This window comes from Pecten maximus, chromosome 16 (assembly GCF_902652985.1).
Source record: "Pecten maximus chromosome 16, xPecMax1.1, whole genome shotgun sequence".
NCBI classification, from domain to species: Eukaryota; Metazoa; Mollusca; class Bivalvia; order Pectinida; family Pectinidae; genus Pecten; species Pecten maximus.
In genome coordinates, this window is record NC_047030.1 from 10,649,457 (window position 1) to 10,710,404 (window position 60,948).

Consider the following 60,948-nt stretch of genomic DNA (forward strand, 5'->3'; position numbering starts at 1 on the left):
TCTTCCTATCTAACACCCTCCCTGTCAGTATTATAGTGTTCACTCTCCCTAACTAACACCCTCCATGTCAGTATTATAGTGTTCACTCTCCCTACCTAACACCCTCCATGTAAGTATTATAGTGTTACTCTCACTACCTAACACCCTCTATGTCTGTAATATAGCGTTCACCCTCCCTACCTAACACCCTCCATGTCAGTATTATAGTGTTCACTCTCCCTAACTAACACCCTCCATGTCAGTATTATAGTGTTCATTATCCCTACCTAACACCCTCCATGTCAGTATCGTAGTGTTCACTCTCCCTACCTAACACCCTCCATGTCAGTATTATAGTGTTCACTCTCCCTACCTAACACCCTCCATGTCAGTATTATAGTGTTCCCCTCCCTACCTAACACGCTCCATGTCAGTATTATAGTGTTCACCCTCCCTACCTAACATCCTCCATGTCAGTATTATAGTGTTCACTCTCCCGACCTAACACCCTCCATGTCAGTATTATAGTGTTCACTCTCCCTACCTAACACAATCTATGTCAGTTTTATAGTGTTCACTCTCCCTATCTAACACCCTCCATGTCAGTATTATAGTGTTCACTCTCCCTAACTGACACCCCCATGTAAGTATTATAGTGTTCACTCTCCCTATCTAACACCCTCCATGTCAGTATTATAGTGTTCACTCTCCCTACCTAACACCCTCCATGTCAGTATTATAGTGTTCACTCTCCCTACCTAACACCCTCCATGTCAGTATTGTAGTGTATCACTCTCCCTACCTAACACCCTCCATGTCAGTATTATAGTGATCACTCTCCCTACCTAACACCCTCCATGTTAGTATTATAGTGTAAACTCTCCCTACCTAACACCCTCCATGTTAGTTTTATAGTGTAAACTCTCCCTACCTAACACCCTCCATGTTAGTATTATAGTGTAAACTCTCCCTACCTAACACCCTCCATGTCAGTATTATAGTGTTCACCCTCCCTACCTAACACCCTCCATGTCTGTATTATAGTGTTCACATCTCCCTACCTAACACCCTCCATGTCAGTATTATAGTGTTCACTCTCCCTACCTAACACCCTCCATGTCAGTATTATAGTGTTCACTCTCCCTACCTAACACCCTCCATGTCAGTATTATAGTGTTCACTCTCCCTACCTAACACCCTCCATGTCAGTATTATAGTGTTCACTCTCCCTACCTAACACCCTCCATGTAAGTATTATAGTGTTCACTCTCCCTACCTAACACCCTCCATGTCAGTATTATAGTGTTCACTCTCCCTACCTAACACCCTCCATGTCAGTATTATAGTGTTCACTCTCCCTACCTAACACCCTCCATGTCAGTATTATAGTGTTCACTCTCCCTACCTAACACCCTCCATGTCAGTATTATAGTGTTCACTCTCCCTACCTAACACCCTCCATGTCAGTATTATAGTGTTCACTCTCCCTACCTAACACCCTCCATGTCAGTATTATAGTGTTCACTCTCCCTACCTAACACCCTCCATGTCAGTATTATAGTGTTCACTCTCCCTACCTAACACCCTCCATGTCAGTATTATAGTGTTCACTCTCCCTACCTAACACCCTCCATGTCAGTATTATAGTGTTCACTCTCCCTACCTAACACCCTCCATGTCAGTATTATAGTGTTCACTCTCCCTACCTAACACCCTCCATGTCAGTATTATAGTGTTCACTCTCCCTACCTAACACCCTCCATGTCAGTATTATAGTGTTCACTCTCCCTACCTAACACCCTCCATGTCAGTATTATAGTGTTCACTCTCCCTACCTAACACCCTCCATGTCAGTATTATAGTGTTCACTCTCCCTACCTAACACCCTCCATGTCAGTATTATAGTGTTCACTCTCCCTACCTAACACCCTCCATGTCAGTATTATAGTGTTCACTCTCCCTACCTAACACCCTCCATGTCAGTATTATAGTGTTCACTCTCCCTACCTAACACCCTCCATGTCAGTATTATAGTGTTCACTCTCCCTACCTAACACCCTCCATGTCAGTATTATAGTGTTCACTCTCCCTACCTAACACCCTCCATGTCAGTATTATAGTGTTCACTCTCCCTACCTAACACCCTCCATGTCAGTATTATAGTGTTCACTCTCCCTACCTAACACCCTCCATGTCAGTATTATAGTGTTCACTCTCCCTACCTAACACCCTCCATGTCAGTATTATAGTGTTCACTCTCCCTACCTAACACCCTCCATGTCAGTATTATAGTGTTCACTCTCCCTACCTAACACCCTCCATGTCAGTATTATAGTGTTCACTCTCCCTACCTAACACCCTCCATGTCAGTATTATAGTGTTCACTCTCCCTACCTAACACCCTCCATGTCAGTATTATAGTGTTCACTCTCCCTACCTAACACCCTCCATGTCAGTATTATAGTGTTCACTCTCCCTACCTAACACCCTCCATGTCAGTATTATAGTGTTCACTCTCCCTACCTAACACCCTCCATGTCAGTATTATAGTGTTCACTCTCCCTACCTAACACCCTCCATGTCAGTATTATAGTGTTCACTCTCCCTACCTAACACCCTCCATGTCAGTATTATAGTGTTCACTCTCCCTACCTAACACCCTCCATGTCAGTATTATAGTGTTCACTCTCCCTACCTAACACCCTCCATGTCAGTATTATAGTGTTCACTCTCCCTACCTAACACCCTCCATGTCAGTATTATAGTGTTCACTCTCCCTACCTAACACCCTCCATGTCAGTATTATAGTGTTCACTCTCCCTACCTAACACCCTCCATGTCAGTATTATAGTGTTCACTCTCCCTACCTAACACCCTCCATGTCAGTATTATAGTGTTCACTCTCCCTACCTAACACCCTCCATGTCAGTATTATAGTGTTCACTCTCCCTACCTAACACCCTCCATGTCAGTATTATAGTGTTCACTCTCCCTACCTAACACCCTCCATGTCAGTATTATAGTGTTCACTCTCCCTACCTAACACCCTCCATGTCAGTATTATAGTGTTCACCCTCCCTACCTAACACCCTCCATGTCAGTATTATAGTGTCACCCTCCCTACCTAACACCCTCCATGTCAGTATTATAGTGTTCACTCTCCCTACCTAACACCCTCCATGTCGGTATTATAGTGCTCACTCTCCCTACATAACACCCTCCATGTCAGTATTATAGTGTTCACTCTCCCTACCCAACACCCTCCATGTCAGTATTATAGTGTTCACCCTCCCTACCTGACACACTCCATGTCAGTATTATAGTGATCACTCTCCCTACCTAACACCCTCCATGTCAGTATTATAGTGCTCACTCTCCCTACCTAACACCCTCCATGTCAGTATTATAGTGTTCACTCTCCCTACCTAACACCCTCCATGTCAGTATTATAGTGTTCACTCTCCCTACCTAACACCCTCCATGTCAGTATCATAGTGTTCACTCTCCCTACCTAACACCCTCCATGTCAGTATTATAGTGTTCACCCTCCCTACCTAACAACCTCCATGTCAGTATTATAGTGTTCACTCTCCCTACCTAACACCCTCCATGTACGTATTATAGTGTTCACTCTCCCTACCTAACACCCCCAATGTCAGTATTATAGTGTTCACTCTCCCTACCTAGCACCCTCCATGTCAGTATTATAGTGTTCACTCTCCCTACCTAACACCCTCCATGTCAGTATTATAGTGTTCACTCTCCCTACCTAACACCCTCCATGTCAGTATTATAGTGTTCACTCTCCCTACCTAACACCCTCCATGTCAGTATTATAGTGTTCACTCTCCCTACCTAACACCCTCCATGTACGTATTATAGTGTTCACTCTCCCTACCTAACACCCTCCATGTAAGATTTAATATATTCACTGTAGATGATTATGTTAACTGGTTGGTTGTGTGTCAAATAAATTCTATATAATAAGTCTGCATTATACAGTGTCGGGCAACAATAGTGGAAATGGTTATCGTAATTCTGACACTAAATGACTCCAAGTGTCGATTGGCCAATAACCAATACAAAACAAATAACGACGGTATAATGTTTGGAATGACAACGATAACATAATGGCCATTATCTTAATGGCATCGCATTCTCGTAAAACATTTATTACAGAAGAATAATGATAGATAAAATGGAAAGTGACGAATATACAACAATAGAAATTCTACTTATTGTATTTTTTGTCCAGAGGTATAAGGTCTAGATAATGACAGCACTAATATACGTGGTATTGGATTGAATATGAAACTAATCAGTCCGTCATTATATATTAAAGATAATTGTCTCCATGGCATAGTATTATTGTGAAATATATTACTGAGTAGCATGTGCTAAGCCATTGTATTACGATTTCCTGACAGATGTCTACTGACGTGGTTTTACAAAAAGGTTTCGAGATATGCTGGTTGATGTTTTATGTTCGCCATTATGAGATCATTTAAGCATTAAACTGTCTTTTTATGGATTATATGGTCTATATAGATGCCAGAGCTTTGCAGACAATCTTTATAATGCGCGCTAGCGCATTATGAAATGATTGTCTGCAAAGCTCTGGCATCTATATAGACCATATAATCCATAAAAAGACAGTTTAATGCTTATATTTACGTTTTCTATATTAGTTTCTTTTCGATTTCAACTTTAATTTTCATTATAATTTAAAATTTTACTTTTACCGACGTTTCCATTGTCAGAGGTCAACAAATTGAACAGCCTATTGTGATTCACGTGCTGATTGGCAAAAAAAAAAAAAAAAAAGAGTGCGTGGAAATAATTAAAAAAAATACTGAAAACATCATCAGATATTTTAATAACAATATCAATAATATTGGTAGTCAGTATTTCAGAATTTACGGATGAATTATTCAGTTTGTTAACGATTTCGGATTTTGTTTTAAAAATTTACCATCCGGAACAATTATGCGGATGGAAATTTCACCCGTCACCACGCGCACGCAACGGCTGACAGCATTGACAGAGTTTAGCTATGAAAGTTGAATGTGCAGTGGGAGGAAGTGGAATTCGCCAAAAAAACAGGTGTAAACATGTTCTTTGATTGCATGGAAACAGCATTACAGTTTATAGTAGCTACAACAGCACCGGTGTCAGGGATACGACCAATGAGAGAAGTGACAGTGGCCGAGGGAGTTAGACGAGCTTCAGCGACAACGTTGCTTGTGACGGGTACCATGGCTGTTTCAAGTTTAGGATGCGTTAGACACGATAATGCACCACTTGATGCTTTCTTTTGTGAAGAAGAAACTGTTCTATTGTACGACCGGAGAGAAGCCTCGTTCTTATGATTTGACATAAACATGATGTGTCGGGTTTCAATTTTTTTGTCATTCAAACACTGGATGGCGGTGGCGCGCAAACAATGTGGTGTGTAATGATTTTCCACTCTGGCCCCGGAACAAATATCTGTCAACATATGTGTTTATTAAATCTTGTTTTATTTCCATTTTCGTAATTGTTAACCATTCTTACCTTTATTTTCGTTTTACATTTTAAGAATTTGTTTTCTGGTCTCGTACTCTATCCGATAGCATGATGAGCAATGATAAGATGCCATTTGTTTACATTGGTTGCAAGTAGTTCCGGGGTATCCCGTCCGTACATCAGGTCGCGTATGAATAACACCTGAATGCACGATTTGGGTGTCAGTTATGCATAGAATGGTGTCACGCTTTGGGTGTCAGTTATACTCTCATAGACTGCAAATTTGTTTAGTTTGTTTATATCATGGCTTTGCCATCCAAATGTAAATATTTGGAAATTTTATCCCCTTGTGCGATATGGAGTCGAACATGTTTGATATTTTCTGATGTGTCGCGTGGTTCCGTTGTCAACACCGTATGTTTCTCATTTTGAGAATGTGACGTAACCCGGATATAATCTATATTTATATTACGGGTGTCGTCTAGAAATTCTATAATGGGGTAGTTCTAGAGCAACCAACGGGGGCATAAAAAATAGTTCATGAAAAACCAACGGATGCTACATTGCATATATGGAGGTTACACAAAGAGTGGTTGTTGGATATAGAATTTATTTCACACGAGTAAGTTATTTTTTTTACGAGTGTGAAATAAATTCAATATTCAAAAATCACGAGTCGTGTGACCTCAAAGGAAAACGTGGCCAAGTCTTATTTCACGTATGCAAGTAACATGTACAGGTGACGACCGGGACCCGGTGATGTGACGTCATTCGATCATTGGTGACGTCATTAACAATTATTGCATCTCGGGTGAAAGTTCGAATTCTTGACCAATCAAAAGACCGGAAGGTCATATTCCACTAGTGGAATATAACATATATAGGGCGCTCTTTCTACCACAATACCCTGTGTTATTCCACTCTCAAGCCATTGTATAAATGACCCGACTGTTGGATAAATATGTTATATACCACTAGTGGTATATGACCTTCCGGTCTTTTGATTGGTCAAGAATTCGAACATTGACCCGAGCTGCAATTGTTATTGACGTCATTAATGATCAAATGACGTCATATCACCGAGTCCAGGCCGTCACCTGTACACCTTTTTTGTATACTCGAAAGTTATTTTTTAAAAGTTACAAAAGACACGAGCATTAGCGAGTGTCTTTTGTAACTTTTAAAAAATAACTTGTGAAATAAATTCCATATCCAACAACCACAATATATATCCAACAGTCGGCATATTTATACAATGGCTTGAGAGTGGAATAACACAACGTATTGTGGTAGAAACAATAGATCAAGATAAGAGGACTATGCAGCCTGTATTGCTCACTTAGCTATTTCAGTAATTATGGCAAAGTTATATTACAAAATCATGAATGCGTTTTTTTTTTTTACTGATCTGTTTAAAATATACTGAACAGGGTTTTATATTCTGTACGTGCATACAAGGTGAAGAAAGAAGACAACAAAGATCATTTCTAAACGGCACTCGTATTTCATTAAATTTTCTTTAAAATGTATTTCCTGTCTTTGTTCATTTGTCACGCCCACATTTGAAATTGGCCCCGCCTCAAGACTGAGGCATGGACCAATCAGAAATGCTATGTGATATTATATGTGATATTTGAAATATTACATAGTATGCAATATATCGCCAACAAAAGATCAAAGAAAAACCGAGGCGTCATTGGATAAAGTAATATACATGTACATACTCTACCGGCACGCCAAAACTCAATGACGTCATCCAATTCAACCCGTCAAGCATTATACATAGTATTGGAATGCTAAAACTCAATGACGTCATGAAAATAAACCGGAAAGCAATTTATCCTGCAACTGCCACACTCACTGACCGATAACTACTGTCGGATAAACTTGTGCTTTATCCGTCAATACGAAGTGCTTTATCCGTCAATAGGATTCACGTGAACTTTTTCCAACTCTGACGGAACTACTTTCAAGTTGACCTCATGATCACGCGCACAAACTTTGACCTGATAATGATGACGTCATATTGTTTGTCAACAATCGTCAGCTGTCAGCGTCTGCTACATTGTACGAGAATCCAGAAAAATGTCACAACAATCTTCTACTTTCAAGTAGCAATAGTGATGACCCCTTCTACATAAGTACAAGGACAATTCCACTAAGCAACACAAAGAGTGACAAATGGTTTATCAAACAACGAATCGGAGAAAAAAAACTTGGATCCCTGATGAAAACAATGGCACAAAAAGGAAACTTGGACAAGGACAAAAAACTTACTAATCATAGCGCGAGGAAACACCTGGTTCAGAAACTACGTGATGCCAATGTACCCCCAACCGATATTATGCAAATTAGTGGACATAAAAACGTACAGTCAATTATCAATTATAGTTCCATTTCCGAAACACAACAAAGAAGTTACTCAAACATGTTAGCCACTCACCGTGAAACAGGAAATCCCGTTAATTTAAATCCGTCCAGCGAAATGAATTTTACACATGTTCCATCCGTGCACAATGCCAGCAGCACTAGCTCTATTACACAGGCGAATTCTCAATTAAACTCCATATTTTATGGTGCAACACTTCATATCAACAACCTGAATATCTATACCAGTAATCCAATGTAAGGCTATAGCCTTGATGTCGATGCATGTTTCCGTAAAATCCAATGTTATGTAACGATTACAACAGTGACACACGTGTGTACATGGTACGTACCCTGTTAGCTTACTGACTAAGCTTAACATTTTCTAGTGCGAATTGTAAAACTTTAACTTGAATGAATTATGTCATTATAAAGGTATTAAACAATTCGTTATCAGAAATAAAATGTATTTGCGTGATATTTGCATACACATATGTGTGAAATTACACTTTGAGGTAGCAAAAATGATCGGAACTATATTGTAACAGCGCAGTGACATTACAGGCGGAAGTAAATATAGTTCTTATGAATGGAAATATTCCTGCGCCACAATGCGGACGCATCGCTTCAGTTCAAAAAGGTAAACAAATGACGTTTTTTTCCATTTAACTTGAATGTCAGCTACTGTGAAATAGTTGCAGGATAAACAGAATACATGGTAAGTATCTTACAATACAAGGTTTATTTTGGCGAGGGTTAGGAAAGACGAGATGGCGAGCCTTTGGCTCGCCATCTCGTCTTTCCTAACCCTCGCCAAAATAAACCTTGTATTGTAAGATACTAACCATGTATTCTCTATATACATACTCAACCGGCACGCCAAAACTCAATGACGACATGAAAACTAACTCTACATGTTTATTCCATTCCGCATGACCCATTATCCAAGATGGCTGCCACTCAAGAGCAGCTATCTTGAATGATGCATCATGTAACAAAATATAAGCTATATCGTCGTCGCATCTCTTCCTGGAATAAGTCATGACAAACTCGAAGGAACATGACTAGCTATTTGACCTGACCAATCGTTAAGATGACGAGTTTCTTTTAAGACTAAACAATTGCGACAACCAACGTTTGAACCTAGTGGATTTAATGGTATGGCGACCCCGGGGTTCGTGTGATGAACATCAAATGATCAAACGTTGGTGTTTTGTTTTATACACAGGATGACGTAGACCGAGACCTTTTGTTTTGCCATCATCTTGATCAAGTTAAGGGCGAAAGTGAACGTATCACTTTGAGTATCGAGAATGCTGTGCAAGCACACATCTTTACATACTTTTTATGAATGTATTAAACAAATATGTGACAATGTCTCAAAGGAACTAATGCGAGAATAAAATAGATCTGTATTTAAATGTGTGTTTCAATGACCTTTTTATGTTGAGTCACCGATAGCGTCGTCGTCGTTGTGTCAGTAAAAATCAAAATCCTGGATGGAGTGGGTTTTTAACAATGTCTTGAAATGGCGCTCACGAGTTAAATGAGTTCCTCAATGATTATTTCCTTGTTAGATATAAAGTGATTGGTTCATTGTCACAACTTTAATTCTTAATTTGAGAATGAACTAGAAACAGAAGACACTTACTCACTTACTCTTCCGGAACACCTGTATTCTCATTGTACTTCTTCAAGGGTCTCCGTGCAAATCTATAAGTTTTTTGCTCGATTTATCGATTTTGAGTTAGAATTATGATTTTTTTTATAAAGTGGGGTTTTCTAATGGTTTAACGTTAATGGATTGAGAGCATGGACTTTGTGAAACAGTCTATCAAAATAAAAAGACAAATTCGTTCATTTTTTTATAACTTTATTACACAGGAACTTGAATCATTGGGCACACAAAAATAAACACATCGAAATTATGAAAGCATGGGAATTCGGATTTCCGCAAACAAAACAAGAGGCCCAGAGGGCCTGTATCGCTCACCTGATTTATGTGAGCAAACATTAAAATAATTATATTCCATTTGTTAATACTGTATGTACATGTAGCTTTATTTGTTGATGTCTAACAATGCTAGAATATACACGATTATTGGGTGGGGATCTCAACTTCTTCAGAGATATAACCCAGAAACGAGGTCAAAATCCAACATGGTTGTGTTTCAAGAAACTATCAGTCCCTTTGGGTGATGGGGAAAGACCCCTAGGCCTATTTTCACATCAGAAAATTGTGCTCATGTCTTGACGGCCAGCAATGCTATATATGGCTATGGGGTGGGGATCTGAATGGTTTCAAAAATGTTACCACTGGAATATCAATGTCAAACATTGCTTAGTTCTAGTGAAGGAGTCATTAATATCAATATTGCCAAATGGACTCCGTTTGGTCCTGTCCCTTGAGGATCAGCCCTACCATTTGTACGATTTCGAATCTGTACACCTTATGAATGCTACCAGTCAAATATAAGTGATATCCATTACTTAGTTCCAGAGAAGAAATCATTTATATCAAATAAACCAAATTGACCCCTTTTGGCTCCGCCCTTCAAGACCTCAGGGAGTCAGCCCCTACCTGATAAAAATGCTACCTGACAAATATTAGCGACATATATCGTTCAGTTTCAGAGAAGTCTTTTATATCAATCTTGCCAAATTGACCCATTCTGGACCATTTCAAGATCATTGTAGCCATGTTGGATTTGAATGTTACTGGCGGAACTTGAGAAAAGTTTTAAATAGATGTTGTTTTGGAAAACCAAGATTGCACAATCATGTTGCACAATGGTTAACGTCGCTGTTTTTACGAGGCCGAAAAATAACAACACTTATCTGGCTTCAATTCCTTAACATCTTCACCAATTTCCAGTTTAATGGCACCAGTAGAATGGCGGCCATCCTGGATTTCGGACAGACCCGAAAAATAACAACACCATGTCAAAGTTTTTCCGAGAGTAAAATTAACAACACTCTGTTGGCTCCTTTTTCGTGACATCCTCACCAATTATCAGCTCAGTGGCACCAGTGGAACTTGAGAAGAAGTTCAAAATGTATTTTTCAAGATGACTGCAATAGCGGCCATCTTTGATTTCGGACCAACATCAAAAAATAATAACAGTTAGTCAAAACCATGTCAGAATCATATCTGGTAATTAAGAGCTGAATCCCACTGGTGGTACTTGAAAAGAAGTTTGAAATAAGTGTTGTTAAGGAAAAGCATGATTGAACAATCATATTACAAAAAAGCTGCCTTCTTTAACATCATCACCAATTTCCAGTTCAATGGCACCAGTGGAACTACTGGAGATGTTTAAAATGTGTTTTTGAAAATGGCTGCATGTGTGGACATCTCGGATTTCAAACCGGCCCGAAAAAATAACAACACTTGGTCAACACCATCTCAGGATAATTTCTGGTAAGTTAGTGCTTAATCCCACTGGTGGAAGTTTAAGAAGTTTGAAATAAGTGTTGTTTTTTATAAGTTAGAACGAATCCAACTGATGGGACTTGAGAAGTTTGAAATGTGAAAAGTTTACACATGTCGATGGCACATGACTGTAGAGGAGGCAGGATGACTATAGGTCATCACGACCCTTCAGGTCATCTCAAGTCAGATGACCTAAAAATGCCAACGATACCGACGACTACATTTTTAATGCCACAAGTCAAGATTCAGTCACAACGTTTTTTCAAGTACTTTTTTAATGCCACAAGTCAAGATTCAGTGTTTTCCAATGACTTTTCAAGATATCCTACACGTAAATATATTATATAGATCAGGGTTAGCCCTAGATTAAACAGTCAGTATTTTGTATTCTATATGATGAACTGGGCCAAAGGCATTTATTGAACAGACCAGGTATGTTTCATATCTCTTAACTACAATGAAGACAACAATTAACTTACATAATGATTATATTTCTTTGTTATTGAGAGCTTATTCAAAGAACAAAGTTCACAACAGACATCATAAAACATCATCACATCCTTAGGAAGTCATTAATGCTAAGCCAAGTAATGAAAACATTACATTAAAAAAAGATTATTTTAAATCAAACAATGTATCCAAAGCATACAATGGCCCTTTAAACTAAAGCAATTTTCACCTCAAATAATACCATGTTCATCTCTAAATATAAACTGTTCACCTCAAATCATAAATAGCAATGTTCACCTAAAATTATAAACTGTTCACCGTAAATTATAAATAACAAAAAATCATACATTAATTATTACAATGTTGACCTCAACTCATATCTAATTTTACAATGATGACCTGAAATCATATATTTAATTGTACAAAGTTTAACTCAAATCAAACATTTAATTGTACAATGTTTAACTCAAATCAAACATTTAATTTTACAATGTTTAACTCAAATCAAACATTTAATTGTACAATGTTTAACTCAAATCAAACATTTAATTGTACAATGTTTAACTCAAATCAAACATTTATTTGTACAATGTTTAACTCAAATCAAACATTTAATTGTACAATGTTCACTTAAAATCAAACATTTAATTGTATAATGTTCACTTAAAATCAAACATTTAATTGTACAATGTTCACCTCACATCAAACATTTAATTGTACAATGTTCACCTCACATCAAACATTTAATTGTACAATGTTCACTTAAAATCAAACATTTAATTGTATAATGTTCACTTAAAATCAAACATTTAATTGTACAATGTTCACCTCACATCAAACATTTAATTGTACAATGTTCACCTTACATCAAACATTTAATTGTACAATGTTCACCTCAAATCAAACATTTAATTATATAATGTTCACTTAAAATCAAATATTTAATTGTACAATGTTGACTTCAAATCAAACATTTAATTGTATAATGTTCACCTCACATCAAACATTTCATTGTACAATGTTCACCTCAATTCATACAATTGATATTACAATATTGACTTCAACTTATACATTTAATTTTACAATTTTCACCTCAAATCATACTATCATTTAAGAGTATGATGTTCAAATGTAGAATTAATATTACAAAGTTAACCTTAAATCATGCATTCAATTGTACCATCACCTCAAATCTTACTTTTGATATTACAATGTTGACTTCAAATCTTACATTTAATATTACAATGTTAACCTCAAATCTTACATATAATTGTACAATGTTAACCTCAAATCTAACATTTAATATTACAATGTTAACCTCAAATCTAACATATAATTGTACAATGTTAACCTCAAATCTAACATTTAATATTATAATGTTAACCTCAAATCTAACATTTAATATTACAATGTTAACCTCAAATCTTACATTTATAATTGTACAATATGTTAACCTCAAATCTTATATTTAATTGTACAATGTTGATATTAAATCATGCAGTTAATTGTAGTGTTGACCTCAACTCGTTCATCTAATTGTACAATGTTGACCTGAACACACATTCAATTGTACAATTATGACCTGAAAGCATCCATTTAATTGTACAATATTGACTTCAAAGTATGCAGTTAATTGTTCAATGTGGATCTAAACTCATACATATAATGTACAATGTTGACCTCAACAAATACATTTAATTGTACAATATTGATCTCAAATCATACATTTAATTGTACAATATTGACATCAATTCATACATTTTATTGTACAATGTTGACATCAAGTCATACATTTAATTGTACAATGTTGACCTCAATTCATACATTTTAATTGTACAATGTTGATCTCAACCCATACATTTTAATTGTACAATGTTGATCTCAACCCATACATTTTAACTGTACAATGTTGATCTCAACCCATACATTTTAATTGTACAATGTTGGTCTCAACCCATACATTTTAATTGTACAATGTTGACCTCAATTTATACATTTAATTGTACAATGTTGACCTCAAATCACATTACAATTGAGGTATAGGCGGAATCATACCATTCCGTCCCATAACCTGAAAATTTCACCTCATATCATGTAATGTCTCAAATAATTACTGTACATTATAAGGATACAACATTACATACAATGAAAGCAGTTTGATTAACAAAAATCGTTCAGCTGGGTACCTTGATACATTTGTTTAACAGAAAATATAACTGAAGATACAATAGACATATTTTTTCTTATATAGACATGTTACTATATAAACAGATTGAAATACATCATGTAATTCTTGTGAAAACATAAATGTGTTGTATAAATACAAATCAAAATAAATACTGCTGAAGTACGTACATGTATTTATATTTGGATGTATTGTATAAATACAAACCAGTTTACTGGGAGAAATGTTCTATTATCATAAAAAGAAACTAAAATGAATTTTATAATTGATATAAATTCATGTACGTCCTAACTATATTTTTATTCACTTATCAATTAATAACTGAATTAATACATATTGATGTACATTGTATATCAAAAACTAGTTAAGATCTTTTTATCATTTCAATTGATTTAAATTCATGTAACCAATTTAACCAATTATAGTTAGTTTCAAATGAATGTCAAGCTGTGCAGTACAAATACATTTGCATATTTCACACTTTACGGCACCAACTTTGTCTCAATAAATTTGTACTTCTAGATGTGATAGTGTTTAAAAGACACTAATGTTTGGCAATTGGGTAGGACCATTCCAAGTTTACAATCATTGTACTGTTTTATGATGCAAGTTATGATTGAATTGATTTAAAAATAATTATTGGAAATTGGGGAGACAGTCTTGTAAATATAAATACATTGTAGCTTTATAAAAAAAATCTCCTTGGAGACAATGTTGCTTAGCAGCATATGAATGATGCCACTTAGCAACTGTGATACTCGTAGTAGGTCAACATCATAAAGCTGCTGAAACCAATACTGACAAGGAGACGTCAACATTCTTGATGACAAGGCGTACTACCAATGTATTTAAAGTGTCTCAATACCCATATTCTTCTATATAATTAAATTATTATCAATTCTGTATGCAATGCATTCCAGATTTAATTTTATGCGGTTAATAAAATGTTATAAGCCATCAATAACAATCAGTTTTCATCTTTATTGGCAAATTTGTGTCTTAGTTACAACACAACAAAATCTAATATTTAGAGTTAAAAAAACCTCTCATCCAATGGCACCTTCTAATAATCATCACTGGGGGTCACTTCTGTGGAGGGAAGCCCGCCATAAGCCCTTATCATGTCTTGTTATGGTTTTCCTTAACAACACCTCTATACAAACCCTATTATGATGTACAGGTGTCCTTAACAACACCTCTACACAACTCCTGTTAGGGATGGTTTGGTTTGGTTTGGTTTGTTTTGTTTAACGTCCTATTAACAGCCAGAGTCATTCAAGGACGTGCCAGGTTTTGGAGGTGGAGGAAAGCCGGAGTACCCGGAGAAAAACCACCAGCTTACAGTCAGTACCTGGCAACTGCCCCAAGTAGGTTTCGAACTCGCAACCCAGAGGTGGAGGGCTAGTGATAAAGTGTCGGGACACCTTAACCACTCGGCCACCGCGGCCCCTGTTAGGGATGGGGTATTGGTATCCTTAACAATACCTCTATACGAACCCTTTTATGAGGTACAGGTGTCCTTAACAATACCTCTATACGAACCCTGTTATGAGGTACGGGTGTCCTTAACAATACCTCTATACGAACCCTGTTATGAGGTACGGGTGTCCTTAACAATACCTCTATACGAACCCTGTTATGAGGTACGGGTGTCCTTAACAATACCTCTATACGAACCCTGTTATGAGGTACGGGTGTCCTTAACAATACCTCTATACAAATCCTGTTATGTGGTATAGATATCCTTAAGAACACATCCATACAAATCCTGTTATGTGGTATGGGTATCCTTAACAACACATCCATACAAATCCTGTTATGTGGTATGGGTATCCTTAACAACACATCCATACAAATCCTGTTATGTGGTATGGGTATCCTTAACAACACATCCATACAAATCCTGTTATGTGGTATAGATATCCTTAAGAACACATCCATACAAATCCTGTTATGTGGTATGGGTATCCTTAACAACACATCCATACAAATCCTGTTATGTGGTATGGGTATCCTTAACAACACATCCATACAAATCCTGTTATGTGGTATGGGTATCCTTAACAACACATCCATACAAATCCTGTTATGTGGTATTGGTGTCCTTAACAACACATCCATACAAATCCTGTTATGTGGTATGGGGTATTGGTGTCCTTAACAACACATCCATACAAATCCTGTTATGTTTTTTTTTTAAGTAGTCAAAGACCCTATTTTGACTAAAAAAAACACCATACATATTTAATATTATCCCAAGATATTGCTCATATTAACAGGACACCCCTCTCTGCACCTCTCCTCTTCAAAAGCTAGGAGCATGGTAGCCAGCACAGGACCTGGCCAAGTTGAGATGTGTGGTATTCAATTTAGAGGCACTGGACCATGAACATTTTAGAGTTTTGGTTTGTTTTTGTTTAACGTCCTATTAACAGCCAGGGTCATTTAAGGACGTGCCAGGTTTGGAGGTGGAGGAAAGCCGGAGAACCCGGAGAAAAACCACCGGCATACGGTCAGTACCTGGCAACTGCCCCACGTAGGTTTCAAACTCGCAACCCAGAGGTGGAAGGCTAGGGTTAAAGTGTCGGGACACCTTAACCACTCGGCCACCGCGGAGAGTTACAATATATATTGTTTTTAAGGGGACTTTAACTCTGTGGTTATGAGTTTGGGTCTTGATCAGTGTGAAAGTGAATATTGTATATCACAAAATGAACAGATGGGATATGTTACAGTGAGTATATAGGGAGTTGTTTATTTCAAAGTGTACAAATAATATTTGCGATTCATATCACAAAGTCAAATATATGTACATGAATTATACCCATAGAGGTATATTTAGACAATGGTTATTTTTCGTTTCTTTCTCTGTGTAACAACCCATCAACTCAGCCAGGATAATTCTAAAGAGGGAACAGGTGTTTGTGTAGTAGTTGGAAGCTACCTCACTGTACAACATACACATATAGATACATTGCATGATATCAACAACAATTGAAATAATATATGACTTGCCCATAGGACACATCCACAATAAAAAAGGACAGTCCGTGATCTCAACTGCCCGATATTCGCAAACCAACCCTGGGAGGATTCAAATCACATACAATGATATCGATGTAACTTGGATCTTCATTATTAGCTTGCATAAAGCTCAAAAATCTTTCAATGGATCTATCACTGCACCCACTTTTAGAAAAATAAGGACTATCAGTGTCCACACATAACAGCAAAACATATAATACCAGCAGACTTCACAATGCTACATTTATAACATCATTAAATATTTAATCATCTTTTTTTCTTTTCCTTTTTAGCAAAATAATGTCCATTATGTCAAATATGTAGTTTTTAAACAATCCACTATTTTCTTGTTTAAAAAAGTGATAAATGTGGTTATTTCTTTCTAAATAATAAAAAAAAGGTTTTCATGCACCAAACAATCCAAACGTCATTATGGACGCTCAATCTTTTTTTTTTAATTCAGATATACAAAACATATTTAAAATTTTTATTGTCTCAGAATAACATCATTGCTGTAACAATAACTGTTCATTCAAAATCATTAAGAAATCAGATTAAATCAAAATTGTGCTATCTGACAGGAAAAACATTGAAATTTTCCATCTGAATTTTAACAAACCTTGTTCAAAACAAAAGGGAAATCCTTCATACTTACAATCTTTGGTTTAGATAAGTACAGAGATGGTAATCACTGAAGAACACAACCGTCATCCTTTTTCTTCTGCTGCGGAGTAATTTCATTCTGCTTCGTTAGACTGGTGGCATATTCACTGGCCCGACGTCTCCTTTCAAGCTGATCCTCTATGTAAAACTGGTTAAACTGCACTCTTTGGCCATATGTCTCAAAATCCCCGTCCTCAACAGGACTCACTGGGACATTGCCATGGTAACCTGAAGCAGAAGCTGTAGGATATGACAAAGGATCAATCCTTGGTGAAACTGGATATGATGAAGCTTCCATGGAAGGAGCAGAAGGGTATACAATTGGTTGATGTTGTACTCTTGGTGGGTCCCTGGAGTAGACAAGTGATGGCTTAGGTGGCAATGAAGGTTTAGGAGCTGGTGACACTGAAGGTTTAGGAGCTGGTGACACTGAAGGTTTAGGAGCTGGTGACACTGAAGGTTTAGGAGCTGGTGGTGCTACCAGTTTTGGTGCTGGTGACGACACAGTCGCAGTTGGAGTCGAAGCTGTAACTGCTCGGATGGCGCCTACCCTTACTGTACCCATGTCAGATGTACTCTTTTCTCTGTAGGCTATCAAATACTCAGGATACGACTGGCTTCTTTCAAATATGATGTACATGCTGGGATTGGCTTCATTATCTACGCAAGAGTCATACAACTTGTGAGTCTGGCCTGGCCTGTCTGGGGGTCGCCTGTATGAACTTTTACCCAACGTGTACTGTCCAACCAAGACCTTGGCTCGAAACATGTACCTCTCTTGATTTTTACCAGGTCGTGTGTAGCTGTGACTGTATTTGCTAGTTTCTGCGAAATAGGATCCCTCCCCATACACTGTAGCATTCTTACCGCTTGTGCGGAAGTCAAAGTTGTTTGTGCAGATTCCCTGACAGGTCTTCATAGAGTCTGTCCCATGAAAGAGAAGCTTCTCATTCACATCATCACTTTGGCCATCTAACTGGATTTCTTTTTTCATGTTCTTCTTTCTCCTGTTGAAAAACAAATAATGGATGGCTTATATGGCATAATGATAGGATTTATATTTAAATATGACTTCATGTTTTTTTTTATAAGTATACTAGTACATACCGTATTTGACCTAATAAGGGCGCCCCTACCTTTTTTCAATGAAATAAATCTTTGACTGAGTGTCAAAATGGTGTTCAAAAGTAATAATACATGTGAAAAGTTTTGCTACTTTATGTGTTCTATTTTCTTCAGCAAATTAATTAACTGGAACACAAGTTTTCGCCACATTTTGTCTATTCCTACACACACAGATAACATGTCAGTGCAAAGAGCGCCCGAAAATAAACACACATACAAATAATAGAGTTCCATTTGAACATAAATGGTGGAACACACGTTCTCTGCTCTAAAGATCAGCTGGCATGGTTTACAAGTTTACAGGAATATTCAAGTGAAGTTTAAGCTTAATATATGATAATGAATAGATATCTTCATCTGGAATATTTTTATGACTGAATATTTTACCGTTTCCACAGCCTTGGGTTATGATTCTACTATAAGGTATAGTCTGTTTCATAAAATTTCAGAATAACTTATCTTAATAAGGGTGCCCCCACTGTCAATTACCCGCGACCTGAGCTCTTATTAGGTCAAATACGGTATGTATATTTTGGTGCTTTAACACATGATGTCTTAATCCTCAACACTGCTTTAATGATACATGTATGTGCATGACCTTGATGTGATTATGAAAGTTCAAGTCAGACACTCGATCATTTCACTCTTTTGTCATGATGTACACAGGTAAAAAAAACAAATAACCAGCTGCCTCTCGCCCCGGAAATGAAATATCACAGGAAATATGAAATCTATGTACATGTTTAGCACAGATATATGTACAAGATGAGCAAAAATTGTTGAATGAAGATGTCTCCAACCCCTTCAGATCTCGATCAGTCTCTAACTAATTCTACAGATCTTCATTTATTGTAAACATTTCTCAATGATGGTTATGAGATGAGGGTATTTGATTAATAATGGTAAATCTAGCATCAACTTACAGTTCATAGTCCTGATGTAAGTGCCAGTTTTGTACCCGGTAGATATACAGAATATCAAAACTGCCACTGTCCAATGTCTCCAAGAACCTGTCACGAAGACCCTTAAACTCGGGCATTACTCGATCCAATTCCACAAGTTCAAAATCACTGGACAGATCCCATGGTACAAAGTTTGGAGGTTTACTGATCGGGTCCACCACTTCCAAACAGTCAGGGCTGCAGTATATAGAGAAACACTAAATTCAACATTTTAATATAATGACAAATGAATAATTTTGATTTCAACATTTTAATATAATAACAAATGAATATATAATATATAACAATATTCCCTAAGAGTTTCAGGTCTTGCGTTTTGCATTTTACCATTCACTACTGTCAAATTGCCCATTACAAACCCATTAAAAAGCCATTACATATGTTGGGATTACTTTTGTACACCTTTAATGGCCCCTAAAGTAATGGCCAAACCCATTACAAACCCATTAAAGTTTTGTAGGCCTTTTCTAAACATTAGCTTAGTGGCATTTTGAGGCTTTTCCTCCAAACCTTTATGTGAATTAAGTCTGCTGTTTGGGTAAATGATCATCTGATCATGAACTAGCTCATTATAAGATACATGTCTTTCAATAACACAAATGTACAGTGGCAGGGAATGAACATAGTAAAAAATATTTTACTGTAACAAAAATAATATTGCTTTCAAACCAAATTTTACTTATTTCAATTATTCATTTAATATTATTGTGTGTCAATGCAATATGGCATTCAAACGAAATATCATCAACCTTGTGTAGCCTGCAGTACGTTCTTATATCTAAAGTAGGTAATCTGTTTGATTGACATTTTATCCAAAGGCATTGAATACTATTTCCATCAAATGTAATACTTTGTATGTTTTAATAATTGTCTATAATGATCAAATAATTTATATCATGGTACCAACTAGTAATTTTTCACCATTTAATTTGTGATAGAGTATATAGAGAATATAAAACCCAATTTTGGGCTTAATGACATATTGATAAACTGACATAATGTTCAAATTTTAATCGCTATACATGTAGTAACATATCTTGTTTGTATAATGTACTCACAATTTTTTATTTTTGACATCCTCCAAGGACACAAACAAAGGACGACGACAAAGTCTCCTTGTTTTCATTGTGTCAAGGTTCACCTGTCGAAAAGTTCTGAAGTCTATCCTGTATTTAAACCGGTAGTTTTCCCTAGTGAATAGGAATGTTGCCTGTCCATACTTGTATTTCCTTTCAAGGGTCTTCTGAAAGTTTTCCTGAAAATAGATTTTGAAAAATGGTCCCTGCTTCAATATTTCTTTAAGGATTAACTTACAAATGCAATGTATATATTTCTTAACTGATAAATATACATTGTACAAGGCGCCCAATGACTTTATCGGTCAATTGATCGAGTTTAAATATCTTATGGCAGATTTGATTCCTGTGACCTTAAATTTGAGGTCAATGTCATTCACCCCAGTATGCTGCAGGTCAAATATCATGTTTTTATGTGTGTTAATTGGTTATCGAGAAGGAAACATTCTTTTTAAAAAATGAGCATATTAGAGCCTGATGGCCTTGAATGAAAGTCAAGGGCATTCATTTAAACAAAATTTGTAGCCCTTCACCACAGCATGCTAAAGACCAAAAATATCAGACATCTGGACCTTTCGCTTAGTGAGAAGATGTCATTTAAAGATTATATGAATATTTGACTCCTGTGATCTTGAATGAAGGTCAAGGGCATTCATTTAAACAAAATTTGTAGCCTGCACCCAAGCATGCTGAAGACCCAAAATATCAGACATCTGGGCCTTTTGCTTAGTGAGAAGATGTCATTTAAAGATTTTATGAATATTTGACTCCTGTGATCTTGAATGAAGGTCAAGGTTATTCATTTGAACATTCTTAAGACTTTGTCCCTGTAAGCTAATAACACATTAACTATATACAAATGCAAAGTAAGTCTGACTCTCATAGATTGTATCTCCCATCCCGACTCCTACCCACTTCATGTGGGTCAATGAAACAGCATTTTCATTTTATTGATTCAATTTAATCAACAAAGACGGACTTTAAATTAACCAGACATATATATAGGCTTAATGCTAGATGAAAATAACATTTAAAATGTACATTAAATCTTATAAGCAGTAATGGAACTCACGGTGTCAAACGGTTGCCATTCCCCGCTGTCAACCATCCAGAACCATCTCCATTGTGTAGAAAATACTGGACTGGCATTTGGTTTTTTGTCCTTTACTTCAACATAAGACTGAGTGGATAGACGTCGTACAGGAAAGCTCTGAGGATCGTCAAGCATAACACCATCCTGTTCATACACTACGCCCCTCATCTTCCTGGCATCAGAAACACACACATGGACCATGTAGACAGCATGGTCCTCCACCAATATCTTCAAAAAACCATCAAATATACAATGACATACATACTCATATTTGAATACCAATACAACATGTTTTTTATGAAGAAATTAGGCACATTATCATCTTTTAATTTCTAAACTGTCACATTTATAATAGTTTTCTCTTCTTTTGGTTTTTTTTGGTCACTCATGAAGTAAGATATTTTTATTCAGATCAATTAATCAACACTTTCCTCCTGCATGCAGACTAAATTAAATCTATGTCTACCTGAGAACCGAACTTTTTGATTTTAAGGTGACTGCATAATAATTCTGCATTTTTCTTTTGGCAAACATTCTAGCACCATATTTTAGACTACCAGTTCACACAATTCAATAAAAACAAGGAATATCAATAACTGTCTACCACTATTTTTTAAAAAAACGTTTGAAACATTTTCTGAAAAAAGAGTAATAAGAATTACAATTACATTGAAATACAGGAAAATATTTTTTTTAAATGAGAGAAATATTACCTCAGCGTCAATGACCTCTAGATGATTGCAGAAACCTTCGTCTATTTCCTCACTGTACTCTGGTCTGAAGCTTGACCAGGTCTCACCAAGCTTAATCTGCCAAACATAAGGGGCCTGGTCCGAGTAATGGTGATGACCTCTGGGACACAAACCTGGACAGTTTCCTTCCACATGTTTTACACAGAGAGGAGTATTTTCAGCTGCATCATCCAACCAAGTTACTGGTGTATCAGGTTTGACATCCTGCTTCTTTTGTTTAGGTTTTTTCTTTTTCTTCTTTGCTGATTTTTCTTCCTCCTTCACTGTTTCCTCGGCAAGAGGTTCCTCTCTCACTTGTACATCTACACCAGGACTCCCATCCCGGATACGTACCTGATCCATGTTGATCATAACATCCTCATCAGCATCATCAGATTTGAATCTGTTTGCCCTGGATACACGTTTCTTTTCTGGCTTCTTTTTTAAAGCTTCAATTTCGTCTGCAATATTTTTCAATTCTTCACCAGTGGCTTCTTGTTCTTCTGCCTCAGTTGTCTCTTCCATAGATGATGCCTCTAGCGAACGATCAACTAATATTATTTTATTCAGAAGCAACTGAGCCTTTTTGTTAAGCCATGCATAGTACTCCAATGCCTGCAAAACCCATCTGTTGTGGTCAGTTTCAAAAGAATGACCAAGTGGACAATCAGAGTTCCTTTGACACTTCCCTCTCAAACTGAGACTGCACATGTGCAGTTTTGGACAGACTTCTCCAACTGGACATGAGGCAGTCTTCAAAAAATCTGAACAAATTCTTGGGTATCTGTTTCCAAGGATAACCACCATTTCTTTGTCTGAAAACTCTAGAAGGCCAAGCTTTTTCTTGTGTTCCAAATTGCTGGCATCTCTAAAACTGTGAGAGAAGTGACATTTCTCGCCAAATGAGCAGTTTCCACTGATGTAGTTTTTACAGATATGAAAATGATCACAGTCAGTCTTTGAACAACTCTTACTGCGTCCAAAGAGCCAGTTGTAACCAAGACAAAGGGTCACATCACGATAGAAAGCAGATATATACAAAATCTTTCCCTCCTTCTCAAACAATTTGAACCTTCGCTTGTGGCATCGAAACCATTTTTGTACGTCAAAGTCGCTAGGGATTAGGTCACATTCCTTAACAAAGTCATCAAAGGCAATGAACCCACCAAAGCTCTTAACAAGATAGCTGAAAATCTTGTTTTCATCGACACGTTCATCGTCAAATGTCTCAACTTCCTCATTTAATGATTGACTACGGGGTTTATGTCTTGGTCTTCTTTTCTTCTTTTTGTCATCAAAGTCCCTGAGCCTTTCTCTGGAAAGGTCTTGACTACCAGAGATAATACTTCTTGATGCTTCACTCCCAGACATACTGCTTGTTTCATCACTTTCTTCATCCAAGTGACTATCGTCATCATCCTCTTGATTATCCATTCTGCTGTTAATGATCTGTGCCCCATGTCTGCCTCGATTGTTTCCTCTACCTCTTTGGTTTCCACTACCTTGACCTCTTCCATGACCCCATCCCCTGTTGCCACTTTGTGATCTCCCTGCCTGGTTGCTATCATTGATGCTGATATCTACTGGACTGTTTTCATGGTGACCTCTACTTCCACCCCTACCTTGTCTAGGACCACGGTAACCATCACGACCTTGGTAACCACCACGACCTTGGTTACCACCACAACCTTGGTTACCATCACGACCTTGGTTACCATCACGACCTTGGTTACCACCACGACCTTGGTTACCACCAATATTTGTCCTACTTTGTGGTCTGGAATTAAGAACATCAGTGCTACCAAATCTCCTGCTCAACCCTCTATTCCCTGCTACTTTAGAATGGTCAGGTGTGCTTTTGATACTGCAATCACTATCCTCATCAGAGCTGTCTTGATTATGTGCTTTTGCTCCTCCTCGTTTTGATCGATGACCTCTAGACTTTCTTCCTGTATTTGATGATTTAGTTTCTCCGCTTTCTTCTGGGAAATGAGGTGAGGTCCCGGGACTGGAAAAACCTTGGATTCCTTTAGCATTTTCTGACAGACCCTTCAGGTAATCCAGATTTGATTTAAGGTAGTTTTGATTAGTCTGAACCGCTGGTATCTGTTGCTTTCTTTCTGTCAACAAAATAGTAAGAAAAAATTCATCAAAATATTTGTATTGTCATCCCAGAATACTGCAAACTTTAATAAAGTACAACCTTAGAAATATTTCCACAAGAATTCAGACAAAAATGAGATACAGTGTATCTCTAATCTTTGCAGGCATTTATGTACATACGCGTTCTTGCTTCAAAAATATACAATTCCTGATGAATACTCTGATAGTCTCCTAACAGGAGATATGGAATACACATACATGTATCTAGTATGCTGACTAGTAGATACTCTTTAAACATCATTTGACCCCCCTTTTACCTTGTGAGTTCTGAAAGTTCCCGAAGTTCTGCTGAGTGTGTCCACCAGGGGATAGGAGTGGAGGTACATAAGGGGGTGGAAAGTTGTGTACACCAGGTTGCGGCGGTGGTCCAAGCAGGCTTCCACGGGGAGGGTAATTAGGTAACAGGGGAGGAATAGGAGGCCCCCCTCCTCTATTCCCTCCGTTGTTCCCACCTCTTGCTGGCCCATAATCTCTAGGAGGCCCCCCTCCTCTATTCCCTCCGTTGTTCCCACCTCTTGCTGGCCCATAATCTCTAGGAGGCCCCCCTCCTCTATTCCCTCCGTTGTTCCCACCTCTTGCTGGCCCATGATCTCTATGTGGATTAGGCTGACACTTGAAAAAAACAAAGCGAACTCATCCAGTACATCTATGAAATATTATCAGACATTAGACATGACCTCTGATTATATCTATTAATAGTACAATCATTATGTAGTTCATTCAACATAAAAAAGCCAAAATGAGATTACTGCTAAATTATAACCAATTACTGACAGTAACTGACTGCTGGTCAGAGCTAATCACAGAGTGTATGATGCTAACAAATAACAGGTTTATAATGCTAACTAGTACTTGGTTATAATCCTAGCTAGTAATAGGTGTATGATGCTAACTGGTACTAGGTTTATGGTGCTAAGTAGTATTAGATTTATTATGATAGCTAGTAATAGGTTTATGGTGCTAGCTAGTACTAGGTTTATGGTGCTAACTAGTACTAGGTTTATGGTGCTAAGTAGTATTAGATTTATTATGATAGCTAGTAATAGGTTTATGGTGCTAACTAGTACAAGGTTTATGGTGCTAGCTAGTACTAGGTTTATGGTGCTAACTAGTACTGGGTTTATGGTGCTAACTAGTACTATATATATATATATAGGTTTATGGTGCTAACTAGTACAAGGTTTATGGTGCTAACTAGTACTAGGTTTATGGTGCTAACTAGTACTAGGTTTATGGTGCTAACTAGTACTAGGTTTATTGTGCTAACTAGTACTAGGTTTATGGTGCTAACTAGTACTAGGTTTATGGTGCGAAATAGTATTAGATTTATGGTGCCAACTAGCTATTGTGCAAGGTAAATGATGCTAGCTAGTGCTAGGTATATAATGTTAGTTAGGACTAGGTTTATGATGCTAACTAGTGAAAGGTAAATGATGTTAGCAAAAGTAATAGGTTAACAATGCTTACTAGTATTAGATTTATGATGCTAACTTGTACAAGGTTCATGATGCTAGCAAGTACTAGTGCTAGCTAGTACCAGGTCAATAATGCTAGCTAGTTCTAGGTCAATAATGCTAGATAGTACCAGGTCAATAATGCTAGATAGTACCAGGTCAATAATGCTAGCTAGTACCAGGTCAATAATGCTAGAAAGTACCAGGTCAATAATGCTAGAAAGTACCAGGTCTATAATGCTAGAAAGTACCAATTTTATAATTTTAGCTAGTACAAGGTTATAATACTAGATAGTACCAGGTTTATAATTTTAGCTAGTACAAGGTTATAATACTAGATAGAACTACATACTCAATTATAATGCTAGCTAACTAATAGATTCATTAAGCTAGAGAGTACTTAAGTTTATAATGCTAATTAAAAGAACTATGTTTGCTGTATCCCTTAGTAAAAATAGATTAAAAATAGAACTGTCACCAGGATGGCTGACTAATACCCCTTGCAATCTGCATAAGTCAAAGGACAACTGTAACTGTTATTTAGAGGCTAACTAAGATAACCTGTGCATGCCCATATTTCTGAAATTTAGAATGGCTAGAATATGTGTTGTTCATAACTGAGAGAATTAAGTCATAAGTTTTGTTGAAGTCAGTCTACAGGTTTATGAAGAGTTGTCAGGACAAGAAAAACCTATAAATAGTGACCAGTTACCATGGCAACCAAAATCTGGAATTCAAACAACTGCATGTGCATCTGCACATGTTCCCAAACATTCCCTTAACTGCATATATTCTAAAACATATCTAAAGTTTTGTGAAAATAAAACCTATGAATATAGTGACCAGTAGCCATGGCAACCAAAATTTTGGAATTTAAACAGCTGCATGCACATCTACACATGGTCCTTTATATTTGTGTGAAATTGGCCCTGCAGTTAAGAAGTTGTCCGGACAAAATTCTTTACAGAAAACCTGTTTATAGTGACCGGTCACCATAGCAACCATAATTTTGAGGGAAAAAAGTTGCATGCACATCTACATATGGTCCTTTATATTTGTGTTAAGTTTCATTGAAATTGGCCCAGCAGTTTAGGAGGAATTGTCCGGACAAAATGTTTCTACAGAAAACCTGTTTATAGTGACCGGTGACCATAGCAACCATAATTTTGAGGAAAAAATACTGCATGCACATCTACACATGCCCCTCGATCTCTATTTGTGTAAAGTGTCATTGGAATCGGCCCACCAGTTTAGGAGGAGCGGTCCATACAAGATGTGTCTACAGACAGAAGGACTGACGACCCAATTCCAGTATACCCCCCCCCCCCCCCCCTAACTTTGTTGCAGGGGTATAAAAACTAAGCTTTCTGTGTCTCTACTAATCATAAGTTGGTAACACTAGCTGTATCTGAAAACAGAATGGAACAACTCTGCTGTGTCTCTTTTAACAATAGGATGTCTCTTCTAGTAATAGGTAAAAACACATACCAATTCTAAAGTCTGCTGTATCTTTTCATTAACATTACCTTGCCCTGGTTACCACCTCGAGTAGAAGCCTCCTCTTTGCCTTGTGAAGATTTCTTGAAATTATTTATTTGTGAGCAAAGAAATGAACTTTTATTGTTTCCAATATTTTTGGGGAAGTGTAGGTTTTTGATGATATTGATGGCATCATTGGGTTTGAGTGAAGCAAGGCTAGTAATGGCCCAGTCCTCCAATTCTTCACTGGTGAATTTCTCTACAACACAAACATCATCAAAGACTGGTATAATTTTTCTGAAATCATTATATATTATTATATTATTTATTAAGAGTATTATACTGCATGGTGTAGGTTTGATAATTGCATTTTTTATATTTGTTAAGCATTGAACTGTTACCAAATGGTAGTATACAGTCGATATGAATACAATTTGGGTGACAGATAAATAGAATGTCGCCCGTTAAGGGCGACATTAAATATTTATCTGTCACCCAAATTGTATTCATATCGACTGTATACTACCATTTGGTAACAGTTCAATGCTTATATTTACATTCATAATTTTATTTTATTTACTGTAGCTTAAGACGCGTTTAAATGCCGCTTCTCCTATCACTGACGTCATCAAGTTCAAATACCGGAACAGCCGAAATTTCCGGAAGGAATAATATAGTCCCTCATGTCGTTATCAACAGCAATCACATGAAATGTTTTTTGCACAATTTGGCTTTATATTATATTTTATAAACGTTTGTAAATATCTTCAAATTGTTCACAATTGCATAATTTCTGATTGTTTAAAAATAAAACCGGTCACATCAGTGTCGCTAACTTAGCAGACGATGTTCAACTTCACAGGGGCTCAATTTTGGAGTAAGGTACTGTAGGCCTTTGACATCAGTGAATAACCACATAACTATAATTCAGTATGCATACACAACCAGAAACCATGTCGATACTGCCAATTTTTCGCAAGATTTAGAAAAAAAAATGCTGGACTTTAAATGTTGTCGTGTCTAGCATTTCTGACAATTCGACAACGAGCCCCTGTGTGACGACAGTGACAATTTGATTACTTCCATTCTAGATCAGGAATAGAGCTTATAATAATTTTGTGTCGAGTCGGTCGACTTCATTTTTTCTATTATTAACTTTTACTCTCATAACTTGCGTTGCTTTTTTTGTGGTGGTTTATGTAGTTAAATGCTAGCATTCGAAATATCTCCTGGCTGAATTTAACTGGGGACCATTGTTTTGGCCAGCAACACCTGGGGCTGTATCCCTACTCTGACCGAATCACTGTAAATTGTAGTATACAGTCTCATGAATAGAATTTGGTTTACTAATGACATATAGGCAAATGCAACACAGAATGTAAATATAATAATATGAACATACATATGAATAGATTGGGTACAGTTGTGATTTCAATAAGACATTTCAGTGAATTGCAGTCCACCACAGGATGTGAAATTATCAATTGCTATGTAAGAATGCACAGATGATGTATTCACTTAGGAACTTATTCTTCAATATTTGACAGGCCCACTGTATTAGATAATTATAGACACATGCCAACGCTTCACTGGTCCTCAGCTTTCCGGGAAACATAAATCGACACAGGTAGGAAGTGACAAATAGGGCTGGGTATTGCGGACCAAAACCGTATTGCAATATATTGCAATATTCAACAGAAACTTGCAATACGTATTGCAATATTATTGACCTTAGTACCATCAACTTGCTCGTCGTCCGCCATTTTTCGTTTCTAGTAAACAATCATAATCTCGAAAGTGCTTGATTTTAACGTAGATGTCCCATACGGCCAAGCGCTTTAGAGACAACGAAACAAGCGCCCCACCAATACGACATAATGACGTTCTCGTGTGTTTCTTTCACGTTTACATAAGTAATTTACGCTATTGGTGCCAACACATAATGTTAAATCAGTGATTAATATGCCTTTTTGTTAACCATCGCGATATACCGGTTTCCAGGGTTTGTGTACCGGTATATCGTATCGACCTGCCAAATTCGCGGTATACCGGTATTTCGATATTATCGCGCACCTCTAGTGACAAACCACATACATTGGATCTTCACCTGAGGTTGCATGGTCATGCAGCGCTCTTACCAACTGAGCTACCAATGACTAGTAGCATACTAGAATTAGTTCCGTTGAGTTTAGTATTATGAGGGCCTCCCTGTGTGCGAGATGTATGCGCATTGAAAGGCTGTTGTATGTTCATGTTTGTCTACTTGTGATATAGCACAGAAATGATGCTGACTTTATAGTGCTGTCTCACTGAAGCATACTTAACACAAGTTAAGATCATGCAATGGAGGCAGCAAGTACAAATCTTATGCCCTATCTACAAAGCAGGTACTGGAGAGAGTGCCTGGACAAACTTTTTCTTTGATAAAGGTTAAAGGTAAAAATGTATGCCAAGTTGACCTACACACTGTCTCACCAGGGTGAGCCCATTCCACAACTATGAAGCTCCATTGGAAGAATACCACACATTTTCTTCAATGTAGGTCAAAGGTCAAAATATTTAGGTTAATTGACCTACTTTTGGTACACCAAGGTGAATCCTTGCTCAAAGTATGAAGTTCCAGTGACCTGTATAATGAACAAGAGGCCCATGGTCTTTAATGGTCACCAGAGTTTTGAAATATTTCTGTCAATTTCACCCGTTTTGACCCCGCCCATGAGCCCCTGGTGGTCAGTCGGGCTAACATCTGAATACCTTCAAACTGTCTTCCAAAACAGCTAATTCTAACAAAGTTAGAATTAATTCCAAGAGAAATCCAACAAATGGTAGTCAAAAATTGGATTTCAGCACCTTGAGACCCTTCTATCTATGAAAAGTACTTGATTCTACCTTATTTGGGTCTTGAGAAGATGTTTACTGAAACATCAGATAATCTTATCCTTTTTGGCCCCACAAATTGGCCAGGAGTCAGTCAGGGCCAACATGTGCTAACATCAAACTGTCATCCCATCCTTCTAATTTGAACCAAGATGATTGTCAAAAATGTGATTTCCATACATAAACTATAGTAAAGTGTACCCCCTCCCCAGGGGCAAACTTGAGACCCCAGGGCCATGAAATTCACTCTTTTGATACAACACCTTAAGACCTTTCCATCTATGAAGAGTATTTGATTCCGTCTTATTTGGGTCTTAAGAAGATGGGTTTTTTTTTTTTTTTTTAATTTCTGTTAATTTGACCCTGTTTTGCCCTGCCAATCAGCCAGGGGTCAGTCAGGACAAACATGTGCATACCATCAAACTGCCATCCAATGCTGATGCTTAAACAAGTAAAAATGAATTCCAATAGAAATTCAAACAAGGGCCCAATGGGCCCAAATCGCTCACCTGCAATGCAGTGATCTTTTCATATATGGATCCTGCAGTTATTTGAAAGCATGCTACAGGACCAATATAATGTCTCTCTGCACTTTGGCTTTTCACTAAAAGTCATTTAAAGATTTAAGCATACTTGATCGACGTGACCTTGAATGTGAGTCAGGGTCATTCATTTGAACAAACTTGGGAGCCCTTTTCCCCAGCATTTTACACACCCAATATCAACTCCCTGGGACTCTTGGTTATTGAGAAGAAGTCGTTTAAAGATTTTAGCATTTTTGACTCCTGTGACCTTGAATGAAGGTCAAGGTAATTCATTTGAACAAACTTGAGAGCCCTTCACCCCAGCATGCTACAGACCCAATATCAACTCCCTGGGACTCTTGGTTATTGAGAAGAAGTCGTTTAAAAATGTTAGCGTTTTTGACTCCAGTGACCTTGAATGAAGGTCAAGGTCATTCATTTGAACAAACTTGGTAGCCCTTTACCCCAGCATGCTACAGGCCAAATATTAGGTCTCTGGGTCTTTTGGCTATTTAGAAGAAGTCGTTTAAAGATTTAAGCCTTTTTGACTCCTATGACCTTGAATGAAGGTCAAGGTCATTCATTTGAACAAATTTGGTAGCCCGTTACCGCAGCATGCTACAGACCCAATATCAACACCCTGGGACTCTTGATTATTGAGAAGTAGTCGTTTAAAGATTTCAGCCTTTTTGGCCCCTGTGACATTGAATGAAGGTCAAAGTCATTCATTTGAACAAACTAGGTTGCCCTTCACCCCAGCATGCTACAGACCCAATATCAACACCCTGGGACTGTTGGTTATTGAGAAGAAGTTGTTTACAGATTTCAGCCTTTTTGACCGCTGTGACCTTGAATGAAGATCAAGGTAATTCATTTGAACAAACTTGGTAGCCCTTTACCCCAGCATGCTACAGACCCAATATCAACTCCCTGTGACTCTTGGTTATTGAGAAGAAGTCGTTTAAAGATTTTAGCCTTTTTGACTCCTGTGACCTTGAATGAAGATCAAGGTCATTCATTTGAACAAACTTGGTAGCCCTTCACCCCAGCATGCTACAGGCCAAATATTAGGTCTCTGGGACTCTTGGTTATTGAGAAGAAGTCGTTTAAAGATTTAAGCCTTTTTGACTCCTGTGACCTTGAATGAAGGTCAAGGTCATTCATTTGAACAAATTTGGTAGCGCGTTACCGCAGCATGCTACAGACCCAATATCAACACCCTGGGACTCTTGGTTATTGAGAAGAAGTTGTTTAAAGATTTTAGCCTTTTTGGCCCCTGTGACATTGAATGAAGGTCAAGGTCATTAATTTGAACAAACTAGGTATAGCCCTTCACCCCAGCATGCTACAGACCCAATATCAACTCCCTGGGACTGTTGGTTATTGAGAAGAAGTTGTTTACAGATTTTAGCCTTTTTGACCGCTGTGACCTTGAATGAAGGTCAAGGTCATTCATTTGAACAAACTAGGTAGCCCTTTACCCCAGCATGCTACAGACCCAATATCAACTCCCTGTGACTCTTGGTTATTGAGAAGAAGTTGTTTAAAGATTTGAGTCTTTTTGACTCCTGTGACCTTGAATGAAGATCAAGGTCACTCATTTGAACAAACTTGGGAGCCCTTCACCCCAGCATGCTACAGGCCAAATATTAGGTCTCTGGGACTCTTGGTTATTGAGAAGAAGTTGTTTAAAGATTTTAGCCTTTTTGACTCCTGTGACCTTGAATGAAGGTCAAGGTCATTCATTTGAACAAACTTGGTAGCCCTTCACCCCAGCATGCTACAGACCCAATATCAAGTCCCTGGGTCTTTTGGCTATTTAGAAGAAGTCGTTTAATTTTTTTTTAGCATATTTGACCCCTGCGACCTTGAATGAAAATCAAGGTCATTCATTTGAACAAACTTGGTAGCCCTTCACCCCAGCATGCTACAGGCCCAATATTAGGTCTTTGGGCAGGTGAGCTAAAAATGATAGTCAAAAAATTTTATTTCCCTATCTAAACTATAGTATAGTTTTTCGCTCCCCTACGATAATCTACGATACACTGCCATACAAAATCTAATGATTCCCCTTAGGAGGTCATCTCAGCATGACCTTTGAGCTCAGCCGATCAGTGCGCCGCCTATGAAATTGTCGGTGTGATTTAATTCTTCGTTCCCGAGGTATTCTGATGGTCAATAACAATGGTAAACAATATGGCTTAAATTGTCAACCCCAGCTTACTGAGAAAACTTCAACGAATTTATAGTTTAACAAATGTGTACTGTGCATGTGGTTTTTCCTTCATCGTACAAGAGATAGACATTGAAGGCAACAGTGTCATGAAAAAAATAGTTTGAAAGGGAATAAAGTGTACAGTAACGATTTTCGAAATCCAGTTGGCAACACAATCCGTCCTGTTGACGAGCTATTGTTTAATCGTTTTCTGTTCTTCTTTCAATGAAACATCCAGAGGATTAGCCAACTTTTTTCATTACCGTGGCCATTAAGATAGTCTACCAGTATAATGTTTGTGATATTTTGTGGCAGCTCTCTCAAATCAAAGGCTGAATTGGGTCGTAAATACTAAGGATATGCAACCGAAGGCTCATGTAAAACTCTTTGTCATTGGTGACTTTTAATGAGGTCATTGACGAGTTTTCATTGACTTATATTTGAAGGTCAAAGGTCATGCTGAGAGGAACTCCTATGGGGTATTGTTAGATATTGTATTGCAGTGTATCGTAGGGGAGAGGAAATTACACTTAGTCTAATTTCAATTAGATTGTCTATGAAGAGTATTTGATTCTCCCTTAAAATCAAAGTATTGAGAAGAACATTTTTGAAATTTCATTTAATTTGACTAATTTTGGCCCCTCAGTACCTGTCGTTAATAAAATGTTTCTGAAAAGTCGAAAATGCAAATCGTTTACGGATACACAACGGACGACTCACAACGATGGACAAAAGAATTTGTCTTAGGTGACCTAAAAAGTTCAGACAAGATGAATTGTGAAAGGACGGATGGACAGACAAACACATCATCATGGTTCCCCCCCCCCCCCCCCCCTCTCCCCCTCCCCACCAATAATAAACCAATACATACAAGTACATCAAAGATTATTGATTAATGTATACAAATGCACTCAAAAATATATACCGTATTTGACCTAATAAGGGCGCAGGGCGCGGGTAATTGACAGTGGGGGCGCCCTTATTAAGATTAGTTATTCTGAAGTTATATGAAACAGACTATACCTTATAGCAGAATACCCAAGGTTGTGGAAAACGGTAAAATATTCAGTCATAAAAATATTCCAGATGAAGATATCTATTCATTATCATATATTAAGGCTTAACCATCCACTAAACTTAAGTTCCATTGGAAGAATACCACACATTTTCTTCAATGTAGGTCAAAGGTCAAAATATTTAAGGTTAAATGACCTACTTTTGGTACACCAAGGTGAATCCTTGCTCAAAGTATGAAGTTCCAGTGACCTGTATAATGAACAAGAGGCCCATGGTCTTTAATGGTCACCTGAGTTTTGAAATATTTCTGTCAATTTCACCCGTTTGGACCCCGCCCATGAGGCCCTGGTGGTCGGATTGTTAGTCGGGCTAACATCTGAATACCTTCAAACTGTCTTCCAAAACAGCTAATTCCCAACAAATGGTAGTCAAAAATTGGATTTCAGCAACTTGAGACCCTTCTATCTATGAAAAGTACTTGATTCTACCTTATTTGGGTCTTGAGAAGATGTTTACTGAAACATCAGATAATCTTATCCTTTTTGGCCCCACAAATTGGCCAGGAGTCAGTCAGGCCCAACATGTGCTAACATCAAACTGTCATCCCATCCTTCTAATTTGAACCAAGATGATTGTCAAAAATGTGATTTCCATACATAAACTATAGTAAAGTGTACCCCCTCCCCAGGGGCAAACTTGAGACCCCAGGGTCATGAAATTCACTCTTTTGATACAACACCTTAAGACCTTTCCATCTATGAAGAGTATTTGATTCCGTCTTATTTGGGTCTTAAGAAGGTGTTGTTGTTTTTTTAATTTCTGTTAATTTGAGCCTGTTTTGCCCTGCCAATCAGCCAGGGGTCAGTCAGGACAAACATGTGCATACCATCAAATTGCCATCCAATGCTGATGCTTAAACAAGAAAGAATGAATTCCAATAGAAATTCAAACAAGGGCCCAATGGGCCCAAATCGCTCACCTGCAATGCAGTGATCTTTTCATATATGGATCCTGCAGTTATTTGAAAGCATGCTACAGGATCAATATAATGTCCCTCTGCACTTTGGCTTTTCACTAAAAGTCATTTAAAGATTTAAGCATACTTGATCGACGTGACCTTGAATGTGAGTCAGGGTCATTCATTTGAACAAACTTGGGAGTCCTTCACCCTAGCATGCTACAGACCCAATATTAACTCCATGGGACTCTTGGTTATTGAGAAGAAGTCGTTTCAAGATTTTAGCCTTTTTGACTCCTGTGACCTTGAATGAAGGTCAAGGTCATTCATTTGAACAAACTTGGTAGCCCTTATCGCTAGCATTTTACAGACCAATATCAACTCCCTGGGACTCTTGGTTATTGAGAAGAAGTCGTTTAAAGATTTTAGCCTTTTTGACTCCTGTGACCTTGAATGAAGGTCAAGGTCATTCATTTGAACAAACTTGAGAGCCCTTCACCCCAGCATGCTACAGACTTAATATCAACTCCCTGGGACTCTTGGTTATTGAGAAGAAGCTGTTTAAAAATGTTAGCGTTTTTGACTCCAGTGACCTTGAATGAAGGTCAATGTCATTCATTTGAACAAACTTGGTAACCCTTTACCCCAGCATGCAACAGGCCAAATATTAGGTCTCTGGGCCTGTTGGTTATTGAGAAGAAGTCGTTTAAAGATTTTAGCCTTTTTGACTCCTGTGACCTTGAATGAAAGTCAAGGTCATTCATTTGAACAAATTTCATAGCCCGTTACTGCAGCATGCTACAGACCCAATATCAACACCCTGGGACTCTTGGTTATTGAGAAGAAGTCGTTTAAAGATGTTAGCCTTTTTGGCCCCTGTGACATTGAATGAAGGTCAAGGTCATTCATTTGAACCAACTAGGTAGCCCTTCACCCCAGCATGCTACAGACCCAATATCAACTCCCTGGGACTGTTGGTTATTGAGAAGAAGTTGTTTAAATATTTTAGCCTTTTGGACTCCTGTGACCTTAAATGAAGGTCAAGGTCATTCATTTGAACAAACTTGGTAGCCCTTTACCCCAGCATGCTACAGACCCAATATCAACTCCCTGGGACTCTTGGTTATTGAGAAGTCGTTTAAAAGATTTTAGCCTTTTTGACTCCTGTGACCTTGAATGAAGGTCAAGGTCATTCATTTGAACAAACTTGGGAGCCCTTCACCCTAGCATGCTACAGGCCCAATATTAGGTCTCTGGGCCTTTTGGTTATTGAGAAGAAGTTGCTTGAATGGAAAAGTTGACGCCGGACGGACGGCCGGCCCTTCGGGCAGGTGAGCTAAAAATGATAGTCAAAAATTTTATTTCCCTATCTAAACTATAGTATAGTTTTTCGCTCCCCTGCGATAATCTACAATACACTGCCATACAAAATCTAATGATTCCCCTTAGGAGATCATCTCAGCATGACCTTTGAGACAGCCGATCAGTGCGCTGCCTATGAAATTGTCGGTGTGATTTAATTCTTCGTTCCCGAGGTATTCCGATGGTCAATAACAATGGTTAACAATATGGCTTAAATTGTCAACCCCGGCTTACTGAGAAAACTCCAACGAATTTATAGTTTAACAAATGTGTACTGTGCATGTGGTTTTTCCTTCATCGTACAAGAGATAGACATTGAAGGCAACAGTGTCATGAAAACAAGAATTCCACGGAAGTGGAGGTGTCGCCTGTGTATGCGAATAATTAAAGGGTCATAACTCTTTAAAATTAGGACTTGAATAAAAAAAAACAATAACAAACTTGTCCACAGTATTATGGTAACGAACATTCTATTTTCGCAAAAAAAATTAAAGGGCTATAACTCTTTTAAAAAGGTCTGAATAAATTTGGTTAACGAACTTGTCCACAGTATTATGGTAACGAACCTTCCCATGAAGTTTCAAATTAATCCTGTGATAATTATTCAAGTTATTGAGTGGAAACCATTTTCGCAAAAAATTAAAGGGCTATAACTCTTTTAAAAAGGTGCGAATAATTTTGGTTATAGAACTTGTCCGAGCTATCATGGTAATGAACCTTCCCATGAAGTTTCGAATTAATCCGTTCTAAACTACTAAAGTTATCGCACGAAAACCATTTTCCGGACGACGCCGCCGAAAAGTAATACCTATATGTCTCCTTTTTCAAAGGCGACACAAAAATAGTTAGAAAGGGAATAAAGTGTACAGTAACGGTTTTCGAAATCCAGTTGGCAACACAATCCGTCCTGTCGACAAGCTATTGTTTAATCGTTTTCTGTTCTTCTTTCAATGAAACATCCAGAGGATTAGCCAACTTTTTTCATTACCGTGGCCATTAAGATAGTCTACCAGTATAATGTTTGTGATATTTTGTGGCATGTCTCTCAAATCAAAGGCTGAATTGGGTCGTAAATACTAAGGATATGCAACCGAAGGCTCATGTAAAACTCTTTGTCATTGGTGACTTTTAATGAGGTCATTGACGAGTTTTTATTAACTTATATTTGAAGGTCAAAGGTCATGCTGAGAGGAACTCCTATGGGGTATTGTTAGATATTGTATTGCAGTGTATCGTAGGGGAGAGGAAATTACACTTAGTCTAATTTCAATTAGATTGTCTATGAAGAGTATTTGATTCTCCCTTAAAATCAAAGTATTGAGAAGAACATTTTTGAAATTTCATTTAATTTGACTAATTTTGGCCCCTCAGTACCTCTCGTTAATAAAGTGTTTCTGAAAAGTCGAAAATGCAAATCGTTTACGGATACACAACGGACGACTCACAACGATGGACAAAAGAATTTGTCTTACGTGACCTAAAAAGTTCAGACAAGATGAATTGTGAAAGGACGGATGGACAGACAAACACATCATCATGGTTCTGTCCCCCCCTCTCCCCCTCCCCACCAATAATAAACCAATACATACAAGTACATTAAAGATTATTGATTAATGTATACAAATGCACTCAAACATATATACACACTATATACATATATTTAATTTAAAGTATATAGTATAAGAGTATATGATAAATTGAGTTAATTCCAAGTTTGTGACTTTATAAGTATATATACAACTGTAGAAATGCTTACTGCTTGATATAATGACTGACGAAACCTTCACATCAATTCCATGTTTTTTCAGACGATGGAAAAATTGTTGGTCTGGGTGATCTGCCATGGCCCTCTTGAATTTGAACTTTGACCTTTAAGCTGTTCAAACTGACATCAGTCTAGGTTAGCTGTAAATTGCCTTTATCAGCTATTATTAGTCTCTGAAATATAGCAATGTCAATACAAGATTACTGATGACAACACACCACACTCAGGTGTACTCCTATACGTATATGAGGTCTTATTCTACCTGATTACATTGGTGGATATCGTTACATGACAGCCTGTCAAAAGTTTCCTGTCGTGTAAACCTCTAATATTATTGGAGTAACTCAGGTGATGCATTAAAGGTTTTCCGTGTCAGCTATTAGCTGGGAGCAGTACACAGCAGGGATTTTCCTATAATTTTTCAACCGGGTCCAGAGTCCATTGAATTGGGAATTTCTACGCGACAAAATGTGACATTGGGAAAAATCAGAAATAGTGAAATTCATACAAACTTTGGTTTTTCTTTGATGAATATTGCCCTTACATTATTTTTGATTTCATTTTGTTATCTATAGCTGTTTTTTATTTTTCAGAAGTACCTTCGTATATGTCTTTGTAGATAAAACATAGATAAAACATAGTTAATTTCAAAAGTGAAACATTGGGAATTTTTCAGTGGCAAATTGAATGAAGGTCAAGGTCATCCATTAGAACAAACTTGGTAGCCCTTCATCCCAGCATGCTACAGACCCAATATCAGGTCTCTGGGCCTGTTGGTAACTGAGGAGAATTATTTGAAAATGTAAATTGTTTACGACGCACGACACACGACGCACGATGCCCGACAAAAGGCGATCACAATAGGTCAACTGAGACTTTGTCTCATGTCACCTAAAAATACAGGTCAGCTCATAACTATTGATATAGTCATGAATACATATACATGCCATACCTGCCAGCGTGAGACAAAATCTCCCTTATTTTCAAGTCATTTATTTCCACCCGGGAGGAGAGCCCAAATTCTGTATTTTGTTATTAAATATTCCCTCTGGTATTTTGGTCGACCCCACTTTTGTTTACAATTTGGTATTTTTTCCCCACAAGATTTAGTGAGATTTGGCTTAATTTAGCGATCACGTGATCCATCTGTTCACTTGATCACTCAATCAAAATGGCGCCTGTTGGACACGGCTTTCACATGAAGCTCTGGCTAGTGTAATGTTTGCGCTAGAATATCTATCACCATGAAATAAAGGCAAGTCGCTTACAGACAACTTTAACCCTCTTTGCTAATAACAGACTTGAATTATTGTTTGTTTTCTTTTAGGACCATACTTTGTTGATGGTAATTGATACAGAGCCTGGTCAGATGCAAAATCACATGTGTTTTTCATATAAAAGGTGTATCATATATTGGATCAGTGATAGCATGATGAAATCCGATATTTTCTTTTATAAAACTATCGAAATTAGCACATCTGTTGGTCGTAGTGATCAATCATAATGTTTACAATGACTGTACCATCCATGACAGAGACAATATACAAAATCTGGAATGATCATGATAAGATTTACTGCAGTCTCCTAACATGATGAACATCTTCAGTTCTCATCACTTCATGTGCAGCTTGCACACTTTGGAATATTTTTATATCTTAATAGTCCAACATTTAAGGGATCCCACAGGACATTTCATGGTGATTTTTACAACTGATGTGTTCCCTCAGAGTGGATCAAGCTTTCAATAATTTCTCATTTTAAGAAAATCCAAACTGATAAATGATTAATTTGCTTGTCTTAATCTTAATAGCTACATGTGATTAAAGTTTATAATCTACCCTTTTCAAATGCTGTTATGTAATATGCATAAAGCTGTGAAACTTTTTGTGTTACATGAAAAATTAAAAAAATAAGTTCATAACATCAGAATCTGAATGTATACTTATTGCATTTTTTACCTTATACAACTTTTTATTGTTTGCATTATATACAGTATGATTAATATCCCAAATAGATATAAATATTCTTTATCACTTTCAAAATTAGTTTATTGCTTCAAAATCGAGTAAAAATGTTGATATTCATGTCGCGCACAAATCTCTTTTATTTTAGGCAAAACTCCCTTAAAAATAATCATCAATCTCTCTTATTGGTCTCCTGAAAGTCTGGCATGTATGAATACATGTAGCAGTGAAAAATGAAAGGCACCATAATAATAATCCAATCTTCATTTTGGTACATGACATCTAAAATTTGGTGGAAAAATAAGAAAGAAATTGACTATTAAAGCAGCCTATTGTACAGTGAAAACATAGCCAAACAACCAAAGTCAGACCATCAGGGAGGGCTAAACTGCATGGACATACACAGATGTAGTGTCATCACTTAACACTGTATATTTACATTTCCACTGTGTGTTCTCTATATGAAGGTACTAACAAAATTAGCGTTCATTCGTAGGTGAACAATTAACCTGCCGCGTATGAATACATACAGTACATTGTTGACGGTGCCAACGTCAACATTGAGAATGTAGAAGTGTGAATATAAAATCGCGTTTGATTACACATGAAATAATGTTTTATCAACTTTAAAACTTGTTAATAATTGTAAAATTGAAGACAACATTTCAATATTTTTCTTTCAAGATGATTAAAATAATGAATTTGTGTAGAACTATATTTTGTGTACTTGTGTACACGATTATACCTTTCCCGCCAAATTGGAACTATCTGTTACTCTGTCGCTGACGTGCGTCATTTAAAATATCTGTCAAAAAAGGCCGTTGGGCATTCACCAGTGAACAACAAAAAATAACAATTATTTCTTAAATGAATCACAGATATTTGGGGTCAGGAACTATTAGGTTATAATGGAATTGTCTTATCTTAATTTGTAACATCATTTCTTGTCTATTTATGCACCGATACAACATTGGAATCAATTATAAAGTGCTTTTTCAAAAAAACACATCTGTTTCTGGTTGTTATAATACAATTTAGCTCTATATTATAACCAGAAACGGGTGTTTTATGAAAAAACGTTTTATAATCATTTAATCATAACTTTAGTTCCTGACCCCAAGTACCTGTGGTATGTGCTAATATTAGACATTTCTAACATAGCCTCAGACGCGAACACCGAGACCGACTTCGACTGTTTGGGGGGTCATCTCAAAATGTTCAAACAGCGAATAATATAGAATTTTGTCATATTTGTTCGATCACGAAAAAATGAATAATAAATAAATAAGTCGATAGATAAATTCCAACACATTCAGATAGTTTTGATATTTTATTCATTTTCAACATTTTAAGAACATTTTGAACAGTTACGTGTTATTGTCAATAGGATTTTGAAGACGGTCCGAGGGGTCTGTCCTTGAATCACCTGAGATTATATAGTGAGCAAGAGGTGCAATACATTCTCAATCAACTTAAGATGTATTAATGAAAATCAGAATAAGATTGATATGATACATCATATGATAATGATGGACATAGACTGTTGGCCTTTATATTCCTATCTTAATCACTACTAATTTAATATGAAAAAATACTGACTGCCTTATTTTATCGAAATAGTCTTTGGCGTCGTACGGCAAACGCAGAACAAATGTCGACGATGGAAGCTATATACCATCACGTAGGGCGCCACAGCATTCCGATTACGCGGTCAATTTTCATTTCTCTGATGGCATACTCCATTTTTACTCTGTAACTGTTCAAAATGTCGACGCTGCCTGATGTTTCTTTGCAAAATCTGTTGTCTGTAGGGTGATGTAAATGGATAAAAATTTGGAAAGATTTTTTCTCCAAGTATCACACAATTATCCGGAAAATCCAAATCCATGTTTGGTAAAAAAAAAAAAAGTCAAAATTTGCGCATCATTTTGGTGACCAGGAACCCAATCCTAGCAAGTCATTTTCAAAATTTTGGAAAAGAAGGAGTCACTGGTTTCATTGATGATGAAATATCAAAAAGCCTTCAGTAAATTTATAACGAAAAATGTCCCAAAATTAAGTCTTTGGTATCGTGGAATCCTCTGAAAGCAATTAAAAATATACCTAAACATATGTTGTGTGTTGGGATTTATTAATTTAGTTTTCATGACCCAACATTGATCATATGTGTAAGTGTTGTACGGACACAAATATTAAAATTTCAATTGAAGATAAAACATATTCCTCGTTTGAGCATTTTGAGATGACCCCTCAAACAGTCGAAGTCGGTCTCGGAGTTCGCGTCTGAGGCTATGTTAGAAATGTCTATTAGTCTATAATTTAATGACTTCGCAGAGACATACAATGATACATGTACAAAACGTATATACAAATGTACACTTGTAAGTCCCCAATAAATATACAGTACGAAATATACCTGTGTACGTCTGTTCTAAAACTGCTCGTGCAGACCGCTGTTCACAACAACGTCGATGGGCGGGTACTGAATTACATTGTAGGTGAGCAGACCAGGATGTTGTTTAATCGAGAAGGCCGACGTTTTCAGAAAATCTACTTTCACTTTTGTTTTTTGTCCGTCTAAATATGCATATGCATGTCTATGCTGTTGCATTAAATATCGCTAGGTCGTTTTTGTAAATAACTTTTGTAGTCCTTGATTTAAACAAAACTATAACTTACCTATTTTATCTGCGATGCAGCCATTGCATTTCTACTTGCATTTTGTGCAACGTATTCCGAGAAACGATGACGTAATATACACATGTTGCATTCTGGGTCGTTATAGGATGTTACTTATGACAAGAAACCTAGATAGATAAAACGAAACCGTGATTCCGTGTAAATAAAAAGAAATAGCTCAACTTGTCAAGATAATTAAGGTGCTTCATCGCACTTGTGCCGAGAAAGATTTGAGAAATAATTACCAATTAAGCGGTTTGAAATCAATGATATGAACCCCTCCACACATGACTGATGTGATATAACGTTACATTTATTAAGGGATAGTTACAAAAACATTGAAACAGATGTTGTACTATTAAATTAGTTGAATTCGATGATAAAAACGGTTATATTCATATAAAAACCATATAAACTGTCTATCTTTTTTACTTTTTTTTTTTCATTATCTATTTTTACAAAAAAGCCTGACACGGCATAATAAACGCTAATAATTTTAAACCAATAATTCAGGTGTGGATATAGAGGCATATTGCCTATATATAGAGGCGTATCTATACAGGCCTATCATACAGATAAACTAATCAAATGTTATCTAGGAAGGATTAGACCTATGGAATGGGTTCAGTTACAAGTTATCAGGTTTATAGCAGACAAAGAAAGATAACTCATCCCGACTTTTCTGCATAATATGTACACAATAATGTAATAGGAAGGAGTAATTCAAATTTCCCGCGTTTCAGAGAATAGCGGGAAATATTTGTCCTATAGGCTCGCGTGTATACGTGTCGTTCGTATAGATCGGGGAGTACGTGCAGTTTGTATTGACCAATGGGATTGGTTCAGAAGTATGGGCCGTGGTAAGGTGGTCTTGTAAGTCATTCTACAATGTAGCTTTCGGTCAGCACGGGAACGCACTCTCTAAATTTCAATATATTTAGTTCATTGTAGGATAAGTAATTATATGTGGTGCTCTTTATGTCGTATTGGGTTATTGCTAGTATGCGTGGTGATCGTGGTTGTACGTGATCTTTAGAAATCCCAGCAAAAATAAACCTTAAGCATATAGGGCTGGTGCACCTCCTGACTTGTTTCCCTAATAAGGGTTTTTCAGGTTAGTTTAAACAATATTTTATTCAATATTTACATGTCATATATATGATACATAATAATAAAAGGATTCAGAAAAAAGTATGAAAATACTTATTTAAATCTGTCTCCTTAAATAATAGATTGGCGGGTGACAACACTGTATAGCCATTTATTAGTCAAATAGTATAACTTAAAAACAAAACTATTGATAAGAGAGAGAGAGAGAGAGAGAGAGAGAGAGAGAGAGAGAGAGAGAGAGAGAGAGAGAGAGAGAGAGAGAGAGAGAGAGAGAGAGAGAGAGAGAGAGAGATATGTAATGGGACCTAGTGATACTATAGGTACTACATAAGCAAAATGACATAATAAAACATAGTAATATAATGTAAATATACAGCACTAGTGACCTCTTGGGACTCGTAAAATGGCACTATTAATTTTAAAAAAGTTCGGTTTTTAAAATATAAAGTTGGATGCAATGGAAAATATTTTCATTCTCTGTAATCGATAGATTTGGATTTCCGTATAGAAGCATATCAAAAGTGTAGTCTATTGGTAGATCTACAAAACATTCGTTTCTTACAATGGTATAGTTTGGACAAGACAATAGAAAGTGTTCAGTGGTTTCATGCGCTTGTCTACATGAACATACAGGGCTGTCGATAAGATTGCGACTAAATAGATGGGCATTTAGAGAGCTGCAATTCATCCTCAATCTAGCATGATGAACCTGATCAGAACGTTTCCCATAACTATAATAAGGAGGGACTGTCGGTGAGTGTCTGTGTAGGTATTTTTTCAGGTTACTAAGGGAGGGGCTATTTTTAATATCTGGGGGTAGTGAGTTCCACAGGTCAATAGAAGAAGGGAGAAAAGAGTTTTTATAGAAGTTCATTTTACAGAATACATTATTTAAGTTATCAGCATCGCGTGTGTTATATTGATGAACGTCCATTCTGCGTTGAGGGAGTAAATTAGAAAGGTATGGGGGAGTGAGGTCAAAAATCATTTTGTGTACCTGAACAATTTTCTTCACTTTACGGCGATATTGTAGAGTGTCCGCTCCAGTTTCTTCATATAATTTAGCATGACTTGTAAGTTTGGCCCCACCCGTTATAATTCTTGCAGCTTCCAGTTGAATATTTTCTAGAGATTGTGACTGTTGAATAGTAATATTATCCCAGACGATATCCCCATATTCTAGTATGGGCCTGATAAAGGAGAAGTATAAGGTTTGAAGTGAATTCCTATCTATTTTAAATCTGAAACGTCTCAATATGGCTAGTTTATTTGATGCTTTTTTAATCATATAATTTATATGTTCAGACCAAGTACCGTCATGGGAGAGGAATAGCCCTATATGTTTATGATGTTTGACCTCACTAACAGGAACGTTATTCATGAATAATGTGGGGTGACGGGGTTTATTAATTTTCCTGCTCACTAAAAGAGATTCGTTTTTTTCTGGGTTAAACTTAACCAACCACTGTTCAGACCATTCATGTATTTTCCTTAAACAGTCATTTAACATATCAGCACAGTGAGTGGGAGTATCTACTATAGCATAAAGAGAAGTGTCGTCTGCAAATAATTTTATTGTGGTGTTGATGCCTTCAACGATATCATTAATAAAAATCAAAAACAATAGAGGGCCTAATATTGACCCCTGGGGAACCCCAGCACTAATTTCCATCCATTCGGAAGTCTTAATATTAACAACAACTTTTTGCTTCTTTTTTTGCTATTTTTCAGGTTGGGTGGCAGGCTTGGTTTTACAGGGCAATCACGGTCTGAGAGAGGGAGTTGGTTGAGTGTGGGTTTGATGTATATGCATTTGGAATTTATATTTTAAAAATTAAATGCCGACTCAGTCGTTCCAAGGCCGAGCAGCTAATCGCATATATCGAGTTTGTTGTTATTATGCACGTATCGAGTATATAGAGGACTAAGAATACCCTGCTGCCCATGTCAGTTTGATACTTCTATTAAAATTTCCATTGCTTTTAATTGCGAACAGAAAGTAACATATATTCTAAGAGCTTCTGGAATGTTGAATCGGTGGAAAAGCCCGAAGCGCGTGCTCCCTTTCCGTGACGGAAACTTTCCATGCGCTTTCTCATAGGACGGAAATTTTGAAATAAAAGTCTGTGGAAAACAGCTAAAGAAAAGAGGAATTTGTCATAGATCAGTTCAAACCTTTTTCTTTGTTTGCTCTGTTCTGGTCTGAAATTTCTGTGATGCACACTTTGAAATATGTTCGTTATTATAAATGACATTGTTTGCTTATTTGATTATTGTTGTCGCCATTAAAACATAGGTCAGCGTCCTGCATTTTGCTGTTGGACATAAGAATCCGAATGCATGCATGATATCGTTGGTCGGCTAGACTGTTTACAGGAGTATGAATCATCTTTTTACTGATACATGTATGTAGTGTCAGCTTGATGACAATGTCTACATTATTTCTGGTGATCTCGGTAGGCCTACTGAAACGATACTGCCCATTCCAATAAACAGGAGGGCCTCCACATGATGGGCAGTGAGTGAGTAAAAGTTTTGTTTGTTTTTTAATCCTGGTAGATATGGTAATTTAATGGGAAAATATAAAGCTACGACGTTTTCTACAACTTATCGTTCAAACGGGATTCAAGTGTGACTCGATGTTTTTGTTTACACTCATCACACGTTCGTATTTATTTCATTTGTAAACGTTCATAGGCATATGATTCAAAATGGAGCTTACTAGGTTGATAAAGCGAACTGCATCGACCATGTAAACATACATATATGGACCGTGCGTTAGAAATTCGTGTCAGGTACCTGCATGTAAGTCGCAATTTCATTGGATGAAGGCGTAAGGGAAATTCCCGCTAGTCTGAGCAAGTGATATGACCTTTGCCTCTCTAGTTTTAAATAGATACAGTTATACAGTTATAATATCAATTATTGCATGGTCTAGTACTTTTCCAATGATCCCCGAGGACCATCTTAATCTATGTTTTTGTTGATAAGTCAAAATATTCTCCGTTAGGCCATACCAATTTAATAAATTGTTCTTCGGATTTCGAGATTTCAAAATTGGAGCGAGCGAGCGAAATTTTTTTGTTTTTAAAATAATTTTGAAATCATGAAAATTTGGAGCGAGCGAATTATTTCAGAGGTCTCAATATCAGTAAATGTCTGTGACTGTGTAAATAATGTGAAAACATGTGTTAAACACTTCTTAACTGCTTAAATGTTGTAAAGTGATGACTTGCACAGCACTGAGATAGTGTATAGAGCCACACAAGAGAGAAAGGCACTGTTTAATAGCGTTTTAAATAGAACTATCCATTAAAATTAAAAGATAAAGCCACAACAATATGGAGCAACCTTTTTGCAACCATATAAATTGTATTATTAATTTCAAATTTACCTGCATAAGCAAATCATTTCAACGATAAACTCTATCATTCATTAAGAACGCATATGTATAACAATAATAAATTCTATGTACCGGTGTGGTGTCTCTATCTGAAAGATGTTTTGATGAAACAGATCAAGGTTTAAATCGCTGTTTCAAAATAATCAACAAACACATTGTTAAAACAAAATCAACAGTATTGTATTAATCAAAATTATGCACTGCTAGTACACTTCTGTAAACAAGATTCAATATTATATAAAATACTTTCTTTGATTTGCACATTAAGTTACAAATGATTTCAATAAAATGACTAGAACCTAATACTTGATTGGCACATAAAGTTACAAATGATTTCAATAAAATGACTAGAACCTGATACTTGATTGACAAGCTACAAATGATTTCAATAAAATGACTAGAACTTAATACTTGATTGGCACATTAAGTTACAAATGATTTCAATAAAATGACTAGAACCTAATACTTATTCAACAAAATTACATACAGGAAACATGGAAATTAACCTACTGATAATTTGGAATGCAAAACAAACCTCTTGTCACCAATAATCACATTAAATTCAATCTTTCATGGACTGTCATATAAAAATAAGGAACAGATTGAATTGGAATGATTAGAGCCTATAAGATAGTAAAGATACTGATAGATACAAGAATAATTTAAATACCAAAAATACAAAAGAGACAAAACACTAACATAATTATGAAATGCAAATGAACTTCTAAATGTATCACAAAATTATAAATAATTATCTTCTATAAAACAATAATTAGACTACAGACAGACATACAATGTAAGTGTAAACACCGAATAAAATATAAAATGAAACAATAAAACATCCATTTCAAATCAAAGATGGATCCATTCAGGACTTCAATGTTAAAGCTTTAAAATGTCTTTTTAAACAACCTGAAGACACTGATATAAAATATGGATTAAGGACGGATGACTTGCTGCATCTATGTTTTAAATCAAAGATTTTAAGGTATTTTTCTTATCTTTGTTCTTGAACAGTACTATAAAGTAATTAAATACTGAAAAGAAATTGCACTTCAATCACAGTTAATACTGAGGTAATATCAGTTCAAACTTGTATTTCAAAAACAGTTTCTGAGTAACTTGTTCAGACCTATAGGCTAAACACCAATATCACTGTCTGTGGGAGAGAACGTTTTTTCTGTGATTCCATCAGTACAGAAAAGGCTGACGTTTTGTCAGGAGTCGCTATCACGCTTTCAGGCTTAACTAAAAACTCATGCCCAACTCTTGACACAAAGATAATGTCATCGTAAGCGATGACACAACGATGCTGTCTGCAGACGGGGGTCGACTGCTCGATATACGTATCTCGACGACAGTGTGTTTCGTTCACCTTGTTAAATAAATGTTCAAATGATGAAGCGCCGTTCACCTCCATAGCTGTATGTTGTAGTACATTGTGGCGGCCGCGTTCTGTCGTTACTGATACAACAAAAATACCCATTTTGACACAACTTTTCTTCAGGTAAACCCTCTTTCATTGTGTTTGACAGTTCACATCAGTGTTAAAAAAGCGCTTCAGTTACTGTACTGTGGCCTTCGTTTCAAACGTTCAATTGATCCAGAAAGGCACTTTCTAAATTTTGAAATCGCGAGAATTTTTTCCGGATTCGTCATTTTTCGTTGACGAAAAAATAGGAGCGGTAATTTTTTTTAAAAGCCTCAGCGCGCGAAGCGCGCTCGGCAAAGATCGGCCGGAAGCCGGTCTTTGCCGAGAGGCTTTTAATCTGTTTTTGCCCCTCTAAAACGGAAGTAACTGTAAACCGGAAATCGAGGTTTCGAGATCTCACGGGTTTTATGAATAAAAAACATAAATAAACTGATTTCAAGAGCTAAAATCGAGAGAATTCTCATACAATAGATATTTTATTATAAAAATAAATGTGTAGTTGAAGTTCTATAGTATTTTAGTAGAAATATCTGTCGGACAGTTGGATTCGGTTCGAGATTAGGCCGGAAATCGACAAGGTGTCATGGTTGCCAAGTAGTGAAAGCAGGCGCTCGGTGATAGAGAGGAGAGAGTTTGTTTTGCGGGAACAATTTGAAAGGTAAGTTCATTTATAAGTGTTTATATAAGCTAATTTTAGTCTTCTTATGCCACTTACATCCTTAAATAATGATATAATGGACTATTCAGGTAAGATAGAAGACTATTTGTGCTGACTTGAACGTTCATTGATAAAGTTTATTGAATGAAGTGATACTGAACCGATCATATTTATGTTTACATACACTTCGGAAGGCTCAGTTGCGGTAATTTGAATATAGAATATTAATTGAAATAATAACTGGAAGTCTAGCAAGAAAGTGCGGGGAAAAATGTTCATCCAGACTCTTTGTTATTCTTTGTTAGATACAATTATTGCTTAAAATTTCTAAAACTTTTTACATTGAAAATTGTCATGTGTGCATCACAGAATATTACTACTGGAGTCAACAGACGACAGTTTCGTTGTTCCAGAAGTTCTTGCTTGTAGTTTTTGTTGCATTTCGGTGTATTGCCGTTAATTGGAGAATGGATCTATCTAAATTGGGTATATTCTAGAGCAAATAACTTCTCTTTCGGACGAGAAATCTTGCAAAGATTGCAAAATTTGCTATAATCTTTTCATTTTCCGAAATTTTAGCCTCCAGACCCCTGGCCAAAAACATTCTGCTCGCGCCTATGGCGCTCGGATTACCCAGTTTAGAACATATATACGTTTAAAGAGATAATTTGATGATTGACTTCTTTCACTATATTGATTAGTCATTTTAAAAGGTTAATGAATCCAAAGAGAAATTTTGTATCATTTGAAATTAATAGTTTTATCTTTAATTTATAACACACTTATATGCTTGCAAAGTTAAAAATTTAAAACTTGTATTTTGCAGATTCAACAAAAAAGAAAAGTTACTGTAATTACAGGATGGACATACACTTAAAGCCACATACCCCTGTACCGGTATATCAATGTTTACATTTTGAGCTTTTTACAGTTTTCGGACTTGATGCATACCTACCAGATTGATGTGAATCAGAAACTTAAAGAAAATGTATATTTATGAAAGTATACGGGGAATTCCCAAAAATAATAACTGTGGCTGCTGGACCAAGTTTTTCTGAAAATTAGCCCCACAATGCAACGGCTGGTTTTACAGTCCATACAAAATGGCGGAACGCCGCAAGCGTGGAACTGCAAAAACGCAGACAGATTCTGCCAAAAAAAAAAGACAAAAAAATTGTGTGGAATCTGCAAAACCCAAGTATTTTCTTAGGAAAGGAAATGATTCACTGGAACTTAATGAGAGAAGAAAACGGACTAGACTCGAATTCCGATTTTTCTGGACGTCAATTTGATTGCTGGTTTGCTTTTGAACACTGTCAACTCTACCGATCTATGATTTTATTAATAACGTTGTGGAACAGCATTGTATTTTACGTACGGTTCCGAGGATTCCGGGTAGTTATCCTCCGGAAGGCCTCGTGCCTTTATATTACCTATGTTTTATAACAAACACATATTTTGTAGGTTTGATAACATTACCTGGACTACTGTTACTAGCTGTTTTTTAAGAGTTTAGCTGTGATGAATCATAGTTTTTATATACAATTTAAAAACGACACGATGTTATCATCTGCTATGGTCACCTCTCAGTAACCTCGTCAGAGTGCAAGTATACTTTACCATTTAGTACTGTAGTTTTATTGTATAGAATTCATGCTGACCTTTTGTCTTTTATAACGTATCGCACTCTTAGTAAACGGGGAGGAATGTTGTGGAACAGCATTGTATTTTACGTACGGTTCCGAGGATTCCGGGTAGTTATCCTCCGGAAGGCCTCGTGCCTTTATATTACCTATGTTTTAGCCCTCAGTTATCGGTTAGACCTCGGAGCAATACAGACGTTTATTCCTGTCGTTGCTGTTCTGTCTGACAACATCGTCATACAGATATGATAACTCATTCCTGCCATGTTACACCACTCGAACCCACACCATTGGTGTCAGAAGTGGGATTTTATATGCCTGAACCTTCGGAAATCGAGTGAGATGTGATAGATTTTGTATATGTTTTGTGGGAATCATTGTTTAGTTTTCCCATTAGCTTTTTGCAGTATGCACATGTTTGATGTTTCCCGGCTTTGTACAGTTCTGTTTCCGGTTGAAATGTCCATTTGTGACCATTGTAATTACTTTGTATGATTTTTCAGTTTTGATTTTTTGAGAATGTAGATAGTACAAATTCCTTTGTGTACACATAGGACCTGTACCTGATCAGTTTACCTGTGGTTCGGTACTTGAGCTGTTTTCACTGGATAATCGCTCGTTGGTACTAGCCTATGCCTTGTCACTTGTTGAATTGAATGGTCACTTTACTCTGTGCATTTATTATCCATTTGATTGTACAGTTTACCTGTCATTTAGTGTACATATTTTATACATTTTTCAAAAGAACTTCTTGTTTCAGCTAGCTTTATTGTCGACTCGGATGCTTCGAATCGCTAACGCTAGTTGTCTACTGAAGTTGCTTTTTTGTGAATATTAACTACATCACATTGGATTATTTAATCCATTTTTGTCACACAGGTATTCTAAACATTTTTTCTGTGATTTTTTTAAAATTATTTTGTACACTTTGCTGTGTCGGCTTACTTTTTGTATGATACATTTTCGCCTGCATTTTTTTAGGCGGGGAGGAAGCTGATACTATGTTGTTCAATTCATACATCAAATACACTTAAATTGTGTTCACGGACGGAACGAAGCGCCATTATCTGAATTCAATACATGTTCACGGACGGAACGAGACGCCATATTTGGATTCAATACATATTTAACTTTTGTGTATGTGGTTAGGTGAGGTAATCTCATCAGCCGTTATGCAAAAGTAGTATGATTATGTGACTTTGTGCCCAGCGATAACTCTTGACATGTTTTCTCTGTACTTAAATTTGTTCATATTAAGACACATCATCAGATATCGTACAATGTCGGATTTTCTAACGAGTGAAGTATTCTGATACATGTGCTTGTATTGTAAATTGTTAGTCTTTTTTCATTATTGTAAACGGATACTGTGTAATGTCGGAACTCTGACGTGCATGGCTATCTGAATTTCCCCCATGTGTTGTAAATATTTGTAATAAGATATTGTGCAATGTCGGATACTCTTGTGTACATATTTATCTGAGTTCTTAGACTGTACTGTAAATGTTCATTGTTGTCTGTAGTATAACTTGGTACACTGATTATCGTTGTAAATATGCATTCTTTAACTTATGATGAACTTGTGACTATATGTAGGAAAGAGCTGTACCTTGTTTCAAAAGATTCCAGTGAATCACTTGATGGTTACGCTGATAGGATCAAAAATTTAGCTACAGCTGTATATTGGAAGTGTGGGGAGGATCTCATCAAACGTACAGCTATAGACATGTTCCTCAAAACTGTGATGGAAGAGGAAGACTACTATACAGTTGTAGACAACGAATTGGCCAAATCATTGGAAGAGGCGATGGCAATCGTTCAAGAGTATAGGTTGTTGAGAGAAAGTGTACCAACTGGGACAGGCAGCGAGAGCGAGAAAGACACCACAGGGGAACACAAAGATGAGATAGTCGAAGTAAAGGTGCGAAGGGAAGATGAATCTATTCAGACACAGAACAACAACATACAAAGTATTGAGAACGCTTTGGACAATGCCATGAAAGTAAAGAAAAAAAGAAAGAGGAGAAGAAGAGTCCACAGGAAAAAGAAGATCCAGATGAATTTGCCAAGTAACCTGTGTGATGTGCGCCAAACTCGGCATGAGTATCGTCAAAAGCGGCACCAACATCTAACTCGTCAACATCTACATCAGCATCATTCTCCTCCTAATACCAGCTCCTTTCCTCTACCACCACCGCCATATATCCCTCATCAAGGTGTACCGGGCTTTCCACCTCAACCACTTTCATCGCCACCTCCATATGTTCCCTATCAAGTACATGTACCAACCACACTGCCTCCTCCACCAATGCCAATTCTATATATTCCAGTAGTACCCGCCATGTACAATAGTTACAATGCAGTACACAACTGTGTACTAGGTTTCAAAAACAGGACCGGTGGGAACTTGCTGTACATAGTCCCGGTTTTAGAAAATCTGATATTTTAGTTACATTTCCAAATGTTGTATTTTAAGATACAAGTATTGTGATCAAGTTCCAAGTTTTATAACAAACACATATTTTGTAGGTTTGATAACATTACTTGGACTACTGTTACTAGCTGTTTTTTAAGAGTTTAGCTGTGATGAATCATAGTTTTTATATACAATTTAAAAACGACACGATGTTATCATCTGCTATGGTCACCGCTCAGTAACCTCGTCAGAGTGCAAGTATACTTTACCATTTAGTACTGTAGTTTTATTGTATAGAATTCATGCTGACCTTTTGTCTTTTATAACGTATCGCACTCTTAGTAAACGGGGAGGAATGTTGTGGAACAGCATTGTATTTTACGTACGGTTCCGAGGATTCCGGGTAGTTATCCTCCGGAAGGCCTCGTGCCTTTATATTACCTATGTTTTAGCCCTCAGTTATCGGTTAGACCTCGGAGCAATACAGACGTTTATTCCTGTCGTTGCTGTTCTGTCTGACAACATCGTCATACAGATATGATAACTCATTCCTGACATGTTACACCACTCGAACCCACAACAATATGTTGTTTGCATTTTACTACATTATAGAATAAAAGATTTAAATGTTAACTATGTTTGTTTATTTTGTTCAGTTACCTGTGTATTACGTGAATATTCTGTTAATATGTTTAAATGAAAGCATTATTGGGCTATTTTATACACTGATGTCTCTTGGACTCCCTCGGTCAAGCGTCCAGGCCAGTAGTCATTTTAATGTTAGGAGAGCGTGAATGAGCATCTTGGATTGCCATTAATGCATGTGTGCAACTAGAATTTCAGGTTGTTCGGGAGTATGTAGCTTTAAAGACGTCCGAGTATACGTAGGACACTAAAATTTTGAATGGTAAATATCTCTTGAGATTAGTCATTAGTGATGCATAAAACAACTACATGATTTTCATGTCTTTGAAGATATTTTTTAATGAATCTATCCAGCAGCTTTGCTGCATTTTCTTGTTTTAATTTTAATTTTGATTTTGATAAAACAGGAGCGGTAAATCCGACGAACAATAAATTAAATTGGTATGGCCTTATTGGTGATTGCACTACACCTGGATTGATTCTGATCGAGGTGCTGTACATATACAGCAACATTTACCTTCACAAGACAAGCCAAAGTTGGTTGCTAACGTCCAGTTCAGTGGGCCTATGCACGTCATGACAGGACAGAACGGTGACCTTGGTGGTGGTGTCGGAGGAGGAGCGGATAACGTATTGCAGCTGATGTGGGCTATTAGGGGGAAATTAATAACGACCGGAAATTTGCTGCGATACTTCTGGCTGTCGGCGATGAATCGCGTCGGCTCACCACAAGCTTCCGGGATGTCTAAAACAGATAGTAGCTTTACGGCTATATACTTACACTATATGATGAAAGTGCCTCTTTTGTTTCAATAAACCATGCTTTAGTAACTCTTGGATCCAGGTGAATCATTATCTCTTGTGCTAATTTCACAACGATTAACGGTAACTCGGTCTCAAAAAAGCGGGATATGTAAATGGCAATTGTTTTATATTATGATTGACTTGTACAAAAGTTGAATTACATTGAACTTTAATCACAAAGATAGCATATAGTCGATACACTTACTGATAACTAATCACGTGGCTCTGTAAGGAATAATAGAATCTAACATAAGTCTGTTCCGTTGACAAGGATATCTCAATCCGAGTGTAAGAGTTTTTTGACGTTATTCATCACGCCATCTGCAATGCTCCTTGGAAAGTGCGTCAAAATTAATGACGTCATTATTTAAGACATGGTTACTCAACGTTAAATGACGACGTTACGTTATTGTGAGCAGCGTCATATAGCGCGCCAGCTGCCTGAGTGACAACCTCTTCACAGTACTCTAACTTCCAAAACGATATGGCCCACAACACTTGATTCAAATCTTCCAAAATGTCAGCATTAAAAGAATATTGCTGTTTGTTACCCTTATGTCTCCATACTATATCCATGACATCTTTTAACTTCCTCATCTATTTAGACACGTCCTTACTAGCTTATATATTAGACAACCTTGTATCAAGATTCTCGCTAAATTCGTTCTTTTGCTCCTTCAGCTGCTTCAAGATATCATTTAAAGCTACTCCACCTATATTTCCACTGTTTTCTTCGCTTTCCATCTCACTAAATTTCCGTCTGACCGCCGCTACCTGTGTCGCCTTAATGACACGTACACGTTCAGGTAACACACGGTTGGGATTTGCACGTGCAAATCGCAGATACTCACGCCTGCATAACATAGAGAAAATAATTTCAACCTAATTGCTACCCGTCAAACGGTTGAAATTATATATATGATATTAATACTCATATATAATGTGTCTCATTTGTTTGAAAAATAGTATACACTATAATAATGATAATTCTATTATACCTAAAATAATAAAACACATGATTTTTGTATCTGTGTGTCCGAGAAGAGTTATATATATAACCGTGGTGACTTTAAAAACGGTAAAACAAATTCTTTAAATATGCGTGTTTTCATTTAAGTGTCAACTCATTATAATTGTTCTTTGGGTTCAGTAGCAGATGAACAAAGCAAATCTGAAAACCAGGATGAGGACATGTCTCTTTAGATGATACACCTTGTAATGGAGAGGACAGGCTAGATTACCTGCCTTTGTTCCACTAGGCTGTGCTCATTAATACTTCCAAAATGTAGCCTTGTGACGAGTAGAAAACAGCCCCTGTCTTTTTTTCAAACTAGGTAGAGATAATCTAGTATTCGTCTTTGAAATTCAACTCGGCAATTCTTTACAAAAGCATAAGGGCTTGCTGCCAGTTTAAGCAGGCATTTCAGCCTATGAAGAGGACCTCAATGCAATGAGATAAAGGTATGTATACATGTAAGAAATGTAAACTATATTCATTGTACAATAATTGCGCAGCAAGTTTCAACTTACATGTTATAATCACGCTCGTTGCCACGGATGTACACGTATGAGTGGTCGTGGTGTGGTAGGAAACCCATATGTTTTCACATCAGATCGGAAAATCGAACCCAGGCCGCTAAGGTAAAAGGCAAGTGTGCTACCACTGTGCCACCTGACCACCTATTTAGGTGTATAGGTAGCAAATGCTTCTTACCACTTTCACAGAGCATATCTGGAACGGTCCAATCATACGGCCATGGACCACAGGTACCATCGACCATCGAACACTTGGATATCGTCACACCACTGATGTGGAGAGCCGGAGGGATACATGTGTAATGTTGGTACTGTCAATAACATATGTAGCCTTGTTGACTGTTGGGGGCGCACTATAACAAATCTTTGGGATGGTGGTCACCTCACTCCATTGATAAGTCACAGGTCCACAGGAAGGCACGACAGAGTTGCACCATGCGACAGATTCCAGTGTGCTTGATGGTGGGCAATTATCCCAGGTGTAAACAGCGGAAGGGAATCCATCCGAAACATTCACGGTGACTACAGCAGTCGTGTCATGTATTACCGGAGGAGTGCAGCAACCTGGAATTGTATGCGAGATATTACTGAGAACGATTTAATTGATGGGATAGGGGTGCATTGCCTTCCTGTAAATGAAGATTTTTGTAAATCAGCCTATTTGCAACACGTGTAACTACAGCTCTTTTTCCCTTGAAAACTATAGTCTCAAAACGACTGACTAAATAATTTATCATGCCTTTTACCCACACCCAAATTTCATTTCTCTTTTTTTTTGTGAATTGTATCTTGTAATTTGTATCAGAAGAATTTCTGGAAATGCAAATTTAGAAGGGACTTAACATCGAATGGCCGGGGTGATATGATGACTCACAAGGAAACACCCGAAGACGAAAACAAAGCACAGAAAGACGCAGCGGTGAGGAAACAAAGGTGAGATTTACCATCCAAAGTGTATGTTCCCAAATAGAAGGTATGGAAGAAAATCCCCGATACATCAAGGAGCCCACTTTTAGTCGCCTTCTAGGATCAACATGTAAGTCTTATTCTTGGGTTTTCCAATATCCTCTCAAATGAAGGCGAAGAGGAGAAACCATCCCCGACCCTGCAGGAGCTTCCCACACTTAGTCGCCTCTTACGACATGCAGTGAAATACAGTAGACACATTATTTTCCCGCTCCTGCACGAGTTGCTTATGGATAGACAGAGTAAAAAAGCTAATTGTACTAACAAAAGTGCCTTTAACTATGATGCACTCAATGTCAGGTGGTGCCCACGTGTTGGTGTCGGGCAGACAATAAGAAGTTTTGGTAGAACCCTGACAGTACATCCTGGGAGGGGTACACCTATATTCTGCCAAGGGAATGCCATTAATTACATCCAGCGTGTAGTCAGTGCCCGGAACCATTCGAGGTGGAGTTGTACAGAAGCCTGTCAGAAATAATGTTTTTATTTAAATTTCTAAACACAATGCTCCGTCTATATAGCTGTTAAGTCATATTAATAACTTAAAAGTAAAATGATATATTCTAAAATATTTCTTAAGTTTAAAGGCCATTAATTCTTAAATAGTTTTAATATCGTTGTGATGGCATTTTCATGGATATATATTCCAAGAAAGCATATGATGATGTTTATGTTAGCATATTCGAGGACATATATTCCCAGAATACATAGCTACACAAATGTATAATAATCTTTATAATGACATGCAATGACACGTCTTCTAAAAATACATAATTACGATGACATTTTTCTCAGAATATAGATGATAACATTTCAGATAACATTTGATTACATTAAAATGTATTCCATGAATACATATGATCAAATTTCTGAAAACATGTGCATACGTGTATACTCCCAAAAATGATTACGCTTCAATTGTAAGCAATAGTTATTTTACATACAGATATATTTGGTAAACAGACTTGATATAATGAATCCTGACTTTACAGTCCACTGACTTTAACAACATTCTTTAACATCCGACAATTTCTACAAGAACGGAGACATACTCCTTTGTCATTGCCGACACTGACTTTACTGTCATATCCGACACATTGCCTCAGTCCCATACAGTGTCGGTGAAGTCAGGTTTCACCGTATATACATGAAATGAAAGGCCATATGTTTATAAATCATTTCATGATATTAAGTATTGTCATGATATCTTTTTTCATGATTTTCAGTCGTTTTTCTGTGTATTTAAGCATTGATGTCATTTTTATTTAGTTTCATCGGGGTATGATACTAATTTTGTTTTCAAACTGTATGAATCCGCGTAGCGGATTCTTGCAGAAGTTTGCAAACAAAGTTTGTTTCATACCCCGATGAAACTAAAAAAATAATTGACATCAACGCTTATAATTAATTTTTGAAAATGATTTTCTAATTTAAAACATGTTTTATGTACAATTTTACTGGTTTTAAATGGGATTATTTTTTATCAAATCAATACGCAACGTCAATTGTCGCATTGTGACGTCAAATTTTTCGCGCCGTTCTCGGAATTTCTTTCATAGAAGAATGAAAAGAATTTTTCGACCAATCACATTTGAGTATTTACCATGAAAATAAAGAAAAATTAATTATAACATTATGATGTGTTTGTTAAACCTAAATGGTTCGCGATTGCATTTACCATGATAGATTAGTTATGATCTGTTGTATTGCTTTGAATGCGTTGATTAACGACTGCTTCGAGAGAATATTTGTCATTTTCGTTTTATTCCGTTTTCATTTTTATAGTATTGACACTTGCACATTTTGGTTCCAATATCTTACATTAATGTGTTATTTCGTGTATCTTACTGCTGTCTTAGGGAAAACAGATTTCACATCATACGATTTTGTATCCTTCTTTACTGTGGATCTATCGATTTCACTAATGCTTCCTTGTTACATTGCAACTTCAAATGTAGCTTTGAATGTATCGTTAAACTATGTTTTCTTTGAAAATTCTACTGAAATTCAATGCCCATGGCCGATGTTTTATTTAAGGTAATCTCTCTTTTAAAAGCAAAAATGGTTCCCCATTCCTTTTTCTTGAAATTCATTTACACTAAATGTATATATGAAACAGTAATGAATCCTTCAGGACACAAGTCATGGTACGATGGTGCGTTCAAAAGGACCAACTAATTATACCAAAATTAAGTGGTATTGTATCAGTAAACAATTTATAATTCCAAATAAAAAAAATTACACGTCATAACGTGTTTACTATTAAATAGGCCGAATAAGATCGCTATTTGAGAACATTAGAAAGCGCTGCAATATCTGGGGAAATCAATGAGATAGCTGAATAGACACAATATACCGTAGTCTATGCAGGCGTAGCCAGATGTTGATGGCACACATTTTTGATGCACGTGGCATGTGTGAGCTTCACATTTCCCGCCAAAAACCTGTAATAATAAAAATCAGAAATATTTGAGAGTTTTGCATAAAACATTTAAGATATTGATAAAAACGCGATGAAAACTATTAGTTTTTGATGTTTTAGATCTTAATCAGTACATGTGTATCAATAAATCACTTCTATACCTAGGACAGTAGGTAGTTGCAGTATTTTTCGGAAAACTAAAACTATATCAGGGAAACTGCCTATTCTTAATTGAGATAATCATTTAAATATAACAACACCGAAACACACTGCTTGTGTTGCAATAAATTAAATTCCACCTTCAGTGACCTTGGAGTTGTTAAGGTGAAAAAGACAACGGCACAAGATTCATGAGCTTTGGGGAAAATTAATATTTCTTAAGAACATTAAGTGGGTACTATTGTATACCAGTTACATTTCGTGGGAGGTATCACGAAAATCCGCGAATTTTAAGAGTATCGCTATATCAACGTTTTCACTAGAATCCGCGAAATATTTAGCACAAAACTGACGTTGAGACGTGTCCTAGAACCATGCATAACATTTCCTCGTAAAAGTATAACTCAACAATGTCAAATAAATCTTAAGTACATTTTAATAAACTGCAAACTAGAAGATGCAAATTGATAACAGAGGTATATCTCTGATCTGCTCACAGAGATGTGTGTTCAAATGCCATCTTTACAACTCTTATTACGCATACTAGTACTTAATTTAATTACATGCTAATTATTTCGAGTGAAAAAAACTGTTCGCATAACGATAGTGAGGTAAAGAGGTTTAAAACACAACACTCTAAGTGTGCAAGGGATCCAGTTCAAGCATTTGCTGGTCACCAGAGCTGGGTGCCTATACACCAAAAT

General features: G+C 36.9%; 1 protein-coding gene across 2 annotated transcripts; it reads right to left on the bottom strand.

Moving 5' to 3' along the window:
- Positions 1-16,458: 16,458 nt before the first annotated feature.
- LOC117344616 lies at positions 16,459-43,429 on the bottom strand. Of its 2 annotated transcripts, none has more exons than XM_033907433.1 (9): positions 43,051-43,429; positions 38,399-38,580; positions 27,737-27,948; positions 25,014-25,368; positions 22,576-24,713; positions 21,842-22,090; positions 20,752-20,948; positions 19,655-19,870; positions 16,459-18,613 (listed from the first exon to the last, which is right to left on the bottom strand). In XM_033907433.1, the coding sequence occupies exons 2-9, from the start codon at positions 38,484-38,486 to the stop codon at positions 17,632-17,634; spliced, it is 4,437 nt and encodes a 1,478-aa protein (XP_033763324.1). In that variant the 5' UTR covers positions 38,487-38,580; positions 43,051-43,429; the 3' UTR covers positions 16,459-17,631. The 2 variants fall into 2 exon arrangements, with proteins under 2 accessions (XP_033763324.1, XP_033763325.1); XM_033907434.1 differs by lacking the exon at positions 43,051-43,429 and adding an exon at positions 42,788-43,021.
- Between the last annotated feature and the right edge of the window lie 17,519 nt (positions 43,430-60,948).

What these genes read in the sequence shown, in the direction of transcription:
- LOC117344616 (XM_033907433.1), bottom strand. Translation starts at nt 38,486, where the DNA reads ATGGCAGATCACCCAGACCAACAATTTTTCCATCGTCTGAAAAAACAT. An exon ending in TAGAGGTCATTGACGCTGAG is followed by an intron (nt 22,091 to 22,575) that starts GTAATATTTCTC and finishes GGTTTTTTGAAG; the next exon opens with ATATTGGTGGAGGACCATGC. An exon ending in GATGTCAAAAATAAAAAATT is followed by an intron (nt 19,871 to 20,751) that starts GTGAGTACATTA and finishes TATATACTGCAG; the next exon opens with CCCTGACTGTTTGGAAGTGG.